Source organism: Prunus avium, chromosome 2 (assembly GCF_965620075.1).
Source record: "Prunus avium chromosome 2, drPruAviu1.hap1.1, whole genome shotgun sequence".
NCBI classification, from domain to species: Eukaryota; Viridiplantae; Streptophyta; class Magnoliopsida; order Rosales; family Rosaceae; genus Prunus; species Prunus avium.
Genome location: NC_142285.1, coordinates 1280692 through 1352780, shown reverse-complemented (window position 1 = coordinate 1352780; position 72089 = coordinate 1280692). Strand labels below are relative to the sequence as shown.

At 39.3% G+C, this 72089-nt stretch overlaps 1 protein-coding gene and 2 pseudogenes across 1 annotated transcript; 2 read left to right on the top strand and 1 right to left on the bottom strand.

Moving 5' to 3' along the window:
• Positions 1–19388: 19388 nt before the first annotated feature.
• Positions 19389–31316, bottom strand: LOC148296219 (uncharacterized; annotated as a pseudogene).
• A 12064-nt stretch (positions 31317–43380) lies between these two features.
• Positions 43381–45148, top strand: LOC148296218 (uncharacterized). The gene is made up of 6 exons (XM_088248037.1): positions 43381–43597; positions 43686–43924; positions 44006–44224; positions 44336–44436; positions 44533–44611; positions 44708–45148. Exons 1-6 carry the CDS (start codon positions 43381–43383, stop codon positions 45146–45148), a joined length of 1296 nt encoding a protein of 431 aa, XP_088104163.1.
• Positions 45149–46413: 1265 nt separating this feature from the next.
• Positions 46414–70397, top strand: LOC110773096 (protein disulfide isomerase pTAC5, chloroplastic-like; annotated as a pseudogene).
• Positions 70398–72089: the final 1692 nt, after the last annotated feature.

Sequence of the window (72089 nt, the reverse complement as noted above, 5' to 3'; positions counted from 1 at the left end):
TTGTGAAAAATGGACAAACACTTTCACTCACTCCCCTAATGATCTCGTTGTTGATGGACTTTGTGACACACACAATGATGGATGAATCACACACACACACACTTGAGACAACAACCAAGCACAAAGTGACACAAGAATTTATAGAGGTTCAGCAATTGCCTACATCCTCTTGGTGATCCCCTTGAGAAATTCACTTCATGAAAGAATAAGTTACAACTTTGGTTTTACACAGAAAAACCCCTTTGGAACTCTATTCTCTCCCCAAGCTCTCTTTTCTCTCACACCCCTTGCTCAACACTTTGATGCACTTGTGAACACTCTTACAACCTTGGTGTTTCCCTCCTTGGTGTCTAGACTCTCAAGACCCCAACTCAGCTCTAAACTTGAACTGATTGCTCTCTCTCACGTTCTCCCTTGGTGAGATAACCTCCATTGGAACACAATAGCTCCCAGCTACTTGACCACCTGAGATTAACCACATCCCTTGAGGAATAAAGAGCACTCCCTTGTGTAGATACAGCTGCACCAAAATGGATTCAGTTGCATCCTCAACTTGTGATACTCGCAAGTGCACGAGCCGTTCGGTAGTACAGCGTATGTAAGTGCGAGGTCGATCCCACGAGGATTGGTGATTGAATGATTCAATTCATTTTCCCTACACAAAACAGAAACAAAAACAAAGAACATGAAAGAAGGAAGAAAATAAGAAAGTAACTCAAGCAAATAAGTTCCCAAGTTCAATTAGATTAATGGATTGATTCTAGCTAAAGTATGATTAAGCCATGGTGTGTGGTCATAACCTTGTGTTCCTAATTCCCTAATTTGATCATTTGTTGTCTAACCTAAAATTAAGCATTAGGAACCCATTAAGCATAGAAGAACAATTTAAACAACCAAGCATGTATCTAATCCCTGTTGTCGAATGTCCATACATACTCTTCCTATTCATAGTTCAATTCGAATTAAAGCATGGTGTATACTCTTAATTCAAACCAAGATAGCTAACATGCAAGCCTAAATGGTGATCAATCATTCAAATTAGCATATTAACTTATAAGCATAATGAATAAGAACAAAAACCATAATTGAAACTTGGAAACTAATTAAACTTGAAAACTTAAGAAAAGAATTTACATGGCGAGCAAACTGAGTTAGAATTTCATTTCGGACTTAACTTCTTCATCTGAGCTTGGATTGGGCCAATACTTGTGTGGTTGGATCAGACACATTCTGAACTTCAATTTGGAGTGCTTAAAGTCGTCATTTGCTTAAGAGAAGCCCAATTTGTAAGCCCTTGAAGTTGCTGGTCATGCTGACATGAGGATGAGCTGGTTGGAAGCTTGGTCATGGTGAGCTAGGCATGAGCTATTGTAGCTGGTTGGAAGCTTGGTCATGGTGACATGAAGATGAGCTAGGGCTGCTGGTGGGATTTATTGGTGGAGTGCATCAACCAATTCAGATTTTCTAATACAAGTGCATCAACCAATTCAGATTTTATAATACAAGTGTTGTATGCATTAGCCATATTGAATTCAGATTTTCACTTCCCCTAGGCCTATAAATAGGGATGTTCTCTAAGCTTGTAAACACACCCCAAGGGGGGGAGCTCTCAAACACTTCTCTAGAGCTCCCTTCCCTTCTCTCCCTCAAATTGTCTTAGTTTCATTTTCTAGTTTTCAATTGTAGTAATGAAATATTTGTGCTGAAATTTTCCTTAAGTTTTTCTTAGTTCCACTTTACTTTTCATTATGTAAATTCTTTTCTTTAGTTTCAAGTTTGATTAGTTTCCAAGTTTCAATTATGGTTTTTGTTCTTATTCATTATGCTTATAAGTTAATATGCTAGTTTGAATGATTGATCACTATTTAGGCTTGCATGTTAGCTATCTTGGTTTGAATTAAGAGTATACACCATGCTTTAATTCGAATTGAACTATGAATAGGAAGAGTATGTATGGACATTCGACAACATGGATTAGATACATGCTTGGTTGTTTAAATTGTTCTTCTATGCTTAATGGGTTCCTAATGCTTAATTTTAGGTTAGACAACAAATGATCAAATTAGGGAATTAGGAACACAAGGTTATGACCACACACCATGGCTTAATCATACTTTAGCTAGAATCAATCCATTAATCTAATTGAACTTGGGAACTTATTTGCTTGAGTTATTTCCTTTTTTCTTGTTGTATTTATTTCCTTTCTTTTTCATTTCTGTGTTGTGTAGATATAGCTGCACCAAAATGGATACAGCTGCACCAAAAAAAAAAAAAAAAAAAAATGGTGCCTTATCTTATGTCCATTGGTCTGTGTAGGTAATGGGGTTTGAAGCAAGATATTATAAGATGAGAAAGCAAGTTGAAGTTAGGTGTGGTTAATCTCAAGGTGGTCAAGTAGCTGGGAGCTATTGTGTTCAAAGGAGGTTAACTCACCAAGGGAGAACGTGAGAGAGAGCAATCAGTTCAAGTTTAGAGCTGAGTTGGGGTCTTGAGAGTCTAGACACCAAGGAGGGAAACACCAAGGTTGTAAGAGTGTTCACAAGTGCATCAAAGTGTTGAGCAAGGGGTGTGAGAGAAAAGAGAGCTTGGGGAGAGAATAGAGTTCCAAAGGGGTTTTTCTGTGTAAAACCAAAGTTGTAACTTATTCTTTCATGAAGTGAATTTCTCCAGGGGATCACCAAGAGGATGTAGGCAATTGCTGAACCTCTATAAATTCTTGTGTCACTTTGTGCTTGGTTGTTGTCTCAAGTGTGTGTGTGTGTGATTCATCATTGTGTGTGTCACAAAGTCCATCAACAACAAGATCATTAGGGGAGTGAGTGAAAGTGTTTATCCATTTTTCACAACAAGTGGTATCAGAGCTGTGTGTTGGAGCAGCAAGTTGCTAGTGTGTTGAAGATGGCAAGTGACAAGGAAGCTGAAGGTGGAAGTAGCTCTATGCATCAGAGGCTACCACAATCTGTCAGCATGAAGGTGGAGTTGAAGCCTTTCACAGGGAAGGAGAACTTCACACTATGGCAAAGGAGGATGATTCTCTGCACCACCCCTTTCTCATACATATACATGCCCAATTTACTTACTTCTTTTGCTTAGTTTCCTATAATTCTAAGTTATTTGACTCCCTTTGTGTGTTTTGTAGGCCAATAGAGCAAGAGAGCATAATTCATGCAATTCAAGCATGTTAAGGCCTGATTTGGATGAAGGGAAGAAGAGCTTAAAGATAAACTCATTTTGGGTACAGCCCTCTGCCAGTCCAGTTCCGTAGGTCATATTGCAAGCTTTGTTTCAGCAACCTACACAGCTCAGATGAGGCAGCATTCTTCATGCAAGTTGTTCCAATGGGTGTATACTATAACATATCCAAAATTCAACCCCATTGGATAACTCTGGAGTCCGTCACCTAGCAAACACAGAACCATGCTCATGATGGATTTTTGTCAGCGAGCAAAACGAGTTAGCATTTTGTTTTGGCCTTAACTTCTTCATCCGAGCTTGGATTGGGCCAATACTTGTGTGGTTGGATCAAAAACATTCTGAACTTCAATTTGGAGTGCTTAAAGTCGTCATTTGCTTAAGAGAAGCCCAATTTGTAAGCCCTTGAAGTTGCTGGTCATGCTGACCTCAGGATGAGCTATTGTTTCTGGTTGGAAGCTTGGTCATGGTGACATGAAGATGAGCTAGGGCTGCTGGTGGGATTTATTGGTGAAGTGCAGCAACCAATTCAGATTTTCTAATACAAGTGCATCAACCAATTCAAGATTTTATAATACAAGTGTTGTATGCATTAGCCATATTGAATTCAGATTTTCACTTCCCCTAGGCCTATAAATAGGGATGTTCTCTAAGCTTGTAGACACACCCCAAGGGGGAGGAGCTCTCAAACACTTCTCTAGAGCTCCCTTCCCTTCGGGTGTGTCTACAAGCTTAGAGAACATCCCTATTTGTAGGCCTAGGGGAAGTGAAAATCTGAATTCAATATGGCTAATGCATACAACACTTGTATTATAAAATCTTGAATTGGTTGATGCACTTGTATTAGAAAATCTGAATTGGTTGATGCACTTGTATTAGAAAATCAGAATTGGTTGTTGCACTTCACCAATAAATCCCACCAGCAGCCCTAGCTCATCTTCATGTCACCATGACCAAGCTTCCAACCAGAAACAATAGCTCATCCTGAGGTCAGCATGACCAGCAACTTCAAGGGCTTACAAATTGGGCTTCTCTTAAGCAAATGACGACTTTAAGCACTCCAAATTGAATTTAAGAATGTTTCTGATCCAACCACACAAGTATTGGCCCAATCCAAGCTCGGATGAAGAAGTTAAGGCCAAAACAAAATGCTAACTCGTTTTGCTTGCTGACAAAAATCCATCCTGAGCATGGTTCTGTGTTTGCTAGGTGACGGACTCCAGATTTATCCAATGGGGCTGAATTTTGGATATGTTATAGTATACACCTGTTGGAACAACTTTCATGAAGAATTCTGCCTCATCAGAGCTGTGTAGGTTGCTGACACAAAGCTTGCAATATGACCTACGGAACTGGACTGGCAGGGGGCTGTAGCCAAAATGAGTTTATCTTTAAGCTCTTCTTCCCTTCATCCAAATCAGGCCTTAACATGCTTGAATTGCATGAATTATGCTCTCTTGCTCTATTGGCCTACAAAACACACAAAGGGTGGCAAATAACTTAGAATTATAGGAAACTAAGCAAAAGGAAAGCTAGAATTGAGAACTAGAAAGCAAAATTAAGAGAATTTGAGGGAGAGAAGGGAAGGGAGCTCTAGAGAAGTGTTTGAGAGCTCCCCCCCTTGGGGTGTGTTTACAAGCTTAGAGAACTTCCCTATTTATAGGCCTAGGGGAAGTGAAAATCTGAATTCAATATGACTAATGCATACAACACTTGTATTATAAAATATGAATTGGTTGATGCACTTGTATTAGAAAATCAGAATTGGTTGATGCACTTCACCAATAAATCCCACCAGTAGCCCTAGCTCATCTTCATGTCACCATGACCAAGCTTCCAACCAGAAACAATAGCTCATGCCTAGCTCACCATGACCAAGCTTCCAACCAGCTCATCCTGAGGTCAGCATGACCAGCAACTTCAAGGGCTTACAAATTGGGCTTCTCTTAAGAAAATGACGACTTTAAGCACTCCAAATTGAATTTCAGAATGTGTCTGATCCAACCACACAAGTATTGGCCCAATCCAAGCTCGGATGAAGAAGTTAAGGCCAAAACAAATTGTTAACTCGTTTTGCTCGCTGACAAAAATCCATCCTGAGCATGGATCTGTGTTTGCTAGGTGACGGACTCCAGATTTATCCAATGGGGCTGCATTTTGGATATGTTATCGTACACACCCATTGGAACAACTTTCATGAAGAATACGGCCTTATCCGGGCTGTGTAGGTTGCTGAAACAAAGCTTGCAATATGACCTACGGAACTGGACTGGCAGGGGGCTGTAGCAAAAATGAGTTTGTCTTTAAGCTCTTCTTCCCTTCATCCAAATTAGGCCTTAACACGCTTGAATTGCATGAATTATGCTCTCTTGCTCTTTTGGCCTACAAAACACACAAAGGGAGGCAAATAACTTAGAAATCTAGGAAACTAAGCAAAACCTTGGGACACATATGACGTTTGTTGTGAAAAATGGACAAACACTTTCACTCACTCCCCTAATGATCTCGTTGTTGATGGACTTTGTGACACACACAATGATGGATGAATCACACACACACACACTTGAGACAACAACCAAGCACAAAGTGACACAAGAATTTATAGAGGTTCAGCAATTGCCTACATCCTCTTGGTGATCCCCTTGAGAAATTCACTTCATGAAAGAATAAGTTACAACTTTGGTTTTACACAGAAAAACCCCTTTAGAACTCTATTCTCTCCCCAAGCTCTCTTTTCTCTCACACCCCTTGCTCAACACTTTGATGCACTTGTGAACACTCTTACAACCTTGGTGTTTCCCTCCTTGGTGTCTAGACTCTCAAGACCCCAACTCAGCTCTAAACTTGAACTGATTGCTCTCTCTCACGTTCTCCCTTGGTGAGTTAACCTCCTTTGAACACAATAGCTCCCAGCTACTTGACCACCTTGAGATTAACCACACCTAACTTCAACTTGCTTTCTCATCTTATAATATCTTGCTTCAAACCCCATTATCTACACAGACCAATGGACATAAGATAAGGCACAATCTTGTCTTCCACGTTCCTTCCTTTAGTCTCCTACTTAGACTAAAGATCAGATCATGTAAGTAATCAAATCCCACTCAGCCACCTCCATTAAACCAGAAAATGGAGAGTGAATCCTTCAAAGCAAGACAACCAATTGGCAATGAGTGCTCTCCCAACTATCCAGCAGGTAGTCCACCTTCTTTTACCTCAGAAGTGACCCACTAAGCCTCTGAAATCTTGTGGAAAGCGATAGCCCTCGAAAACACAGTTGAAAACACGTAAGAAAACGTCACGGCACGATTTGGGCGACCGGTCGCCAGGAACTAGCGACCGGTCGCTTTTGGGCAGAGTCGAAACACTTTGAATCTGTGCTAGGGCGACCGGTCGCAAAGAGCTGGCGACCGGTCGCTCGTCATTTTCGATTCAGACTTTGAATCTGCTTCAAAACGACCGGTCGCTTTTCCCTTGCGACCGGTCGTCACGACCATTTGGATACCTAGCGACCGGTCGCAGATACCTTGCGACCGGTCGCTACCTGTGAATGCTTCAGACTTCGACTCTGTCCAAAAATGACCGGTCGCCCAAACCTTGCGACCGGTCGCTGCCTCCTTCATTTGCATCCTCAATGTGAGCCATTTTACAACAATCCCCACCTTGGCGAACCATTTATTCACCCCGTGAACCATTGTTGACCTCTAGAACCTCTTCAACCTCTTAGAAATCGTTCTAGTAATTTCCAAGAGCTCCACCATGGCAATAAACCTCTTGCCTCAATGCACCTTTGGTGGAAGGTGCTCCACCCAAGCCTAAACTTGAGTAACTTGGACCTCTTGTGCAGAAAAGAGTTCCCCCATGCCAAATTCGTTGCTCCTTGCCTTCTTGGAACCTTGAATCTTGGGCATGCCTTGATATGCAAACCACATACCAAACTTTTGTTCACTAAATCCCCACTTAGCACTCCTTGCTCTTGGACTTAAGAACACATTTCTTTTCATCAATGCACCTCTCCAACTTTCCTGCTTCATGCTCCCTATAGCACTCCGAAACGTGGCTGGAACTTCTTGGTCCATCCATCCAAAACCTAGGGAAGGTTTGATGGATTCCTTGGGCCCGGACCTTGCACTTGATGATGGCTCCACCTCAAGTAGAACCCCTTTGTGAGTTTGTTGTTGTTGCCCTCCTTCTTCAGCCCTTGTGTCAAGCTCCACCTCAAATGGAGACTCCCATGACCACCTTGGCAAGAAGTTCCCCTTCAACAACATCCTCCACATCATCCCTTCTCTTGACTTCACCTTTGTGGATATTCCTCTCCACACTTTCTTCACCTTTGAAATCAAGCACCTTGATGATGAACCGTCAGTCATACAACCTTGACTAGCCTTCCTTGCCCAACTTCTCTTGAGCACACTTGCAGCTGCATTGTGTTGGACCAGCTCCTTGACTTTAAGACTTGTTGCTTGCTCTTCCTTGGTACAGATCTCTGCACCACCCAAGAGCTTGTATGTGTTGTTTGGTTGAATCTCCCCTCTCATAACCACCACAGAACCTTGTGTGACCATGAGCTTTCCTTCTTTGGCCTTGTAAGAGCAACCTTCTCTATCCAAAGAACCAAGAGAGAGTAAATTCATTCTTAGTGCAGGTACAAACCTTACCTCACTAAGACTCCAAACTTCACCACTTTGCAACTTGATCTTCACAGTCCCTATGCCCAAAACTTCACATGTAGTTTTGTCTCCCAACATAATCTTGCATGCATCCTTATCCTCATACGTGTCAAACATCAACTTATTTGCACACATATGATATGAGCACCCGGAATCTAAAATCCAACTTGAAGAAGAATTCTTACACGAAGAACTTGCCATGACTTCCCCGTTACTCTCATCCGTAACCGTCAAGAGTTCATCACATGTGTCCTCATCACACACGTGGGCTGAACTTCCAGCTTTCTTCATCTTGTTCAGCTTCTCCTTCCATACCGGACAATCTCGTCTCCAATGATCCATAGATCCACACTCGAAGCACCCTTCATTGTCCTTGGACTTAGTATTCCTTTTGCTGCCCTTGCCTTCTTGCTTGCTTGAACGACTCCTTGCGAACAAACCAGCATCTTGAGAGTTCTCCTCCGAACGTTGAGACATCCTGTGATGCGTCATCACATCTTGCACCACCTCCTCAATATTCAAGGTACTCTTTCCGAACATAAGCGTTGTTCGGAAATGCTTATAAGACGGAGGCAAGGATGTTAGAAACATGAGTGCCTTATCCTCCGTATTATACAACACATCCATTCTTTGCAAGTCAGCAACACATCTATTGAAGTTAGGTGTGGTTAATCTCAAGGTGGTCAAGTAGCTGGGAGCTATTGTGTTCAAAGGAGGTTAACTCACCAAGGGAGAACGTGAGAGAGAGCAATCAGTTCAAGTTTAGAGCTGAGTTGGGGTCTTGAGAGTCTAGACACCAAGGAGGGAAACACCAAGGTTGTAAGAGTGTTCACAAGTGCATCAAAGTGTTGAGCAAGGGGTGTGAGAGAAAAGAGAGCTTGGGGAGAGAATAGAGTTCCAAAGGGGTTTTTCTATGTAAAACCCAAGTTGTAACTTATTCTTTCATGAAGTGAATTTCTCAAGGGGATCACCAAGAGGATGACCAAGCTTCCAACCAGCTCATCCTGAGGTCAGCATGACCAGCAACTTCAAGGGCTTACAAATTGGGCTTCTCTTAAGCAAATGACGACTTTAAGCACTCCAAATTGAAGTTCAGAATGTGTCTGATCCAACCACACAAGTATTGGCCCAATCCAAGCTCGGATGAAGAAGTTAAGGCCAAAACAAATTGTTAACTCGTTTTGCTCGCTGACAAAAATCCATCCCGAGCATGGATCTGTGTTTGCTAGGTGATGGACTCCAGATTTATCCAATGGGGCTGCATTTTGGATATGTTATAGTACACACCCATTGGAACAACTTTCATGAAGAATGTGACCTCATCCGAGCTGTGTAGGTTGCTGAAACAAAGCTTGCAATATGACCTATGGAACTGGACTGGCAGGGGGTTGTAGCAAAAATGAGTTTGTCTTTAAGCTCTTCTTCCCTTCATCCAAATTAGGCCTTAACATGCTTGATTTGCATGAATTATGCTCTCTTGCTCTTTTGGCCTACAAAACACACAAAGGGAGGCAAATAACTTAGAAATCTAGGAAACTAAGCAAAAGAAGTAAGTAAATAGGGCATGTATATGTATGAAATTATGAGCTTAACACACCCCCAAACTTAGATTTTGCTAGTCCTCGAGCAAAACAAAAGAAAAACAAAGCTAAAAACAAAACAAGAAGTTAACTAGACCACTTTCGTAGGTAACTCGATTGCATTGAGCGTATGCAACAAGCCTTTAAATCTCTAGGCATCCCTAGTAGGAGGAGTTGTGTCTCCTGAGGGTTTAACAGATACTATACCCACAAACGTTTTTCTAACTCTACAAAACAAAGTGGTTAGAAAACTTAATAGATTTGTTAGTCCTTAAGAAAAACAAAAAAAACAAAAAAAACGTTAACCTTCCAACCAGACAGAAATTTTAAACTTCATAGACATGGCTCAACAAGGAACAAAACAAGCACTAAGGAAGTTCTAAACATTATTCAAGTGCTACCACAATCTCACAAAAATCATGCTCAAGGTGTGTGTGTGAAGTAGCCATGAAGATACAACTCATGCTTCTCAAACAACTATATGAATTCCTGCAAGAATGAACACAAGTTTACCAAGCTAAACCAAAATCAATAGGACTTTACTCAAGGATGTAATGTAATGGTTAGAAAAGGAATGGATATTGAAACACAAAGTCTAAGGAACAAAGTAGAGCATGTCATATAAACAAGATCATTGACATTTGTAAGGCACATAAATTGAATAGCTCACAATACCAGATTTTGCAATTGAATCACTTCACAATTTGATTTTGACATTTACACACTTTGTATAATATTTGGCCCAATTTTGCGGCTCTTTACCCTAGATCACCTTTATTTCTCCTTATATCACCCTAGGGTCGTGACTACATTGGCCACACTTCTTGTCTCTTTTTCTTTTGATTTTTTTTTATAGCTCATTTATTGCCTTGAATACAATCTGAAATACAACCATACTCTACATGTTCCCTAGATGGTAGGATGTTTAATGGATGATAAGGTGATAGAAAGAAATGGCTAAGTGTTTGAGCACAAAGGGGTTTACAATGGAATATGTATTGTATGGGTTGATGGAGGAAAAAGAAAGAGGCTTAACAAAGATGGCCTAAATCATATCTTAGTTATAAACTTGACATTCCAGTGAATCACACAAGCAAAAATGCATACAATTGGGTAAGACATGCAAGAGTTGTATAATCATGGCTAACGTGCATAGAAAGCTCAAGCATAATTATGTGAGACTTAGCTAGCAAAAGAATAAGATTCAGACCTAACACAATGCTTATCAAATTCCTAAGAGCCATATTAGAAGTTAGACTCAAGATTTATCATTGTTGTGGGAAGGAAAACTGAAAATGACTCAAAGAAAAGAAACATAAAAGAAAAACGTGAGGTTTCAAATTGCTGTTCTGCTCAATTTCAACATATAATCTGTTTTGACATGTAACTTTCAAACCACTTGGTCAAAATTAACGTTCTTTATGTCGTTGGATTCAGCATGAAAAAATGAAGAATACAGCGTGGACCAAACTTTCAAAACAGTAGCAGAAAAAAAAAATTGTAGCAATGAAGAAGCCTACGTTTTCAAACACAAACACACAAACTAAAAAACTTTCCAGCACCCCCAAACTTAAATGAAGCATTGTCCTCAATGTTTGAATCCATGTAAAGCATACAATGCACATGAAATCCAGGGTAAAGGAATGAAATGAAAAAATAAATAAATAAATAAATAAATAAAAGAAAGAGAGTTTAGAACTTCCCCTTGAAGCGATTAGGTTGAGTGTGATGCACTTGGAGGTCGCGACTTCTCCCATTGCTCCACACTTCCCATTCTTATGATTGAGGTTGCCATCTCTCTCCATTTTTATTAAGCTGTCATAAATTGCTAAAACAAACACACAAACTTGAAATGGAATTAAAAGGATTAGGAAATAAAAACTAAAATGAAAAGGAAAATCAACACACATCCAATTCCATGCTTCAAAGCAACAAGCACCAATGGGTTGTGTAAGCTGGGACTTAAACCCAGTTCTCTTGCTTGTTGGGCAATTGTCCTTTTCTGTTGGACTACAAACACAACTTGTCCATTAACGTCATTAACTTTAAAACAAGAAATTGTTCAGTTAAGAGAAAATAATAATAATAAAGTAGGAAAGCCAAATAGAATCAAACAATGTTACCGATCCCCGGCAACGGCGCCAAAAATGGACAAACACTTGCTCAACACTTTCATAGCAAGTTCTTCTTGCATGCAAGTTCGTCATCAAGGTGCTTGATTTCAAAGGTGCAGAAAGTGTGGAGAGGAATATCCACAAAGGTGAAGTCAAGAGAAGGGATGATGTGGAGGATGTTGTTGAAGGGAAACTTCTTGCCAAGGTGGTCATGGGAGTCTCCATTTGAGGTGGAGCTTGACACAAGGGCTGAAGAAGGAGGGCAACAACAACAAACTCACAAAGGGGTTCTACTTGAGGTGGAGCCATCATCAAGTGCAAGGTCCGGGCCCAAGAAATCCATCGAACCGTCCCTAGGTTTTGGATGGATGGACCAAGAAGTTCCAGCCACGTTTCGGAGTGCGATAGGGAGCATGAAGCGGGAAAGTTGGAGAGGTGCATTGATGAAAAGAAAGGTGTTCTTAAATCCAAGAGCAAGGAGTGCTAAGTGGGGATTTAGTGAACAAAGGTTTGGTATGTGGTTTGCATATCAAGGGAAGTCCAAGATTCAAGGTTCCAAGGAGGCAAGGAGCAACGAATTTGGCAAGGGGGAACTCTTTTCTGCACAAGAGGTCCAGGCTACTCAAGTTTAGGCTTGGGTGGAGCACCTTCCACCAAAGGTGCATTGAGGCAAGAGGTGTATTGCCATGGTGGAGCTCTTGGAAATTACTAGAACGATTTCTAAGAGGATGAAGAGGTTCTAGAGGTCAACAATGGTTCACGGGGTGATAAATGGTTCGCCAAGGTGGAGATTGTTGGAAATTTGGCTCACATTAAGGTTGCAACTGAAGGAGGCAGCGACCGGTCGCAAGGTTTGGGCGACCGGTCGTTTTTGGACAGAGTTGAAGTCTGGAAAATTCGCAGGTAGCGACCGGTCGCAGATACCTGCGACTGGTCACTAGGTATCCAAATGGTCTCCACGACCGGTCGCAAGGTATCCGCGACCGGTCGCTTCTGTGCTGTGCTGATGGTTTCCTACGTGTTTTCAACTGTGTTTTCGGTGGCTATCGGTTTCCACAAGATTTCAGAGGCTTAGTGGGTCACTTCTGAGGTAAAAGAAGGTGGACTACCTGCTGGATAGTTGGGAGAGCACTCATTGCCAATTGGTTGTCTTGCTTTGAAGGATCCATTCTCCATTTTCTGGTTTAGTGGAAGGTGGCTGAAGTGGGATTATATTACTTACTTGTTCTAACCTTCAGTCTAAGTGGGTGACTAAAGGAAGGAACGTGGAGGACAAGCTGATACCTTATCTCTTGTCCATTGGTTTGTGTAGGTAATGGAGATAAAGCAAGACATTATAAGATGAGAAAGCAAGTTGAAGACAAGTTGTGGCTATGGCTGTGGCTTAGTTCACCAAGGGGTGACCTAGTTCACCAAGGGAGTGCTCTTTATTCCTCAAGGGGTGTGGTTAATCTCAGGTGGTCAAGTAGCTGGGAGCTATTGTGTTCCAATGGAGGTTATCTCACCAAGGTGTGGTTAAGTTCATCAAGGGATGGTCTTTATTCTCCAAGGAGTGATTAAGTTCACAAAGGGTGAGGGTAATTGTAATACCATCAAGGGTGTTTTAATCATCAAGGGAGGAAGTGTTGTAGTCATGAGAGTCTAGACACCAAAGGGGGGAAACACCAAGGGTTGTGAGAGTGTTCACAAGTGCATCAAAGTGTTGAGCAAGGGGTGTGAGAGAAAAGAGAGCTTGGGGAGAGAATAGAGTTCTAAGGTGCTTTTCTGTGTAAAACCAAAGTTGTAACTTATTCTTTCATGAAGTGAATTTCTCAAGGGGATCACCAAGAGGATGTAGGCAATTGCTGAACCTCTATAAATTCTTGTGTCACTTTGTGCTTGGTTGTTGTCTCAAGTGTGTGTGTGTGTGGTTCATCCATCATTGTGTGTGTCACAAAGTCCATCAACAACAAGATCATTTGGGGAGTGAGTGAAAGTGTTTGTCCATTTTTCACAACAAGTGGTATCAGAGCACTTGTTGTGAAAAATGGACAAACACTTTCACTCACTCCCCTAATGATCTTGTTGTTGATGGACTTTGTGACACACACAATGATGGATGAACCACACACACACACACACACTTGAGACAACAACCAAGCACAAAGTGACACAAGAATTTATAGACGTTCAGCAATTGCCTACATCCTCTTGGTGATCCCCTTGAGAATGGATGCTTCAAAGCAAGACAACCAATTGGCAATGAGTGCTCTCCCAACTATCCAGCAGGTAGTCCACCTTCTTTTACCTCAGAAGTGACCCACTAAGCCTCTGAAATCTTGTGGAAACCGATAGCCACCGAAAACACAGTTGAAAACACGTAGGAAACCATCAGCACAGCACAAAAGCGACCGGTCGCGGATACCTTGCGATCGGTCGTGGAGACCATTTGGATACCTAGCGAACGGTCGCAGATGCCTTGCGACCGGTCGCTGCCTGCGAATTTTCCAGACTTCAACTCTGTACAAAAACGACCGGTCGCCTAAACCTTGCGACCGGTCGCTGCCTCCTTCACTTGCAACCTTAATGTGAGCCAAATTTCCAACAATCTTCACCTTGGCGAACCATTAATCACCCCGTGAACCATTTTTGACCTCTAGAACCTCTTCATCCTCTTAGAAATCGTTCTAGTAATTTCCAAGAGCTCCACCATGGCAATACACCTCTTGCCTCAATGCACCTTTGGTGGAAGGTGCTCCACCCAAGCCTAAACTTGAGTAACCTGGACCTCTTGTGCAGAAAAGAGTTCCCCCTTGCCAAATTCGTTGCTCCTTGCCTCCTTGGAACCTTGAATCTTGGACTTCCCTTGATATGCAAACCACATACCAAACCTTTGTTCACTAAATCCCCACTTAGCACTCCTTGCTCTTGGATTTAAGAACACCTTTCTTTTCATCAATGCACCTCTCCAACTTTCCAGACTTCAACTCTGTCCAAAAACGACCGGTCGCCCAAACCTTGCGACCGGTCGCTGCCTCCTTCACTTGGAACCTTAATGTGAGCCAAATTTCCAACAATCTCCACCTTGGCGAACCATTAATCACCCCGTGAACCATTGTTGACCTCTAGAACCTCTTCATCTTCTTAGAAATTGTTCTAGTAATTTCCAAGAGCTCCACCATGGCAATACACCTCTTGCCTCAATGCACCTTTGGTGGAAGATGCTCCACCCAAGCCTAAACTTGAGTAACCTGGACCTCTTGTGCAGAAAAGAGTTCCCCCTTGCCAAATTCGTTGCTCCTTGCCTCCTTGGAACCTTGAATCTTGGACTTCCCTTGATATGCAAACCACATACCAAACCTTTGTTCACTAAATCCCCACTTAGCACTCCTTGCTCTTGGATTTAAGAACACCTTTCTTTTCATCAATGCACCTCTCCAACTTTCCCGCTTCATGCTCCCTATAGCACTCCGAAACGTGGCTGGAACTTCTTGGTCCATCCATCCAAAACCTAGGGACGGTTCGATGGATTTCTTGGGCCCGGACCTTGCACTTGAAGATGGCTCCACCTCAAGTAGAACCCCTTTGTGAGTTTGTTGTTGTTGCCCTCCTTCTTCAGCCCTTGTGTCAAGCTCCACCTCAAATGGAGACTCCCATGACCACTTTGGCAAGAAGTTTCCCTTCAACAACATCCTCCACATCATCCCTTCTCTTGATTTCACCTTTATGGATATTCCTCTCCACACTTTTTGCAGCTTTGAAATCAAGCACCTTTGATGATGAACTTGCATGCAAGAAGAACTTGCTATGTCTTCCTTCAGGACTCATCTAGTCAACTTGTCTAGCACACCCCACTCCGCCTCTGTCATGGCTGCTGGCTTCTTCTCCTTGCCTCCCAAAACAATGCAGAGATTTTTCTGTGTAAGGGCTGACTCCATCCTTCATTTGCTGACAGCTTGTGGTTGCCTCTGCTGCAGAGAACAGCTTCCACCTTCAGCTTCCTTCAGCTTCCTTGTCACCTGCCATCTTCAACACACTAGCAACTTGCTGCTCCAACACACAGCTCTGATACCACTTGTTGTGAAAAATGGACAAACACTTTCACTCACTCCCCTAATGATCTTGTTATTGATGGACTTTGTGACACACACAATGATGGATGAACCACACACACACACTTGAGACAACAACCAAGCACAAAGTGACACAAGAATTTATAGAGGTTCAGCAATTGCCTACATCCTCTTGGTGATCCCCTTGAGAAATTCACTTCATGAAAGAATAAGTTACAACTTTGGTTTTACACAGAAAACCCCCTTAGAACTCTATTCTCTCCCCAAGCTCTCTTTTCTCTCACACCCCTTGCTCAACACTTTGATGCACTTGTGAACACTCTCACAACCCTTGATGTTTCCCCCCCTTTGGTGTCTAGACTCTCATGACTACAACACTTCCTCCCTTGATGGTTAAAACACCCTTGATGGTATTACAATTACCCTCACCCTTTGTGAACTTAATCACCCCTTGGAGAATAAAGACCATCCCTTGATGAACTTAACCACACCTTGGTGAGATAACCTCCATTGGAACACAATAGCTCCCAGCTACTTGACCACCTGAGATTAACCACATCCCTTGAGGAATAAAGAGCACTCCCTTGGTGAACTAAGTCACCCCTTGGTGAACTAAGCCACAACCATAGCCACACCTTGTCTTCAACTTGCTTTCTCATCTTATAATGTCTTGCTTTATCTCCATTACCTACACAAACCAATGGACAAGAGATAAGGTATCAGCTTGTCCTCCACGTTCCTTCCTTTAGTCACCCACTTAGACTAGAGGTTAGAACAAGTAAGTAATATAATCCCACTTCAGCCACCTTCCACTAAACCAGAAAATGGAGAATGGATCCTTCAAAGCAAGACAACCAATTGGCAATGAGTGCTCTCCCAACTATCCAGCAGGTAGTCCACCTTCTTTTACCTCAGAAGTGACCCACTAAGCCTCTGAAATCTTGTGGAAAGCGATAGCCACCGAAAACATAGTTGAAAACACGTAGGAAACCATCAGCACAGCACAGAAGCGACTGGTCGCGGATACCTTGGGACCGGTTGTGGAGACCATTTGGATACCTAGCGACCGGTTGCAGATACCTTGTGACCGGTCGCTGCCTGCGAATTTTCCAGACTTCGACTCTGTCCAAAAATGACCGGTCGCCCAAACCTTGCGACCGGTCGCTGCCTCCTTCACTTGCAACCTTAATGTGAGCCAAATTTCCAACAAATGGTTCCCATAAAGTTGTTGTATCCGAAGCTAATCAATTTCAGCCGGTGTAAATAAGACAATTCTTGGGGCAAGGTGCCATGAAAGCTATTGTTTCTCAAGCGCAGCTCAACAAGAAACGAGAGGTTGCTGAGGTGCAGAGGAATGGTGCCGGTGAGTCCCATGTAAGAAAGGTTCAAGACTGCAACTCTAAGAAGTGACGCCAACCCAGTTGCAAACGGAGGTGGTGGTTGACCAGTTGACCAAGATGTTTTGAGGGTCAGTGGTGATATGAGATTTGAGAGCAAGAAGAGCAGACTAGTCTGTGCTGATGTTGGTTTGTGCTTTTGTCATGGTTAAGTTTGCCATATATAAAGAATAAAAGTGTACAAGAGACAACAAGAGGAAACGAGTTCTGTCCATTTTGTGCATGTGGCTGGAGATGTATGCAAATGTGGAATTGTTGACAGTGCTTTCTGGAAAAGCTAGAAGGGGAAAGCGATGAGGTTGATCACAACTTCAACGATTAAGAAAAATGGGGGGAAAAGAAGAGAAGAAAACAATCGATCCTTGCCAATTTTAATTTGGGAGTTTCACTAAAATACCCAAAATGGGGGCTGAAATTATAAAAATACCCAACACCCAAAACACTTTATAAACATACCCAAAACTCATCATTACACACACTCAAAACCCATTTATAAACATATCCAAAACCCATCATTACACACATACCCAAAACCCATTTTGGGTATGTTTCTATGTTTAAATAGTGCTTGGGTATTTTTATAAATACATGTCTAGGATTGGGTATTTTTATAAATATCTATTTTAATTTTAATCTTAATTTTTTGTTGTAGTCAAATAAAGTATGAACATAGTTGATAAAATAAAATTTCATAGTTGTAACATTTGTGTTTGTTTTTTTTTCTTGACGAAGACATTTGTGGAATATTACTAGTTTTTGACGAAGACTATATTTGATGAAACAACCTATTTCTTATCTTTAGAATGATCACTGGTATAAAATAAAATTTAAAAAAAAAAAGAATGATTACTTATCAATATTCTTAATTAAATTAATATGGTGGTAAGCTTCTTAAATATTTTTCTATACATTAATATAAAAAAGACTTAACAAGTAACTAATCATTATATGACTTCTTCCTTGGTTGATTTTGATTTCTATCATTTCAGCATATTATACGCCACAAATCCAAAGAGTTGACTATTTAGACAAAGAAATGTGATCAGAGAGCTCTATAACGGCAAATGACAAATTTCTGGTGGACGAACCAACCTATGAATTTCCTCATTCAGATTTTAGTTGGACATGCAAAATCATAGAAACAGAACTATTTGAGGTAAATGAACTTCCTCATTTTATACATGTAAAAGCATAGGAACAAAACTAACACTAAACAACTCCAGTGTCCTTCAAAAACTTGATCTTGATTTTATTGAGTGTGACCACAACTTCTTGCATACTCATCCTTTCTTCTGGTGATTCTGCTGAACAAGCAAGACCTAATCTCATAATGGACGATAAACAATCCCTCTTGGCTACAAAGTGATCTTCCTCTGCCCCAAGTAAATTTCTGGGAAACTACTGGATGGTGAGCTGATACATTATTATCCTTGTCCTGCATTTCCTGGTTTGTTTGACATAAATTCTCATGGAATGGATATTCTCCAGATTCATTTGCAGGAATTACAGAGGAAGCTTTATTAAAATCTCTTGCACACTCGCATGAACTAAACTCTATAGATCTTGATGACATTCACCTTCCAAACTTGGCAAGACCGCCATGCATATACCCAACTGCGTGAATTATATTCATGTGTATGTTGATTTTTTCAAGTCTTAGATTTTGAGATACTATCATGTGTCCACTTTAAAATAGAAATCAAACTTTTTTTACAGTTGGATTTATTTCTTAATTTTTATCTTATGAAATAATATTAAGAAATATGGAAAACTATCAAACTTCTCTTCACCATTAATTTGAATACTGAACAACTAATGCACGACTAAACCATGACATTCAGCCACTAACCATGACTCCATGACAACTTGGACTCTCCTATTAACTAGCAACTAAACAACCAAGTCCCTAAAGAATAGGACTTCCACAACTTAACAAGATAATCATAAACCTAATAAATAGAATAATAAATATTCTTTACAAAGCAAGCGGCAAAGCACCCAAGAGGCCATAGTTGCAGGCTTGCAGCAACCACACCAAGTAAGAAGCATTGAATTTCCATCTATATATTATTGTCTTTAAAATTTAAATAAAATTATACCAAAACAAAACGGCATGAAATATATGTCATAGGATTGGATCCATTAATTAAAGCGCTGAACAAGAGGGCGGTTTATTTGGGCGGCACTAGGCGGGTCTGTGCGGAGCTAGGCGGGTCTAGGCGGAGCTAGGCGGGTCTAGGCGGCGCTAGGCGGGTCTGGCTGCCAGGTTGGGTCTGGTTCTTTTATTTTGTTCTTATAGCCTACTGCCTAGCGATTTTTCAAACTTATGCACTGCAGGGTTGGTCTAGGCGGCGCTGGGAGGGTTTGGGAGGAGCTAGGCGGGTCTGGGCGGATCTGGGAGGGTCTGGGAGGCTCTAGGCGGAGCTAGGCGGGTCTAGGCGGCGCTAGGCGGGTCTAGGAGGGTCTAGGCGGCCCTGAGCTTATTATCTCCTACAAGAAGTTGTTGCAGGTCTGGAACCCCAGTGCGTATGTCTGCTGGGAGGCGACCTGAGAGCTGATTACTAGATAGAGAAATAAATTTTATCATGGATAAATTAAAGATTCTGGATGGGATGACACCATTGAGATTATTAACATGAAGTGCCAAACCCTGTAAGTTGTGTGGATCGCCAATCTCATCTGGTATTTCACCTGCCACATGCAATAAACCCGAGCACCCAAGTTTAATCTCATCTGGCCGGCGTGTGCATACATAGCATACAAACTTAAAATGGAATATATTTTGTAAGCAAATTGAGGAAGTATTGGGTATGCTTCCAGTCAAATTGTTTTTATTCAACTTTAGTACAAGAAGTTGTCTACATTGCTATAATTTAGATGGAAGTGGACCATCAAGTTGGTTGTTACGCAAACCCAGCCGTTGAATACTAGGAAGATGCTCACATATGTTGTCTGGAAGATTACCAATCAAGTCGTTTTCATATAGGGCCAAAACAATCAAAGAAGACATGTTGAAGAAACCCGCATGAACAATATCACCTTCTAGGGCATTCCACTGCACAAACAACTTCTCTAACTGATCTAAACTGCTGATCTCGTTTGGAATTTCTGAAAAATCTGTTAGTAAAGACAAAGACAAAACATAGACATCCCTAATTGGCTTGTCTACAACCTTGTTACTTTTCCTTGTTTTCTTCTTCCTTGTTTTAGGGATGGAAACTCTCCATGTTTCCCTCCATGTCTTGTGCATTGTTTGTAACTAATAATCACCTTGTATACTTGTATATCTAACCCTTCACCAAGTAAGTAATTCAATTGGCAGATTTGAATTCTCTGCAAAACCTATCTTGTTCTTCTTGTTCTACATTCTCAACTCTCTCAATTACACTATATTTGGCATGGTATCAGAGCAATCGATTTTGGTTGCCTCTGCATAACCTTGTTCTTGCCTAAATCTCTACCTATCCTTTCCCATAATTTGCTGTTATATTATTCCTACCTCATACTTTGCCTTGCCTCAAAATTGGTCTTGAGCTCTTGTTTGCTGAAGTTTTAAGCTATTTCTTCCTCTACATCCTTTTATATATTTACCTCATGGGTGACACCAACGACTCCATCAACGACTCCACGGGCGACTCCTCTAAAATCGACTCCACCAAGATCGACTCCACAACACCACCACCACCCCGGTCCTCTCATGACTACTCTCCAATTACTCCTGATAAGTTGGATGGGTCCAACTATCCTGCATGGTCTCGTAGTGTTCGCTTGGCCATCACTGCTCGTCGTATGGCTAGTTTCATTAATGGTAAAAAGATTGCCCCTGCCATTGATGATCCTAGCTATGAAGCTTGGGATGAAGACAACTGTTTGGTGCAGTCATGGCTCCTCAACTCCATGACCAAAAATGTACGTGCCTTATTTGATCACTGCTCAACGGCTTATGCGGTGTGGGACGCAGCTCGGAAGACATATACTGTCACACAGAATAGCTCCAAGTTGTACCAACTCCGTCGTCAGTCAGTCACCACCTCTCAAAGTGGTGAACCTGTGAATGTATTCTACGAAAAATTACACATAATATGGCAGGAAATTGACAGCCTCCGTCCCTGCAAACATACCAATCCCGATGATGTGGCTCTTCACCAACAAGCACTTGAGGTGGAACGTGTGTACGATTTTTTGGGAGGACTCGATCCCAACTTTGATTCCGTTCGTAGTCGGATTCTTGCCATGAATCCGCTTCCAGCAGTCATTGAAGCTTATGCACTAGTGGTAGAAGAAGATAATCGCCAATCTTCCATGCTTGGCGGTGGGAGTGCAATGGCGGTCAAGCCATATCGGCCACCACACCATACGTCCTCCGGACTTCCCCCCCGGGGTCCCAAAACTGACGATGCAAAGGGAACTCAGAAGTGCACTCATTGTGGTGGTGATCATGTTGTTGAGAAGTGCTTCAAGCTTCATGGTTATCCTGAGTGGTGGGATGCTTTCAAATCCCGCAACAAAACACCCAAGGCAGCATGTGTTATAACTACCGATGCCTCTCCATCTTCCACCCTACTCTCCGACTCCGAATCAGGTACACGACCCACTACATGGATAATTGACACAGGTGCCACTGATCATATGACTTTTGACTCTACTATGTTTTCCACAATATCTTCTAAGTCTCGTCATCCTTACATCACTAGTGCCAATGGAGTCCCCTCTAATGTTGCTCGTGAAGGAACTATATCACTTTCCCCTTCCTTATCTTTATCTCATACACTACTTGTTCCCTCCATCAATTGCAATTTGCTGTCTGTTGGAAAATTACTTGACTCACATAACTGTTATGCCACATTCTATTCTTCCCATTGTCTTTTTCAGGACCTCACGACTCACGCGACGATTGGGCATGGTAAACGAAGAGGGGGGTTGTATTCCTTGACGGTCTCTTCACCACCAAGGGCAGCTCATACTCAAGGTTCCAGCTCACAAGCTCGCAATCAACATCAGATTTGGCTTTGGCATCGTCGTCTAGGACATCCGTCCTTTGGCTATCTTCAATGTTTGTTTCCGTCTTTGTTTCGTGGCCTAGATCATTCTCAGTTTCAGTGTGAAACCTGTGTATTGGCCAAAAGCCATCGAACTGTTTTTCCCTTAAGTGATAATAAAACGGAATTCCCTTTTGATTTGGTTCACTCTGATGTTTGGGGTCCTGCTAAAGTTTCTTCCAATGGCAAAAGATGGTTTATTACATTTATTGATGATTGTACTCGCATGACTTGGGTATATTTACTAGCTCATAAAAGTGACGTTTCCGCTGCAATCCGTGAATTTCATGCTATGATTACCACACAGTTCCAAGCCTCCATCAAAGTATTCCGGTCTGATAATGGTGGGGAATATGTGAACAATGTCTTGGCACATTTCTTTCGAGACCAAGGCATCATTCATCAAACCTCCACATCTTTCACTCCGCAACAAAATGGTGTTGCAGAGCGAAAGAATCGACAATTACTTGAGGTTACTCGTGCTTACATGCTGGATAAATCGGTCCCTCACTACTTATGGGGACATGCCCTTCTTTCTGCAGTATATGTAATTAATCGAGTGCCGAGTAGTGTTTTGAAGTTTGAAACTCCACTGAACACCTTGGCTCGTCATGTCTCTCTTCCTACAGTCCTCAAGCTGCCTCCTCGCATATTTGGTTGTGTTGTATATGCTCATGTTCCATCTCATCAAAGAAGTAAGCTGGACCCTTGTGCCATTCGATGTGTGTTCGTTGGGTATGGATCAACTCAAAAAGGATACAAGTGTTACCATCCTCCTACTCGTAAGCTCTTTGTCACTATGGATGCCACATTTCATGAAGATTTATCCTACTTTGAAGCTGATATGCCCCCTTCTCTTCAGGGGGAGAGAAGGAATGAAGAGAAGGAAGAAAAAATCCAAGTCTGTGCAAATCCGACCGGTCGCAACCCAGAAGCGACCGGTCGCTTTCCTGAAACGACCGGTCGCACTGACCACAGCAACCGGTCGCCTTGCTCCAGCGGTGATGAAAATCGACTCTGTGACAAAACGACCGATCGTAATACAGAAGCGACCGGTCGTCCAGACTCCAGGGAGGAAAATCAAATCTGTGATAAAACGACCGGTTGTTCAGAACCCAGCGACCGGTCGCCAAGCACCAGTGAACTTCAAAATTTGGGCAGCGATGAAGGTATTGGAAAATTGTCGTTCTTATTTGGTGAAGATCCCGGAGGAGACAATTCAAATGGTTGCTGCAATCAACAACAAAATACAACCCCTTCTTCTCAACCATCGGACCAGTCGTCTCGTGATGAGGAAACACTTGAGGTAATTCCCGAAGCACCTAATGCTATACCATACACTCTCCCACCTAGGACCACTAGAGGAAAACCCAAACCTCAATATTGTCCTGACCTTACTGCCAAATCTAAATATCCCATTAATAACCATGTTTCAACTCATAGATTGTCAAAGTCATATGCATCATTTGTCAATCAATTATCTACTGTATGTGTTCCAAATAAGTGGCAGGATGCTATAACAGATTCCAGATGGGCTGAAGCAATGGCAATTGAAATGGAAGCTCTGGAAAAGAATTCTACATGGGAAATGGTCCAGTTGCCACAAGGGAAGAAACCAGTTGGATGTCGGTGGATATACACCATTAAATACAAAGCTGATGGATCCATAGATCGATACAAAGCTCGATTAGTGGCCAAAGGGTATACACAAACATATGGAATTGACTACCAAGAGACATTTGCACCTGTTGCCAAGATCAATACCGTACGTGTTCTCATGTCATTGGCTGCAAACCTTGATTGGCCACTATTGCAGTATGATGTAAAGAATGCATTTCTTCACGGGGAATTGCAAGAAGAAGTGTATATGGAACCACCACCAGGGACCTCCATGGCACTTGGTCCCAACACCGTGTGCAAGCTGAGAAAATCATTATATGGGCTAAAGCAGTCACCACGAGCCTGGTTTGGAAAATTCACAGATTCTATGAAGCGCTTTGGGTACACTCAGAGCCACTCGGATCACACTTTATTCTTAAAGCGTCGTGGTGACAAACTTACGGCCCTTATCATCTATGTTGATGATATGGTGGTTACTGGTAATGACAATGAAGAAATGAAGAATCTGCAGAAGCTCCTTGCTAGTAAATTTGAGATGAAGGAATTAGGTGAGTTACAATATTTTCTTGGCATAGAAGTTGCTAGATCAACACATGGCATATTTCTATCCCAACGTAAATATGTGTTAGACTTGTTAACAGAAACTGGAATGCTTGATTGTAAGCCAGCTGACACACCTATTGAGCAGAACCACAAGTTAGGGATGTATCCAGACCAAGTACCCACTGACAAAGAAAGGTATCAAAGATTGGTTGGGCGACTGATTTATCTATCACACACACGCCCCGACATAGCTTATGCTGTGAGTATGGTGAGTCAGTTTATGCATCAACCAAGTGAGGCACACATGAATGCAGTAACTCGGATCATGAGGTACTTGAAGGCTGCCCCTGCCAAGGGGTTGATATTCTCCAAACATACACATATGAACCCAGAAGGATACACAGATGCGGATTGGGCAGGATCCATCACAGATAGACGTTCTACTTCTGGATACTTTACATTTGTGGGGGGCAACTTAGTCACTTGGAGAAGTAAGAAGCAAAAAGTTGTGGCTAGATCAAGTGCTGAAGCAGAATTTAGGGGAATGGCTCAAGGAGTTTGTGAATTGCTCTGGTTACGGAGATTACTAAAGGATCTGAGAATTAAACCATTGAAAGCTACAAACTTGTACTGCGACAATAAATCAGCTATCGAGATAGCACATAACCCAGTACAACACGACCGTACCAAATATGTGGAAGTCGACCGACACTTCATCAAAGAGAAACTAGAAAGGGGTATAATCAAGTTTCCATTTGTAAACTCGGAAAACCAACTTGCTGACATCCTGACGAAGGCCGTATCAAGTAAAGTTTTCCATGACTCACTGGACAAGTTGGGCATGCATGATATCTTTGCACCAACTTGAGGGGGAGTGTTAGTAAAGACAAAGACAAAACATAGACATCCCTAATTGGCTTGTCTACCACCTTGTTACTTTTCCTTGTTTTCTTCTTCCTTGTTTTAGGGATGGAAACTCTCCATGTTTCCCTCCATGTCTTGTGCATTGTTTGTAACTAATAATCACCTTGTATACGTGTATATCTAACCCTTCACCAAGTAAGTAATTCAATTGGCAGATTTGAATTCTCTGCAAAACCTATCTTGTTCTTCTTGTTCTACATTCTCAACTCTCTCAATTACACTATATTTGGCAAAATCAACATGTATATATTCCCATTATCATCAACCAGCCCCTAAGATTATATGTATAAGCTGTTTATGAATACTATATAATGCTCTGCAACAAAATGCCGAGTCGTATAAGAATAGCATTCCTTCGAAATTGTTGGAGTCAAGGTGTATCTCCTTGAGCATTGTTAAGTTCCCTATTTCTCTTGGTATGATGCCTGTTAAACATGTGCACATGCCACAGAAAAAGAAGAGAAAAGAATTAACTAATTGTTTACCCCGAAAAGGACCCGCCGGCCATTCGCGTGGGGTTTGGCCTTGGAGTTTGCTTGTTGCGATTGCGAAGGCGTGCCATTGTTGGCAGTGAAAAACTCCAACATACTGAAAATGGTAAGACTGGAAAATATGCGCACCGATATTGACTTTAATCAATCAATTGTGGGTTGGGCTGGGAACTAACCCAATACAAGGTTCTTTTCTATGCCTCAATTAAGAGGACTTCAATATTTATCTAGTGCGAAAATGGTAAGTTACAGAAGCTGAAATTGAACGGTAATGGAAATGACAGAAGTTTATTGGAATATTTCTCTATTCAGACAACTTGAAAGAAAAAGGAAATACATAAACAACACAGCCTGAAGATTTCTCTATTCAAACCTGGTACATAAAATTAAAATGGAGATTGAAGATTTCTCTATTCAATCTTGTAGAAGAATAAATCATACCAAGAGTTGGCAGAGCAAGATAAAGAAAATTCCTCAGGAGTTGTCAACTGGGAAATTCAGAGAATGAAAAGGAAAGGTTGTTTCAAGCTTTTGAGCTGGGTTTATAGACGTTGAGTCTAGTAATATCAAGATGTTAAAAGGTAATAATCAATCAACAGTATAGTGTAGATAACTTGTTGATACATACGTACCTGACAGCTGATTGTTGCTTAGATCAATTTCTTGCAGTGTATATAAGTTGAAGATAGTCGAAGGTATGGAACCTGAATTTAGAACGGACAAATGCCATGTAGAATTAATTATTCCTCATATATTATTCATTATTTACTATCTATGTCATTATCCCCCAATACCCAACAAGTTTTTATCATATATAGCCTACTAGTAAAAAAAACCCCTTGCGCGACCAAACACAATTCGTCGCACAAAGTGACTTTGCGCGACGAAAATTAAACTTTGTCACGCAAAGTCTTACGCGACTAAATTTTGCGCAACGAAATACAAATCGTCGCACAAAGTCACTTTGCGCGACAAAACTTTGCGTGACGACAAAGCATCGTCGCGAAAAGTAACTTTGCACGACGAAACACTTAAATTCATCGCGCAAAATCTTGCGCGACGAAGTGTGGTTCGTCTCGTAAAGTCTTTTCAAAAATAAATAACATAAAAAATTATTTTTAAAAATCTATGCATGACTTTGCGCGACGAAAGACAATAATTCGGTGCACAAAGTCTTGCGCGACGAAGTGTCATTCGTCTCGCAAAGTCTTTACAAAAATAAATAAAATAAAAAATTATTTTTAAAAATTTTTGGATGACTTTGCGCGACGAAATAATAATCTTCGTCTCGCAAAGTGTTTACAAAAATAAATAAAACAAAAAATTATTTTTAAAATATTTTGGATGACTTTGCGCGACAAATAATAATCTTCGTCTCGCAAAGTCTGTACAAAAATAAATAAAATAAAAAAATTATTTTGTTAGAAACATATATTATTGTAGTTCGGATTGGGTTTTTGTTAGAAAATATATATTTTAAATTGAAGATCGAATTGGTTCATTGTATTCATATAGGGTCAAGGAGTGTAGCTGTAAAAAATCATCAAAATCGAAATTGAAATAACCGTTAAATCGTGAATTTTCGTCGAAAAATTTTGTCCTATTACTTGATCTCTGAATGTTGATTTTTTCCGATTTTTGGCGTATATGATCTCGAAGTATAAACAAACAAGTTTGATGGTTGGATCGTTGAAAATAGTTTCATAGAATACATATGCCATCAAAACAATATATTCACTAACAATTAAGAGTTTATTTATACTTTGGTTAAATGTAACATAATATTTTGTGGTATCCACTAGTGTAAATATTTTAAATTGATAATCGAATTGATTCATTGTATTCATATAGGGTCAAGGAGTGTAGCTATAAAAAATCATCAAAATCAGAGTTGAAATAACCGTTAAATCATGATTTTTCGTTTATAACCATCGAAAAGTTTTGTCCTATTACTTGATCTTTGAATGTTTATTTTTTCTGATTTTTGGCGTATATGATCTCGAAGTGTAAACAAACAAGTTTGACGGTTGGATCGTTGAAACTAGTTTCGTAGAATGCGTATGCCATCAAAACAATATATTCACTAACAATTAAGAGTTTATTTATACTTTCATTAAATACAACATAAGATTTTGTGGTATCCACTAGTGTAAATATTTTAAATTGAAGATCAAATTAAGTCATTGTATTCATATAGGGTCAAGGAGTGTAGTTGTAAAAAATCACCAAAATCGGAGTTAAAATAACCGTTAAATCGTGATTTTTGTTGATAACCATCGAAAAGTTTTGTCCCATTACGTGATCTCTGAATATTTATTTTTTCTGATTTTTGGGATATACGACCTCGAAGTATAAACAAACAAATTTGACGGTTGGATCGTTGAAACTAGTTTCATAGAATACATATCCCATCAAAACAATATATTCACTAACAATTAAGAGTTTATTTATACTTTTATTAAATATAACATAAGATTTTGTGGTATCTACTAGTGTAAATACTTTAAATTGACAATCGAATGCAGTCATTGTATTCATATAGGGTCAAGAAGTGTAGCTGTAAAAAATCATCAAAATCAGAGTTGAAATAACCGTTAAATCTTGATTTTTCTTTTATAACCGTCGAAATGTTTTGTCCCATTAATTGATCTCTTAATGTTTATTTTTTCTGAATTTTGGCGTATATGATCTCGAAGTATAAACAAACAAGTTTGATGGTTGGATCGTTGAGTAGCTTTAAATTTGTTTATTTTGAACGTATAACACTTAAGAAATTGAATAGTATATATATTTATTAGTAGCTTTAAATTTTTAAAAAAAATTTGGGAGGGCAAAAAATTGGGAATTTTTTTAAAAAAATTTACAACTTTGCGCGACCAATATATAATATTTCGTCGCGCAAAGTATACTCTAAAAATTTGGGCGGGTACCAAAAATGGGAAATTTAAAAAAAAAAAAATTACGACTTTGCGCGACCAATATATAGTGTTTCGTCGCGCAAAGTATACTTTAAAAATTTGGGCGGGTAACAAAAATGGGAATTTAAAAAAAAAAATTCGACTTTGCGCGACCAATATATAATTATTCGTTGCGCAAAGTATTCTCTAAAAATTTGGCGGGTACCAAAAATGGGAAATTTTAAAAAAAAAAAATTACGACTTTGCGCGACCAATATATGTTTTTCGTCGCGCAAAGTATACTCTAAAAATTTGGGCGGGTACCAAAAATGGGAAATTTTAAAAAAAAAAAATTTACGACTTTGCGCGACCAATATATGTTTTTCGTCGCGCAAAGTTTTCTCTAAAAATTTGGGCGGGTACCAAAAATGGGAATTAAAAAAAAAAAAATTTCGACTTTGCGCGACCAATATATAATTATTCGTCGCGCAAAGTATATATTCTAAAAATTTGGCGGGCACAAAAAATAGGAATTTTAAAAAAAAATTCGACTTTGCGCGACCAATATATAAGTATTCGTCTCGCAAAGTATTCTCTAAAAAATTGGCGGGCACCAAAAATGGGATGCGGGAATATTTTGGTCGCGCAAAAGTTTGGGCGACCAGAAATTCGTCGCCCAAAACTGAAAAAATTTGGCGGGCACCGAAAATGGGAATTTTTTTTTAAAATTTTTTTTAAACACTTTGCGCGACGAATATATTATTTCGTCGCGCAAAGTGATACGTTCTTTAAAAGCAAAATAACTCCTCCACCATTTTCTCAATGTCTTCTAAATCCTACCATTTCTCTCTCTTTCCCACTCCCCAAATCCTACCATTTCTCTCACACTCACTCCTCTCACTTAATCTCTCATCTCTCTCTTCACTATCTCTCTCTCTCTCTCTCACTCACTCTCTCACTCTCACTCACTCTCTCTCACTATCTTCTCTAATTCTCTCACACTCACTTCTCTGTAAATTTTAATTTTTTTTCATTAATATGTGTTTTTGGAGTTAGTTTTGAGTTTATGCCAATTATTTGTCATTATTTTATGTTATTGTTTTGTTATTTGACAATATTTGTTTTTTTTTTTTGGTAGGGAATTGTTGAGGCTAAAGTTGAGGATTTGATATAAGATGCTTGTAGATTTTATTATTGTACTTTGTTAATTTAAGTGTACATTTTGAATATTATGTATATTGGATAATTTGACCACTATTTTTCTTATGTAATTTTATTTTGAATATGTCAATTTAAATTAAAGTAATTAAGAAAAATAAAATCATACAATTAAATTAAATTTAAAAAATTAATATAATGAAATTGATATAAGAGAAATAATAATAAAAAAATGTCAAAAACCTTGCGTGACAAAATATTTCGTCGTGCAAACTATTGAATTAGTTTATTTTAGTTTAAAATTTTCAAAAAATGAAAAAATTAAAAAATTAAAAAAATGAATAATTCGTCGCGCAAACCTTTGCGCGACGTTAACATTCGTCGCGCAAAGTACATTTGCGCGACATTAACTTTCGTCGCTCAAAGTTGATAATATTCGTCGCGCAAAGTTGTTATTTTCGTCCCGCAAAGTCGGCATGATTCGTCGCGCAAGTTGTTATCCTTTGTCGCGCAAAGTGGCTTTGTGCGACGAAGAATTTTCGTCGTCGCGCAAACCCTTTCTTTACGAGTTTTGCGCGACAGAACTTGCGCGACCAAAATTTCGTCGTGCAAACTTTGCGCGACGAAATTTTCCTTTGCGCGACCAAAAATCATTCGTCGCGCAAAGTGTTTTTTGTAGTAGTACTATATGTAGTCCCTATAGTTTCATTAATGTAAATTTTGTACAAACTTTCAAATATAGTATAAAAAAAAAATTCCAACATGAATAGACCCAACTACCCTCGCAATTAAAAACCAAATACATAATCTCTTCAAAGTGAGAGTTCTTTAGTATTGCATGTGCAAGTAATAAAAACGGAGTCTAATTTTCTAAAGAAAAAAGAACAAACTGGACTTACAGATTAATATCAAAATGTTTAAAACGTAATGATAGACCAACAGTAGGGACTACATATAGGCTATATATGATAGTTGGTTAATGCTGTTGACACATACGTACCTGATAGTAGGTTAATGCTTAGATCAATTACTTGTAGTGTAGATAAGTTGAAGATAGTCGCGGGTATGGAACCTGAAAAATTATTACCATACAAATAGAAGCTTTGAAGTTTGGGGAAGGACCCAAACCACGATGGAATGTATCCCATAAAATTGTTGTATCTGAAGCTAATAAACCTCAAGCGACGCAAATAAGACAATTCATGGGGCAAAGTACTATGGAAGCTGTTATTGTTGAAGCTTAGTGCAACAAGGAATGAGAGGTTGCCTAAGTGTGGTGGAATGGTGCCAATAAAACCCCTGTGAGAGAGATTCAATGATGCTACTCTGAGATGGCGAGCACCACAAGTAACGCCAACCCAGTTGCAGATGGAGGTGGTGGTCGACCAGTTGACCAAGATGTTGTGAAGGTCACCGGTGATATGGGATCTCAGAGCAAGAAGAGCAGCCTGGTCCGTGGTGATGTTGGTTTGTGTTGCATCTGTGCCGATAGTTAATTCAGCCATATATAGAGAACTGTGCTGCAGCACCAGCAAGAACGTGATTGACAAGAGGAAATGACTTCTCTCCTCCATGAGCACCGAAAACAGAGAAGTTTTCCTTCCAACTGCCAAGTGTGTTTCCTTTTCTTTTTTCTTTTTTCCCATTTGAAAATTGAAATCATTGAATAATTGTAGTTGCAAACAGAGACAAGTTGGCAATGAGTGGGGCACATGATTGCACTGTGAGGGATGGAATCCTTGCCCTAAAGGCATCTGTTTCCGAGACACCACGGCGTTTCCCCTATGCAACGACGCAGACTTGTAATTAAGGAAGAATTGACAATGGGCATCTCTTCTTCACAAATGTACGAGAACTTTACAACCTCATAAAACGCCCAGGTGGCCCAACCAATGCTTTACGCTCTTAGGCCACCCACCAGCTTCCAAAACTCAATTATTTTACACACACAAACACATGATCTTTCATTCCCAAAACTACTAATCGTATGTCTGTGATTCCAAAGCCCATTTCTAAGTTGAATCCATTTTTGGACAAAATGATTATTTGAAAAATTGGTGAAAATCTGAATGCGAACAGACATGTATATTGTAAAAAGAAAATAAGCATACGGCGCTGGTCCATAAGACAATTGGAGTGAACAGAAAGGTTGAAGCTTCAGATCCAAAATCCAGTCTTTCCGTCCCCTCCCTATGCACCAAACTCTCCATACTACTACATTTTTCACTTTGCGCGACAAATGTTTGCGTGACGAACATATTTCCGTCGCACAATGACCTTTTGCGCGACGGCAAAAACCAAACGTCGCACAAACTTCCATGGATAATAATTTTATAATGTTCAACTGTCGCGACTAAAATATTTGTCGCGCAAAGTATACTTTGCGCGACAAATCATTTTATGGTAGCGCAAAGATGGGGGAAAAAACCGGGAAAGTTGCATTTTGGAGGCAAAACTTGCGCGACAAAATATTCGACGCCCTAAATGAGTTTGTGCGACAAAGAATTTTTCTCGTCGCGCAAAAAAATCGTGGGAAAAGAAACAGTGATCTGCTATTTGGCGCCACAATTTTGCGAGACGAAACAGTGTATTAGTCGCGTAAGGTGAATATCGGCGCTCTACCAAGGGATTTGCGCGACGATTTAGGACGTTTGCGCGACGAATTTTGCGGCACAAACATCTAATATTCGTCGCGCAAAGAAGTGCTGACATCACACCTTTGCGCGTCGCTCAATTGGATTTTGCGCGACGGAATATTTCTTCGGGCGACGAAATGATATATTCGTCGCGCAAAGATGTGATGTCGGCATGCCTTTGCGCGTCCCTCAATTTTTTTGCGCGACGGAATTTGTCTGTTGCGCGACAATTTATTTGTGCGACGAAGAGACATGTTCGTCGCGCAAAGTCATCGTCTTTAACAGATTCATTTCAGCCATTGCAGAGGCAAACTAAAACAACAGTTTTGCCTCTGCTGCTTCTGACCCTCTCTCTCTCTCTCTCTCCGTCTTCTCAGCCTCCAAATTACATCGAAAGATATTGGATTTCATTTCCCGCCTCTGCTACGTGTTTTGATTAAGTTTTTTTTGTCGTTAGTGTAAAAATATTATTGTAAATTCGTATTAACATTGTTAATTTCGTTGTGTATAGGATATTATATGTGAATAACGCTTGGAACTGGACATATTGAAGAAGGTATTTTATTTGTTTTATATTTATTTAATTTAATTCTTTATATATTGTTTTTGTAAAATTATATTTTTATTCTGTTGTTAAATTATGCACGGTGATGTACGAAGTTAATTGAAATTAACTAAGTACATTTTTTTTTGTAAAGCTTAGTTCCCGTTCGAGGTTAGTTGGACCGCGCATAGGTGGGTAAACCACGATTACGGTCCAATTAATTCTTGAATTGTCCCATATTTTGGACAGTTTGGAAATGCATAGTCGTGTCACGTAGTTTACAGCTACAGGATTAGGTTTCGATTGTGGAGATTTCGGTGTCATCTCGGTACATTCTTCGGGTGGTACGTAGGTATTTTATATCTACGGTATACCTCAAGAACTGTACCGAGATGCTGCTGAAATTCATCCACGTCGAAATCTAATCTCATGTAGCTGTAAATTACTTGACATGAATATGCATTTCCGAATGGGATAGGGCCCTTACCAGAGGCATAAGGTGATGTTATGATTTTGTAAGAATACAACATGATTGTTGTATTGTGATTGTGGTTCCAGGAATTATGAGCAGAAGGTGGATACAGAACCCTAACAGGTGCGCAGACGAATACTTGGATGGAATCGAGGACTTTATTCACTTTGCACAGTCACACAACCCGGGTGCAACTAGAATCCGGTGTCCTTGTAGGAGGTGTAACAATATGTTGTGGGAGACAATTGAAACTGTTCAATTTCATTTAGTAATGAATGGAATGATTGAGACATACAGCACTTGGAACCATCACGGGGAACAATTAGACATTGGTTCGTCTTCAAGGGCCACAAGAGTGGACAATGTTGAACCTATTGTGGATCCAAATGAACAAGTCATGGATATTATACATGATACTTTTCCATTTGCATCGACCAGTAGCAATCAGGAAAGGGAAGATGACGTGCCCACACCAATGGATAGTGCAGAGTTTGAACAGTATGAAGAACTGTTAAGAAATGCCAACCAAGAGTTATATTCGGGGTGCGAGAGCTTTTCCGTTCTGACGGTGATTGTGGAGCTAATGCACGGAAAAATAAAGTATCGTATGTCGAACCTGTGTTTCGATTACTTTTTGGGAGTTTTCAAGAGAGTGCTTCCAACGGACAATTGTTTGCCGAAAGACCCCAGACAGGCGCAGAAGATGTTGAGTGGTCTTGGATTGGGTTATGAAAAAATCCACGCTTGCAAAAAAAATTGCATTTTATTCTACAAAGAGTATGAAACATTGGATACATGCCCTATATGCAATGAGTCGAGGTTCAAACAGACGTCTCAGAATAAAATGACTAAGGTTCCACAAAAAGTCATGCGTTATCTGCCCCTGAAACCAAGATTGCAGCGATTGTTTATGTCGACGCATACTGCCACAGACATGAGATGGCATAAGGAGAAACGGGTAGACGACGATGTGATGCGGCATCCTGCAGATGGGAAGGCATGGAAAGAGTTCGATCGAACGTTCCCCGAGTTTGCTGCTGATCCCCGAAATGTTAGGTTGGGACTTGCCACTGATGGATTCAATCCGTACAGGATTCTAAACCAACATCACAGCACTTGGCTGATTTTCGTATTCCCATATAATTTGCCGCCTTGGAAATGCATGAAAAAAGAGTACATGATGATGATTGTATTGATAAATGAGGATCCTGGCAGGTCAATTGATGTGTACTTAAGGCCGTTGGTTGATGAGCTCAAGGATTTATGGACAAACGGTGTGCGCACGTACGATAAATTCACTGGGAAGATGTTCACTTTGCGGGCGGCAGTTATGTGGACTGTGAATGATTTTCCCGCATATGCAATGGTGTCGGGGTGGAGCACAAAGGGTTATATGGCATGCCCTGTATGCAAGGAAGATGTAACTTCTGGTTGGCACGCTGGAAAAGTATGTTACCTTGGGCATCGAAGATAGTTGCCATGGGACCACGAGTGGCGGGAAAAGGATAAAGAGTTCGACGGGAACAAAGAGCGTCGCGCAAGACCTAGAGAATCGTCCGGTGATCAGATCTTGGAACAGCTTAACCGTTTGGATTTTGCTCCGTTCGGGAAAACAGTTAGTCGGACCAGACCTGCTACACATATGAACTGGACGCACAAGTCTATGTTTTTTGAGCTCCCTTATTGGTCGAAATTAAAATTGAGGCACAATCTCGACGTTATGCATGTTGAGAAAAAAGTGTTTGACACATTGATGGGAACAATTCTAGATATCAAGGAGAAGACAAAGGACACGATAAAAGCTCGTCCTGATTTGGAAAGAATGGGCATACGAAGTGGTTTATGGCTTAAAAGGGGCAGTGATAAAGCTATAAGAGATCTTGCATTTTTTTCCATGAAACCGATTGACAGAAAAGAATTTCTACAGTTTGTATCGTCTATAAAGTTTCCTGACGGATATGCTTCTAATATCGCACGTTGCGTGAATGTTGACGGGGGTAAATTTACTGGACTCAAGAGCCATGACTGTCATGTGTTTATGCAACGCCTATTTCCTGTGGGGATTCGACACCTATTGCCGGAAGATGTAGTGAAGCCAATCATATTGTTGTCCAGATTTTTTTCCCAACTGACGGCAAAAAGGTTGCCAAAGACAGATATTGTTCAAGTCTTATGCAAGTTTGAGATGATATTCCCTCCGGCTTTCTTCACGAGTATGATTCATGTGATGGTTCACTTACCAGCAGAGGCCTTGCTTGCTGGTCCAGTCAACTATCGCTGGATGTATCCAATAGAAAGGTATATAATCATCATCATTTGTGTAAGCATCATTATCTCATGCTTCCTACTTGCTAATTTGTATCTTTTCGTTTTATTTTGGCAAGCTACTCGGAGAGCTGAAAAAAAGCGTACGCAACAGAGCGAAGCCCGAAGGATCAATTGTAGAGGCTTGGGTTCAATATGAGGCGCTTACTTTCTGTGGCATGTATTTAAAGGATGTGGACACAGCTTTCAATCGACCTCAGCGCAATAATGACGGTGGTGTGAAAAATGAGCAACTTTTTGTTTTTGCCCAAAGCGCACGACCTTTTGGAGATCCTGTACGAGGAGAGTCGTTTTCCAGAAATGACATGGAGGTAGCTCATTGGTTCTTATTGAACAATTGTGATGAGATAATGACATACTTAGATGAGCATGAAGAGATGATGAAGCGAGAATATCCATCGCATTTGTATTCCAAGAAGCACCGTGAATTGTTTCCAAAATGGTTTTTGGAATATGTAAGTTATAAGTGTTTTGTAATTCACATATATATTGTAGTATTTAATTTTTATAACCTAACATGTGAATATTTTTGTATAATATTAGGTGAATAAGTTGAAATCAGAGAATTCCCCCACGTATAGTGAAGAGTTATATAACTTGGCATTCGCCCCACTTCAGGCTGAATTGTTCTCGGGTTGCCTTGTGAACGGCGTCAAGTTTTTGGGGACTGCACGAGATGACAAGTTGTGTACGCAAAACAGCAGTGTCCATGTTCCAGGTGGAGGCGAAAGTACGGACATTGATTTCTATGGCAAACTCACAACTGTCGTGCAATTGTTATACAAAGACCGATACCAAGTGATCATGTTTAAGTGTCGATGGTTTGATACGAACCCGAATAGGCAGGGAAGTGTTAAAATCGATCAAGGGTTACTATCTGTGAACATGAACAGAACATGGTATGATGACGACCCATACATTTTGGCAAACATGGCAAAACAAATTGTCTATCTAGATGACCCTAAAGCAGGGAGTGGGTGGAAAGTTGTTCAGCAGATGGATCACAGGAACGTATATGCTATACCAGAACTAGACCCATCTGACGTCCACGTCGCTGACCAACGGTCAGAATCTTGCATGGAAAATGTTGCAGAAACGCTTCGCGACACAAATCTTGTTCAGGAACCGTTTCAGCTTGAAGGAGTGTCTTCAAGAGAAATACCGATTCAGTCAATTACAATTGACCTCGGTGAGCTTCCTAGATACGATGCTGCAGTGGGCCCGAACAACGACGATGATGTAGTTATGGAGGAGGAGGAGGAGGAGGATTGGGAGATTGAAAGTGATGATAGCGATAATAACGAAGGTTATTATAGTTCAGATGATGCATAATGCCATTTATTTGTGACTTACTATGTTTTAGTAAATGTAATTTTTTGTAATGTAATTATGTTATTGTAAATATATTGGCAACTCTGCTTTTTAGCCAATCATATGTACTTGTTATATCTAATTTCCATTTATATATGTACGTGGAGAAATGCAATGAAATCAAGTCATTCATACTTTTTAAATTAAATTCTTTTACATTTAATTATGGCGTAAATGCAAATTTTTTAAAAAGTACAAATGAATCTCGTGTCTGAAAAGTTGCAATCCAAATGAAAAAAGAATTTAAACATCCTTGCATACGTACAATCTGTCAACTAAGTTGATTTGTCCATTCATTTTTGCACATCTTCCCAATTTCATCATATACATCTCAAATAGAGAAAGAATCTCAATGCTCTTGCCAATGGTTTACTTCAAAAGGCCTCTCAATGCTCATGTACTTGAGAATATAACCAAATTTGTCTCCTTCCTATTGCAATTGCTTTGTACATTTGAGCTTCCATTTATTTAATTTTAGTTATTTATCCTAAAAACATGATAAGCTTCCTTAAATCCCCATTCACAAAAAAAATGTTGAAATAATAGAAAATCACTTTTGCGCGACGAATAAAGTCATGGTGTCGCAAGATGAATATTTGCGGGACGGAGATATTTGTCGCGCAAGTTAACAAATATGTTAAAAAATGAAGTCACAGAAATGACCCTTGCGCGACGAATAATGTCATGGCGTCACAAGAGGAAGTTAACAAATATGTTAAAAAATGAAGTCACATAAATGACCCTTGCGCGACGAATATAATATTCGTCTCGCAAGACACTTTCGATAAATTTGGAAATGCTCACCAGAAGCTCCATTTATTCCCATGCCTTAATTTGAATTTTGCCATGTAAATCATAAGCTTTTCAATTTCATTTACATAAGCGCATCATTCATACCTTAATGTAGGGTTATCAACTTCCCTACGAAGAGAAGTAATGGTTCAAGACGCGGTAATCTTAAAAAACTTAAACATGTAGTTTACTTCATTTGCAACTTTAAAACACAGCTTCAACCTGTGAAAACGTCACGTCGCTTGCTAGAATGTAGATTTTAGTCAATTACATTTGAAAATGCATTGTTTTACATTTATTTTAATTATTTTACAAAATTAGGAGATTATTTGGGAAAAATTAATCTTGCGCGACGAATTCAATACCCTGGTCGCCCAAAAATCTCCCCTCTCTTACGCGACGAATAAGTTAGCCTCGCCGCGCAAGGATTTGTCCCCAAAAAATTGCAACTTTTTGCGAAATCATATAAACCCTCTATACGCGACGAAGACACATTATGTCGTCGCGCTAATAGTATTTGCGCGACGTATCAGATGGCCTCGTCGCATATCCTCGTTTAAAATTTAATAAATATAAATTCTTTATTATTTTCTGTTTCACTTTGCGCGACGTATCAGATGACCTCGTCGCATATCCTCGTTTCAAATTTAATAAATATAAATTCTTTATTATTTTCTGTTTCACTTTTCGCGACGTATCTTTCATCGTCGCTCAAAGCCTCCAATAAAAAAAATTGACGAAATTGCATGATAAATATTTTTAAATGAACATCAAATTCTGTTATTGTATTCATATGGGGTCAAGGTGTGCAGAGCTCAAAGAATCATCAAATTTGAAGTTAAATTAACCGTTAAATTGTGATTTTTCGTTTATAACCGTCGAAAATTTTGGTCCCGTTACAGCATGTATGATTGTATATTTTTTCCAATTTTTGGCGTGTACGATCTCTAAGTATAAAAGAACAAGTCTGCCGGTTGGATCGTTGACACTACTTTTGTAGAATGCAACACCACATCAAAACAATATATTCAAAAAAATGAAAAGTTTTTGTATATGTTTCTTAAATAGAACATACGAGTTTGCTGTATGCACTAGTGTAAATATTTTTAAATGACGATCCAATTCAATCATTATATTCATATACAGTAAAGGAGTGCACCCGTAAAAAATTATCAAAATCGGAGTTAAAAAAACCGTTAAATCGTGAATTTTAGTTTATAACCGTCGAAAATTTTGGTCCTCTAACATCATCTATGAATGTATATTTTCTTCAATTTTTGGCGTGTACGATCTCTAAGTATAAACAAAGAAGTTTGACAGTTGGATCGGTGAAACTAGTATCGTACAATACGTAGCCCCATTAAAACATTATATTCAAAAATTTCCTTAAACACGACTTGCGCAACGAAAATATGTCTGGTTCGTCGCGCATTCAACTATAGCGCGACGAAAATATATTTTCGTCGCGCAATGAAAGTCTCAGGATTTAGGGTTTGGGTTTAGGGTCACTACTACAAAAAGTGAAAAAGACAACCAGAAAAAGACGACGGCAGAAGAAAAAACCGTCGTTGTGTTTAAAAAGACGACGGTAACAAAAAAACCGTCGTGGATAAGTGACTTAAACAACTAAAAATTGGAGGTACTATTGAATATTTTTTTATAACGACGCACACAAATAAAAAAGCGTCGTCTTATTAAAAAGGTTTTCTTCAGAGTTAAAATCTGACCAAAAAACGACGACAGCAGATATGACAAGCGTCGTCTTTTAAAAATCAAGTGTCCTTTTTTTGGTAAAGACATGGTTGTTTTGAAAAAACTGTCGTCTATTATATGTAAAGATGACGATTTTTTTATAAAAAGGGTCGTCTATTATGAAGTAAAGATGACGGTTTTTTAAAAAAAGGGGTCGTCTATTATATGTAAAGATGACGCTTTTTTGTAAAAAAGGGTCGTCTATTGTGAAGTAAAGATGACGGTTTTTTTTTAAAAAGGGTCGTCTATTATATGTAAAGATGACGCTTTTTTGTAAAAAAGGGTCGTCTATTGTGAAGTAAAGATGACGGTTTTTTTTTTAAAAGGGTCGTCTATTATATGTAAAGATGACGCTTTTTTGTAAAAAAATGTCGTCTATTGTGAAGTAAAGATGACGGTTTTTTTTAAAAAAGATCGTCTATTATATGTAAAGATGACGCTTTTTTGTAAAAAAAGGTCGTCTATTGTGAAGTAAAGATGACGCTTTTTATAAAAAAAACCGTCGTCTATTATAAGTAAAGACGACGGTTTTTTTTTTTAAAGGGTCATCTATTATATGTAAAGATGACGCTTTTTAGAAAAAAAACTGTCGTCTATTATATGTAAAGACGACGGTTTTTTTTGGGTAATGATTTCCCCACTCCCTTTTTATCCACTTACACTCCTTTTTTAGTTATAAAATGGAGTGTAAGTGGATAAAAATGGAGTGGGGAAATCACCACTCTTTTTTTTTTAAAAAGGGTCGTCTATTATATGTAAAGATGACGGTTTTTTTTTTAAAGCGTCGTCTTTTAAAACACGCTAAAAAATGGCCGCTTAAGTGAATTCGCGCTCAACAAATTTTCAAATTTTCACCTGTCTTTGAAAACCTTATCTCTCATTAACAAGCGTCGTCTTTTAAAACACGCTAAAAAAAGGCTACTTAAGTGAATTCGTGCTCGACAAATTTTCAGATTTTCCCCCGTCTCTGAAAACCTTATCTCTCCCTCCTTGAAACCCTCCTGCACTCTCTAAAACACCCTCATGAAACTCTCTACAAAATCATCAGAAAATCGATATCAATGAAAGAGTTGAGAGATTTTCGCAGATCCATAAGATGTAGAGGGAGGTTCTGTATTTGAGAATCAAAGCTGGTTGAAAGGTTTGATTTGAAAGTCACCTAATCTCTCAATACCCTTCTATATCTTGCTAGTGAATTCTGGATTAGTCTCTTTGCGTTTCTAGTATGTTCTTTGTCTCCCTGATTTCAAATTTTATGTCTCTCTTGATTTGTCTGGTTTGTTTACATATTTTTTTTTATATTTCTGGTTTCTTTTTAGATTTTCTAATTTTATTATCAGGAGATGAGGAGGAAGCTTGCAGATTTATAACTTTTTCTTTTGCAGGTTTTCTATGTGAGTCGTATGTTTTTTTGTTGTTGAAAATTTGTTACCTTCTCGTTTCACTATCATTTTATTTATATATTTTTTCTTTTGCAGGTTCTTGATGGTCTTTTTTATGCTCATTTTACAAGTTTTCTATGGAAATATGGTCCAATGGTAAAATTTCTCTTCCACCTAATTTTTTATGTTTATAATCTTAGCCTTTTTTTTTTTCTCTCTTTGTCATTTTGATTTATTTACAGGGATGATGGAGGAGACTTCAATTGTGCATCATTCGTATGTTTGGATGAGGAAGGCTTGGATTAGGAGTACGTAGGTCTTGTTAGGAATTATGTTTGTTGTAAAATAAAGATTGGTTAACTATGTAATAACTATTGAATCTTCAAGTTTTGTGAAAGAAACTATTTTTGAGTGTATATATTCATTAATAAAGCATTATGGTTGGTTTTCTAGTTAAAATCGTTGTATAGCATCATAGGAAATCAAAAAGAACTAAAATGTAGCAATTTGGGAACTTATTAGACGACGGTTTTTATAATAAATCATGATCTTTACAGATAATTAACGACGGTTTTTATAAAAAAGGTCGTCTATTACAGGTAAAGATGACGTTTTTTTTTAAAAAAAGAGTCGTCTATTATATGTAAAGATGACGGTTTTTTTTAAAAAGGGTCATCTATTATATGTAAAGATGACGGTTTTTTTTAAAAAGGGTCGTCTATTGTGAAGTAAAGATGACTGTTTTTTTTTAAAAATGGTCGTCTATTGTATGTAAAGATGACAATTTTCATAAAAAACTGTCATCTTTACATACAATACACGACGGTTTTAAAAACCGTCGTCTTTCATCCTATAATTAACGATCTTTACCTTTAAACAACGACGATTTTCTTTAAAAACCATTGTCTTTACAGATAAACAACGACGGTGAAAGGCCATCGTAGTTTGACACCCAAATAGACGGCGGTCGATTTAACGACGGATTTCAAAGCATTACAAAGACGGTGGATCCCCGTCGTCTATTTCGTTTTTTGTAGTAGTGGGTTTAGGGTTCAGGGTTTAGGGTTTAGGGTTCACGGTTTATTTTGCGCGGCGATTAATTTTTTTCGTCGCGCAAGTCCTCAAATTTTTGGAGGTCCACATCCCGCGAAACTAAAATTCCTTGCGCGACGCCGTTTATTTTCTTCGTCGCGCAAAGTTAAAATATTGTACTTTGCGCGACTAATTTTTATTCGTCGCGCAAGATCACGAACATTTTGGGCAAAAAACGCGCAGTTTTGTTCTGTCTTCAACCTCTCTCTGTCTCCAACCCTCATACGCAGCCCCTTCTCTCTCCGATTCGAACCCTAACTCGCAGCCCCTTCTCTCACCGATTCCAACCCTAACTCGCAGCCGCTCTCTCTCCTTCATCCCCTCTATCTCATCCCTCTCTCCTCCGTCCCCACTCATCCCTCTCAGTCCCTCTCTCGTCGGACCCCTCTCATCCCTCGCAGTCCCTGGCTCCTCCATGCCGCTGTCTCTCCTCCGTCCCGACTCATCCTCTCAGTCCCTCTCGGTCCCTCTCAACAAAACTCGCCTCGCATTCCTCTCAGTCTCTCTCTCCTCCGTCCCCTCTCAGTCTGTCGCCTCCTCCGTCTCCGCTCATCCCTGTCAGACGACGGCCCCCCACTCTCTCTCTCGCTCGCCACCGCCGGACAGCGTGCTCTCCGGTCTCCCTCGAAACCCACTCGGTAAAATTCTCAACTCTATCCCGTGCAAATTTTTCAATTCTGAATTGTTGTTTCTGAAATTTGTGGATTAAGTTTGGAATTGTATATTTGTTTTGCTGTTTCAATTTCTATATTTATTTTGTAAGTGTTTAAATTGCTGCTTAGTCTAATGGTTGGTTAGGAATCCTGTGTTTCAAATTTGTTTTTGTATTGGATTTGTATTTTAGATTTCAGATTTTATTAGAGGTGTTGAAATTGCATTGTGGTGTTGGATTTGTGAATTTGTAGGTGTATTGCTGTTAGATTTCAGATTTGATTGGAGCATCTGCTGCTGTTTTTTGTATTTTGATTACTTTTCGGGGGATTTAAACTATGTGCTACTAACCAAATTTTGTATTTTGCTTTGTATTTTGATCACATACCGACTATTTCAAAATTGGGCAGCAATTTGATTTTTCTTTATTATGTGCTTCTGTTTTTTGTAATATCATACATGTTTCTGTTTTGTTTGCTTTCAAAAATGTGCTTCTGTTTTTTTGCCATATAAAGAATACATGTTTCTGTTTGTTTTTTAAATATTGAATTTGTTGTTGATTAGGCTTTGAGGTTTTTTTTTTTTTTTTTTTTTAAATAATAATTTTAGCCAAGGATGTTTTTAATTGTAAGACCTTATCAGTTGTGCATATGTCAGACCTTATCAGACGTCGTAAGACGGTGATGACGACACCTAGTTCAGCTCCCCCGACTATGGTGTCAGCTCCCACTGCTCCAGCACAATCGCACGACATGCCAGTTTCTCTCCACGTCTCTCGTGCGCCGGTGTCATCAGAGTCATCAGCGGCGCAACCAGTTAGTGCCAGGCGGCGTCACCGCCCTCCCAGCACGACCGACACTACGTCGCCATCTGCTGCTAGTGTGTCGGGGTCACAACCAGGTAAAGATTTTCCTTCAACTCCAATTGTTTCAGACCAAGAATTTTAGTAGGATTTGTTATTTAACGTTAATTTTATATTTCTTTGCAACCAAGAAGAACACCCGAGGACCCTGTCGCCAGTTGAGGACGGCCAAAGTCACCCGGGTGACCAACAGTCGTATAAACATCGCATACGATGCGCGGCATCGTGCTGCACCCACAGCTGACCAGCACAGCTCGTTGGCCCATGACATTGGATCCGTCGTTCGGACTTATTGCCTGATCAAATGGAAGTCCTGGAAGGTCATGCCTGATCAGGTGCGGATGGAGGTGTTCGGACAGCTGTCGGTATGTATTCTATACCTTTTAATTGTTTTTCCCTTGAAATTTTATTTCTAATACTTAATGTATGTAATGAATTTATTTTAGACAAACTACAATTTAGAGAACGTCGGCGAAGAGTTGTTTGCGTACATCAACAGACTATTTGCTGACAGGTACAAGCAGTGGAAGAGCGACCTGCATCACCATTTTCAGGCATATGATGATCCGCAGGTTGCTCTTCAAGAGGGTTGCCCGAAGGAGCTTGAGGGCCGTGAGGACAGTTGGCAGTGGCTATGCGGTCATTTTCAAGAGGCCGATTATGTGGTATTTTTTTATATTAAATTGAAACTTATTACATGTTTCTTACTCATGTGTATTTAATTTGGAATATTTCATTTTACTTTCAACTAATACGTTTTAATTTTTGTATAACAGAAGAAGGCCAAAGCAAATAAGGGCAATAGGCAGAGGAAGACTCTTCTCCACCATTCAGGTTCCAAGCCCTTCTCTTATAGGATGGAGGCGCGGCGCCAGGAAATAATAAAGTCGTTTTTATTTATTTTTTAATATGTCATTAATATTAATTTGTTTTTTTCGTACTAACATTTTTCTTCTCTTGCTCAATTTAAGGGGGGGTCCAAATTCCCAGAGATTGACGTCTTTGGCGACGTTTATGTTCGACCTGGGAATGAGTTGGCGGAGTCCCTTCATGTAAGTAGCCTTTAATTTAAATTATTATGTAAGAGTTCAAGTTTTTATGGTTATTATATGAATGTTTTAATTCATATTTTATGTTATGTTCAACAGACGACGATGATTGAGAGGAGCCAGTTGGTTCTTCAGGAGTCCGCCTCCCAGCTTCCTCCTGATACGCCGCTCGAGTCCGTGGTTCCTCCATCAGATGCAAGGTTTCAAATCCTGATTGAAACCTTGGATCAGACTCTCGGGAGGCGCCCAGGGACATATTTTCGAGGGATGGGGAATGCCAGGCAGCGGCCACCTAGATCCCGTGAATCATCGGAGTCAAACGAAGAGGTGACTGCTTTGAAGACAGAGGTGGCTGAGCTCAAGGGTCATTTGTCTCATATTCTACAGTCCCTCGCTCACTCCGGCATTTCAATCCCGCCTTTTCCTCCCCCGTCGACCTCCGAGCATGGCCACCACACCTCTCCCCCTGTCAACAATGTCCAGACCTCCGAGCTGCATTTGCCACACGACAATGTAGATCTTGGAGGGTTGTTTGATTAAATTTTAACATTCTTAATTACATTTTAAATATTTCTATTGTACTAAATACATTCTGTTATAACATTTTACATATTTCTCTTCATTACCTTTTTTAATTGCAATTTCATTTTATTATTATTAAAAAAAATTAAAAAAAAAACCAAATTTATTTTTGTTACCAAAATAATTAAATTAAATTTTAAATTAATAATAATATATTTATTTTTGCGCGACGATATTTTCCGTCGCGCAAATTTCCTTTTTTGAAAATACAAAACCGTAAAAATAAATTTTAAAGAATTTATTCGATTTTGCGCGACGAAAATTTTTCTCTCGCAAAGTAACTGTGACAAATATACGTCGTCGTGCAAATATTTGAGTCACGAATTGGCTGGTCCCGCCATACCTGAGCGACGAACATAAGTCCTCGCGCCGTGTTCCTACAACGACTGTATTTCGTCGCGCAAATATTTTAGACATGAAGATTCTCTCGTCCCGCTAGGTTTGCGCGACGATAATAATTCCTCGCGCTGTGTTAGTGCAACGAACCTATTTTCGTCACACAAAACTTTGACCGACGAAAAATCTCATCGTCCCGCGACTTCTGGTGCAACGTAGGTTTACCGACTCTCCATTTGCGCGACGATTTGAATATTTTCGTCGCGCAAAGTCATTCGTGACGATCTTTGCGCGACAAATTTTGCGCGACGAATCTGCTGTCGCATTACTATTTGTGCTACAAAAATGTACTTTGCGCGACCAAAATGTATTCGTCGCGCAAATACTAAAATCTAGTAGTGATCTCTATCACATGATTGCACCGTGAGGGATGGAATCCATGTAACCCTACCTCATTTCTTTCATTATAGTCATGTGGAATAGTTTGAGTGAAACTATACTTGTAGGATTGCAATGCAAGTAATATAACAAGTCTTTGAGGGTTGTTGTAGGTCAATTTCCATAAGAGTAGTGCTATTTGTATTACATTTACGGACCAAATTGTTGATCACCTCTATATGGGTCCCATATACATTAGATGGTCAATAAATATGGTACAAATAGTATTATTATTTCTATAAAGACATTAATCATAGAAAGTAGTAAGGTATATTGCAATCACGGCTAATACTCATCGAGCAAGTATCCCAACATTAAATTTAAGTTTAATAAATATATGGGTTTCAGAGAGATTGGCGAAGAATTTAATTATCAAGTGGCTCCTTTGGTGATTTGGAAACCACAAGTGGAGATGGAATCAAATTAATTAATTGACATTTGAACATGACATGAAAGGAATTGAAACTGACCTTAGAAAAGCCAACGGCCCTGTGAGAATTTGGCGTGGTTCACTCCAATTAATATTGTAGGACTTTGTCAGAATTCGGTTTCTAAACTCCAAACTTTGCCTTTCCTTGCCTTGCCTTTGCCTTGCTTTGCTTTGATGTGTCTTGCCTTTGCCTCACCTTTCCTTTCTTTGCCTTACCTTACCTTGACTTGCCTTTCCTTGCCTTGCCTAACTATGCCTTGACTTACCTTTGCCTTGCCTTCCCATACCTTGCTTTGTCTTTTCCTTGTGTTACCTTGTCTTTCCTTCATGTGCCTCCCCTTGCCTTTGCCTTTCCTTGCTTTTCCTTAGCTTGCCTTCCCTTGCATTTCCTTTCCTTGCCTAGCTTTGCCTTTCCTTGCCTTGCCTTCCCCTCCCTTTGCCTTCCCTTGCCTTGTCTAGCCTTGCCTTTCCTAGCCTTCCCGATCCTTGTCTTTGCCTTGCCTTGCCTTTTATTTGCATTGGCTTTCCCTTGCCTTGTCTTGCCTTTGCTTTTCTTTGACATGTCTTGCCTTGCCTTACCCTTCCCTTGCCTTGCCCTTGCCTTGCCTTCCCTTTGCCTTTCTTTCTCATGCCTTCTCATGCCTTGCCTTTGCCTTTTCTTGCCTTTGTCTAGCCTTCCCTTTGCCTTGCCTTGCCTCTCACTCCCTTGCTTGCCTTTCCTTGTTGCCTTTCTCTGTTTTTCACAAAAGCTAAATCCTACTCGTAGAGTTGTTGAGGATATATATGAAATAATAATTTCATTTCAACAATGCAGGTGTAATTTATGTGGAAACCTGCCCCAACAACTGCAAGAGGAATTAAAGAACATGATCACAAAATGGGCTTCCAGACCTCCTCGCTCGCATGAGTCTCTATATGGTTCAGATTTCTAGTATGATCTGGATGCATGTATTGGAAATCATGAGTTTGCTTGTACTAAATAATTCTGGATATTTCGTATTCGTAATATGTGTTCGGAACAAACAAAGAAAAAAAAAAGTCATGTGAAATTAGATATTATGTTTAAGTCCTTGAAAAAAGAGATTAAAAAAAAATGAACCACTGAATTCTTTTGAGAACTATAAAAGGTCATCCACAATTGCTAGCATTAATCATGCAACAGAACTGATGACTTGCCAGCTGATAATGGAAAGTCGCAAGAATAAACCTTTTATTGGTGTTTGATTTAGGGCTTGTTTGGAATTGTTTTTAGAAGAGCGAAAAGCACTTATGAAAACGTTTGACAGAAAAAGTGTTTATTGGTCAGAAAAGCGCATGTTGTTTGAATTCTCATTTATAATAGTTTGTATATCAATGTCATATGATTTATGTTACCTTCAATTTATTTCAAAACAGAGCTGCAAACTTCTCTTCATTGTCTCGTTAGACTGTTTTGTATCCAATTTTTCATCTGCATAGAATACATCGCGGACTGATATATCTCATAGCAGAAGAGAAGGGTTGTCAAGTGCAATGAGAAAAAAGACTGTAATTGGGTTTAGTTCATAATTACGATGGATACATTTTAAAAAGTAAATTTCTATACAAGCAATTTTATACTATGAAATTCAACATTCTTTGATCCTCAAAGTGTTGGCGGATCCCTATTTTTTGCTGTTGTATTTATGGGTTTAACTTTAACCCGTATTATTTGTTATAAATGAAATCCATTTTTTTTATTCTTGCCCAATGGGCTAATAACTAGAAATCATTAGAAATGGGAGGTATCGGAAAGAATTTAAATTTTCATTCCCCAATATCGCTTGTATAAATAAAATAATTGAACAAATAACTCTAGCCCAATGGGCTAAAGTGGTATTTTAGCCCTAAACCCTAAAATGATATGACAAAAATGTATATTTAAAGGGTATCGCCGAACGGCTATACTCTCTAAATACATTCGGATATTTTAAGCGTATAGCCGAACGGCTAGACTCTTTAAATATTAATATATTCGAATATTTTAAGCGTATAGCCGCTCGGCTATACTCTTCAAATATTAGCTCGAAGCTTGCACTCGCAGTCACAGCCATTTCGCTTCTCTATCAAACTCAAGCTTCGATTGGTTTTCTTCGGTTTGGGCTGCTTTGTCCTCCGAGTTCGGCACCGAAAAAAGACCCAACCCGCCTAGGAGGCCCGCCCAGCCGCCTAGCCCCCGCCTTGCCGCCTAGCGCCCGCCTAGCCCAACATCGTCGGCTTGTTGCAAATTTTGACGGAGAAAAATCTGATAGCGGAGACAGGGTCGAGTTCCAGAGCCATAGAATTGGACCATATTCAGGAGGAGATTGAGGAGGTGTCTGCCGTTCCGAAAGTGAAGGAGAAGAAGAAGAACAGAAATGCTTTGAGAAAGGGGTCGGAAGGTGAAGAGGTCCGAGCTATGCAGGTCTGCTTGCTTTTGAAAGGCGAGTTTTGATTTTTCGGAGTCTATCATTCATTTCTTGTGTTTTGTTTGATGGTGTATATCATGCTCATCTACCAGTTCTTTTATCTATCATTCATTTCGTAGAGAATTGCATGCTGGGTTGGAGTGGTCTTGGTAATTGCTTCACTTTTCAAACAACACTTTACATGAAGAAAACTACCACCTCTCTTACTACTATACCCATAAAACAGTCAAACAATATGGTAGAATATTTTCAGATATATTTCATTCTCCGAAAGGAGGTATTTATAATAAGGTTACAAACCCTAGTAGGGTTAGACTAGGAAAATAAGTGGTATCCTAATTACATAATATCTATACAAAAGGAAATAAATAAAATAATATCCTAATAGAATAGGGATATCTCGCTAACACTCCCCCTCAAGTTGGAGCAAAGACGTCACGCATGCCCAACTTGTCAAGCGAGTTGAGAAAGATACTTGTAGAAACAGATTTCGTAAGAACATCAGCTAACTGATACTCAGAACGAATGAAGGGGAAGGACACAATCTCCGCATCCAACTTTTCTTTAATGAAATTTCGATCAACTTCCACATGCTTTGTACGGTCATGTTGTACAGGGTTATGAGCAATTGCAATCGCAGCCGTATTGTCACAATATAAATCAATGGGTTTCTTAGGCCCAAAACCAAGGTCTCTCAACAATCTCCTTAACCATAGTAACTCAGATACACCATGGGCCATTCCCTGATACTCGGCCTCGGCACTAGATCGAGACACCACTTTTTGTTTCTTGCTCCTCCACGTAACAAGATTGCCACCAACAAACATAAAATACCCAGATGTCGAACGCCTATCTGTAGCTAAACCTGCCCAATCAGCATCTGTGTACCCTTCCACATCTGTATGACCATACTTGGAAAAAATTAACCCCTTGCCAGGAGTTACTTTCAGATACCTTAAAATACGAGTCACAGCCCCCATATGATCTACACTAGGAGAGTGCATAAACTGACTCACCATACTTACAACATATGCAATGTCCGGACGGGTATGGGCTAAATAAATCAACTTCCCCACAAGTCGTTGATAACGTTCCTTATCAGTCGGAACTTGATCGGGATATAACCCCAACTTATGATTCTGCTCACTAGGGGTATCAATCGGTTTACAATCCAACATTCCAGTTTCTGCAAGTAAGTCCAAAACATATTTCCTTTGGGACAAAAAAAATACCATGCTTAGATCTAGCAACTTCAATTCCAAGAAAGTATTTCAAGTCACCTAATGATTTCATCTCAAACTCAGACGCAAGATATTTCTGAAGACTCGGTATTTCTACCTGATCATCTCCAGTTACAATCATATCATCAACATAAATTATTAAAGCTGTCAATTTACCTCTGCGACGTTTCAGAAACAAAGTATGATCCGAGTTACTTTGTACATACCCAGACTTCCTCATAGATGCAGCAAACCTCCCGAACCAAGCTCTTGGAGACTGTTTTAATCCATACAAGGATTTCCGTAGCTTGCACACCATACCCTCCTTAGAGGTCACAAGGATACTCGGCGGAGGATCCATGTATATTTCTTCCTTGAGGTCACCATGGAGGAATGCATTTTTGACATCAAATTGTAACAGCGGCCAATCATGGTTAGCGGCTAAGGACAAGAGTACGCGCACCGTATTGAGCTTTGCTACTGGAGCAAAAGTCTCTGTGTAATCCACTCCATAGGTCTGAGTATACCCTTTTGCTATCAATCTTGCCTTGTAACGGTCAATAGAACCATCAGCCTTGTGCTTCAAAGTAAACACCCATCTGCATCCAACTGCTTTCTTCCCTTTTGGTAAAGGAACTAACTCCCAAGTGGCATTCTTGTTCAAGGCTTCCATTTCAATATGCATTGCATCTACCCAATTTTGATCAGATAGAGCATCCTGCAACTTAGTTGGCACACATACACTAGATAATTGACACAAATATGATGCATATGACTTAGATAAACGATGAGTTGACATATAATGGTTAATGGGATATTTGGACTTGGCATGTATATCAGGAGAATATTGTACTTTAGGTTTTCCACGGGTAGTGCGTGGAGGCAAAGAATAAGTAGACACATCACTAGAACATACCTCAGTATTACGAGTTGATTGGGGCAATGGCAGGGCAGAGGGGGGGTCTTGTATCAATTTCATCTATACGAGAGTCGCTAATATCACTGTCATGTCCTTCTGAGGAAGAGCCGAAAAATTCCAAAACATGGTCTGGCGACCGGTCGTGACATTCCAAGCGACCGGTCGCTGGACTCGAATCATCGTCGTCGTCGCGTATCGTTGCATTGCGACCGGTCGCTTCCTCTATGCGATCGGTCGTTTCCGGGCAGATTGAATCGCGACCGGTCGCTTCCTCTATGCGACCGGTCGTTTCCAGGCAGATTGTATCACGACCGGTCGCGTCTTCCATGCGACCGGTCGCTTCCTGTTCCTCCGAAATTCCTTCTTCCTTTTCAAGATTTTCCACATTTTTCACTCCGAAACTCTTCAATTCACTCCCCCTCTCCCCCTAAATTGAAGAGGAGGGGGAAACATAATAGGGTACTTCTTCATGAAATGTGACATCCAAAGTAACATGTACCTTCTGAGTAGGCGGGTGATAGCACTTATAACCCTTTTGAGTAGTAGAATAGCCAATAAAGACGCATCGGAGAGCACAAGGATCAAGTTTACTTCGTTGATGAGAGTAGACATGAACATACGCAACACACCCAAACACCTTCGGAGGTAACTTAGAGACCGAAACCGGAGGAGTATGAGCACACAACACATCAAGTGGAGTCTTGAAATCAAGAACCCGACTAGGAGTACGGTTAATCAAGTAGGCTGCGGCCAAGACACCATGTCCCCAAAGATGATGGGGAACAGACATATCCAACATCAGAGAGCGAGCAACTTCAAGTAATTGACGATTCTTCCTTTCAGACACGCCATTCTGTTGAGGTGTGAATGGAGTGGTAGTTTGGTGAATGATACCTTGATCACGAAAGAACTGGGTCAAGGTACGATTCACATATTCACCGCCATTATCAGTCCGAAATACTTTCACATGAGCATGAAACTGAGTAGAGACCATGGCACAGAAGTCAGGGAGAATAGAGGCAACATCTTGTTTATTCTTCATCAAATACACCCATGTTAAGCGAGTGCAATCATCAATAAACGTAACAAACCAACGGAAACCATTAGAAGTCACACGAGCAGGACCCTAAACATCAGAATGTACTAACTCAAAAGGCAAAGCAGCTTTATTATTACTTAAGGGAAAAACAGTACGGTGGCTCTTGGCCAGTACACAAGTCTCACATTTGAAGCTAGACTCATCACAGGAGCGAAATAAAGATGGAAACAGACGCTTAAGGTAGCCAAATGACGGGTGTCCCAAGCGACGATGCCATAACCAAATTTGCTGTTTGTCTTTGACACTGCAACGTTGAACAGTATTAACGACATGATCACGAACTGGTGTAGAAGGTAATGTCAAATAATACAACCCCCCTATCCGTTTACCATGCCCAATCACCTCGTGAGTCTTGAGATCCTGAAAAGAGCAATGGGTAGGATAGAAAATAGCAGAAGCATTAAGTGTATCAAGTAAGCGACCAACAGATAACAAGTTACAATGGATATTGGGAACTAATAACGCACGAGACAAGGATAGAGTTGGGGTGAGAGAAATGGTGCCCTCGCCAGTAATTGGAGAGGGTAAACCATTAGCACTAGTTATGTATGGGTCACGGGTGTTACTAGACAACTCATCAAAAAATTTAGCATCATAAGTCATATGATCAGAAGCACCAGTGTCAATTATCCAAGTATTGGAGCCAGTACCTGGAATTGAGTCAGAAACACGCAATTTTGCAGAAGCAGCAGCAGCACCAACAATGGAATTATCACCCATGATTGTAGCAGAAACTCAACAAATCACGCAGAGTATACAACAGAACACAGCACAGACACAAATATGGCAGATGTACGAAGACAACAGAGGCACAAACACAGTAGAAGCAGATGCACGAACACAGTAGAGGCACGAACACGACAGAGCACACAGCGGAACACGGCAAAGGCACAAACACAAGAACCCTAAAAGAAATTAGGGCACACAGTAGAACATGGGTGGGCACAACACACACAGGTCACCAGAAAGTCGGCTCTGATGCCAAGTCAAACAATATGGTAGAATATTTTCAGATATATTTCATTCTCCGAAAGGAAGTATTTATAATAAGGTTACAAACCCTAGTAGGGTTAGACTAGGAAAATAAGTGGTATCCTAATTACATAATATTTATACAAAATGAAATAAATAAAATAATATCCTAATAGAATAGGGATATCTCGCTAACAAAAACTTTGTTTGAAATTGTTGTTCTTGTTGGCAAAGGGATTGCAAAATCACCATCTTGCATTTTTCTCACAACTAGTAAGAAAAAATATCAGCCTCTCAATTTCTTTCATAGTTAGTAAAATACGGAACGGGAAAAATAAGAATAAAATATGTACGTGTTTTATTCGGCAAAATTTTGGCAAGTTACATCTGAAAAGTTCGGCCATTATATAATATTTTAATATATATTATTTTGATTCAATAATACGTGAAAATTATGTGTATAATATGTGTATATGAAGAATTTATACGTGTATGTGAATTTTGTGTGTATTATTGAAAATTTTGTATAAAAAAAACGTGTATATGAAAAATATATATGTATGTGTACAATATGTGTATTGTATGTTTGTTTTTTCACAAAACGTGTATTTTGCCCAGTCTTTAAGACGTGTATGGAAAATAGAGACTCGAGTAATGTACTAATAATAATGGATAATCCTATAAACTACTCTTATCGATAAAAGAAAATTAGGGAAACTTTTTTTTTAAAAAGGACCTACTTTAGCCGCACGGCTGTACTATTCATTAAAAAACTTTTAAATAAAAGTCCCGTGTAGCCGTGTGGCGGAACTATTTAAAGAGTATCGCCGCGCGGCTATACTCTTTAAATATATTTTATTTAAACGCACAGCCCCACGGCTATACTATTTATTAAAAAAAATTTTAAAAATCCCGAGTCAAGCCGGATGGCTATACTCTTTAATACTTACAACGTATAGCCGACCGTCTATACTAATTTTTTTTTTATATAATTTTTTTAAAAAAAAACCCTCTAAGCGCCTAGGCTAGGCGGCCCATTTTTTATTTTTTACTCGTATAGCCGTGCGGCAATACTATTCATTTTTAACGGAACACCACAGTATAGCCGCGCGGCTATGCTCTTTAAATACAATATATTTAAACCGTATAGCCGTGCGGCCAGACTATTTATTATAAAAATAAGAAAAATAGACCCTAGTATGACCGCGTGGCTGTACTATTTATTAAAAATAATTAAATAGAAAAATGGACCCTCCTAATAGCGCCTAGGAGGCAGATTTTTTATTTTTAAAATTTTTTTAAAGAGTATAGCCGCCCGGTTATACGCCACGCGGCTATACTATTTATTTAAAAACATAAAAAATATTCCACGGTAAGAACTAAGAGCACGAGAAGCACCATTGCTCAACCTGATCAACTCTTGACAATTCCTCTTGCAATAACACTGGCTGTTGGAGTTTTAGGAGTCATTCTGTATACAAGGGTATCTTTACTTGAAATTGATGTGATTTCAAAAATCATTGGACTGATAAACCTTAACTTTACCCCTCTTTGGTCCCACTATAAGTGTATTGCAAGTACCCTTCTGCTCAGGAAAGAGAGTTAACAGAGAGAGGTTACGCATGAAGCAAAACAAAAGCTTTCTAGTTTGAGAGTTTGCAAAGAAGTTTTCCCTAGAAATTTTGAAATTTTGTGGCCTACTTCCATTAGTTTATACTTTATAGTTATTAATTTGCTAGATTCAACATATCCAAAGTAGATATTGAAAAGAGAGAATTTTCACAATAAATCAATCTGAGAGTTTAATTTTTTCTTCTTTTTTTTGTGGGAATATTTGCCTTTGATCTACCTCATTCTCTTGAGTGATACTAAATTATGTTACTGCACTAATTATTTGTCGTAGAGAATTGCACGCTGAGTTGGAGTGGTCTTGGTAATTGCTTCACTTTTCAAACAACACTTTACATGAAGAATACTACCACTTCTCTTACTACTATACCCATAACACTTTGTTTGACATTGTTGTTCTCGTTGGCAAAGAGATTGCAAAATCACCATGTTGCATTTTTCTTACAACAAGTAAGAGATAATCTCAGCCTCTCAATTTCTTTCACAGTTAGTAAAATATAGAATTGGAAATTATGAACAAAATACATACGTGTTTTATTCAGCAAAACTTTGGCAAGTTACAACTGAAAAGTTCAGCCACTATATAATATTTTAATATATATTATTTTTATTCAATAATTTGTGAACATTATGTGTATAATACATGAATTTTGTGTGTATTATTGAAAATTTTGTAAAAACCACGTGTACTAAAAATGAAAAATACGTACGTATGTGTACAATAAGTGTATTGTATGTTTGCTTTTTACAAAACGTGTATTGTACCGAGTCTTTAAAACGTGTATGGAAAATGGAAGTATTATTGAAAATACATATGTACGTGTATAATACAAGTATTAAATGGGAAAATGCTAAATTCTTTATATGGGTAAAACTGTAGAAAAGTAAAAAATCAAAAAGGGACAATGGAGACTCGGGTAATGAAGTAATAGTAATGGATAATGCTCTAAACTACTCTTATTGATAAAAGAAAATCAGAGAATTTTTTTTTTTTTAAAAGGACCCAGTATAGGTTTAATAAAAAAATTAAAAATAAAAAAAGTCCCGAATATAGCCGCCCGGCTATACTATTTATTGAAAAAATTAAAAAAATTACCCTGGTATAGCAGTCTATACTCTTTGAATATTATTTTATAAAAGTGTGTTGGCTATGGATATGAATTGCTGAATTAAGTTACATAGTGTTGGCTAAGGTTGTCATCAGATCTTTGGGAAAGGGGCCTATCACTTTACTATCTTGATAGGTACTAGTTCTTTGAGCAAGCATAACCAAGTATACTTATGAGTGAATGTATAATTCTAGTTGACACTTTTTTAAGTGCTTCTTACTCCCATGTATTGAGTGAAAAGTTGAATAAAATTCTTCTAACCACATACTCGATGAATGCAGATTGGCCAAGATCCGAAACCTGTCATGCGAGACACCTATAACATGTTTAAAGGTGGGGGTGATCCAGAAAAGGTGTTGACTAAGAAATTTTTTATTTGACCAAAACCATTTCTTAGTTCAGCTAGCTAGTTGTGTAGTTCATAAGGTTAGAATTTAGAAAGGCATCTCATGTATGTGCGTCTCCCAATATATTCTCATGTGGTGGTGTTGATTGTGGAGATGGTGGTGGATGTTGAGGTTTTGGAGGTGGTGGTGGAGGTGGTGGAGGACGAGGTGGTGGTGGTGGTGATGGTGGTGGCGGTGGCGGTGGCGGTGGTTGTGGAGGTAGTGAATGTGGTGGCGCAAGTGGTGGAGTTAGATGTGGAAGTAGAGGTGGTGTCATTTTTTTAAAATGAATATTAGTTGAAATGGTCCCTCAACTATACTCGAAGTTACATTTTGGTCACTCAACTCAAATATTAGTTGCAGAGGTCACTCAAGTGGTGGAGTTGGATGTGGAAGTGGAGGTGGTGTCATTTTTACAAATGAATAATTGGGAATTTAAAAAATTCATTAAAGGTTCATCTCTGCTTCTTTTGAAAGCAGCCTTGGAAAGCAACCGAGAGTCTGCTTTTAAAAGCTGTTGTCAAAAGGCCACTTCTTTTAAAATAATTGGGATATTTTATTTTTACCAAACACCTTAAACTGCTTAACTTTAAAGTGAGGCAGGTTTCTGGCAAAAAAAAAAAGCAATCCCAAGCAATTTTATACTATGAAATTCAACCTTCTTTGATCCACAAAATGTTGGCGGATCCCTATTTGTTGTTGTTGTATTTATGGGTTTAACCCGTATTATTTGTTATAAATAAAATTCATTTTTTTATTCTTGCCTAGTGGGCTAATAGCTTTTTTTTTTTTTTTTTTTTTTTTGATCAAGTAAAGATAACTTTATTGAAACAACAATGTCAGGGTATAAAAAGTAAAAACTGGACTTTAGTGATGCAACAATGATCGGTTCATAATTGTATATCATTTTGTACCCTTCTAGCTTATGATTTGGTTATGTTTTTGAGTTAAACTTGTGTTTTTAATCATTTTTGTGTTTATCTTTCAGTTCATTGAGCTTTAAGTAACAATGATGGCATTGGATAGGAAATGATGCAATCCATGCATGTTAAGGCCTGATTTGGGTGAATGGAAGAAGAGCTTAAATACAAACTAATTTTGGCTACAGCCCCTTCCCAGCCCAGTTTCGTAGGTCAACTTCTTGGCCTTGGATCACCATGCTCTGGGGCTCGGATGAGGTGATGATCTTCATGAAAGTTGTTCCAATGGGTGTGTACTATAACATATCCAAATTTCAGCCCAATTGAACATATCTGGAGTCCTTAGCCCGTCCAACACGGAACCCTGCTTAGGAGGATTTGTAGCTTCCAGCTTTTAGCCATGTGCCTCCTTTTAGCCATGTGCCTCACCTCAGCTATAACTGACTTTGTACCCAACATAATGAGTGAAGTAGGGAGGCATTCCAGCTATGAAAGTCTAAAGGAGCTAGTTGGTACATGCTGGAGCTATTATAGAGAAAGCATGTGCATGCATGTGAAGCAAAGAGAAAGGAGACAGAGAAGAATGAGGAATGATGAGAGGCATTTTGCTTCAGCCTTTGAACGTGGGAATTGAATTGGCAGATCACTTTGGAGCTAGAGATCAGGTTTTGAGCTATTAAAGAGAAGCATGTGCATGCATGCAGTGGCGGAGCCAGGATTTTATGTGTGGAGGGGCCAATATATTAGGGTTTAAGGTTGATTTCTTTCCCAGTGTTAAGCTTGTAAATAAATAAATAACCGATTATCTTTAATTTCCTATTTTCTTAAATATACTTGTGAAAGAAAGATTTGATTGGGTGTTTCTTTTAATTTTTATTAATTATGTTGGTAGGATCTAGGACTAACTTTGCCATATTGCTAAGGAAAGAGTCTTTTAGTTAGAGGGGGAAATGTAAATCCCTCCTTCTCTTTATTGTGGGGGGCCACAAGCATTAATTTTATATATATATATATATATATTGTCCTAAGTTGTACAATGCAAAGGCAATATATATAGTACTTCAGAATTTTGGGAGGGCCAAGGCCTTTGCAGGCCTAAGCACACCTCCGCCCCTGCATGCATGTGAAGCAAAAAGAAAGAAAAGAAATGAAATGAAGTCAATTCCAGTCTCTGTTCGGCAGCCAACTTGCAAGGCCCAAAACGCACACTTCTACTGCTCCGATGGGAATACTTTCTTCATAGCAGTTGTTCCAATGGGTGTCTAGTATAACATATCCAAATTTGAGCCCCATTGGATACGTTTTGAAACCTCTGGCCTTCCTAAACCAAGTCTGGTTCAGAAAACTCGTTTTTGTTCAGCACCCAAAAGAAAACCACATGGGTTGGCAGCAAAAGGCAGCCACAACTGATCACCTTTGAACCCATGTGAAGAAAGCTTGAGGTGCAGCAGCAAAAGATGAAGGATGGTGTGGGAATTAATCATGATGTTCCTCCCTCTTAGCCCTATAAATAGAGAAGCCTTCAAGCTTCAAAACACACCCCAAGGGTGGGAGCTCTCAAACACTTCTCTAGAGCTCCCTTCCCTTCTCTCCCTCAAATTCTCTTAGTTTCATTTCAAGTTGTCAATTGTTGTAACAAAATGATTTTACTAAATTTTCCTTCAAGTTTTCAAGTTCTACTTTAATTTTATTTGTAATGTACATTCTTTCTTAAGTATTCAAGTTTAATTAGTTTCCAAGTTTCAATTATGGTTTTTGTTCTTATTTATTATGCTTATAAGTTAATATGCTAGTTTGAATGATTGATCACCATTTAGGATTGCATGCTAGCTACCTTGGTTTGAATTAAGAGTAGACACCATGCTTTAATTCGAACCAATAATTATTGTGTTTATAATTGATTATCATTTGATCGGTTCATAATTAATTAAGAGTAGACACCTAATGCTAAAAAATAATAATAATTAATTATTTGATCGGTTCATAATTGTATATCATTTTGTACCCTTCTAGCTTATGATTTGGTTATGCTTTTGAGTTAAACTTGTGCTTTTAATCATTTTTGTGTTTATCTTTCAGTTCATTGAGCTTTAGGTAACAATGATGGCTTTGGATAGGAAATGATGCAATCCATGCATGTTAAGGCCTGATTTGGGTGAATGGAAGAAGAGCTTAAAGACAAACTAATTTTGGCTACAACCCCTTGCCAGCCCAGTTTCGTAGGTCAACTTCTTGGCCTTGGATCACCATGCTCTGGGGCTCGGATGAGGTGATGATCTTCATGAACATTGTTCCAATGGATGTGTACTATAACATATCCAAAGTTCAGCCCAATTGAACATATCTGGAGTCCTTAGCCCGTCCAACACTGAACCCTGCTCAGGAGGATTTGTAGCTGCCAGCTTTTAGTCATGTGCCTCCTTTTAGCCATGTGCCTCACCCCAGCTATAACTGACTTTGTACCCAACATAATGAGTGAAGTAGGGAGGCATTCCAGCTATGAAAGTCTAAAGGAGCAAGTTGACACATGCTGGAGCTATTATAGAGAAAGCATGTGCATGCATGTGAAGCAAAGAGAAAGGAGAGAGAGAAGAATGAGGAATGATGAGAGGCATTTTGCTTCAGCCTTTGAATGTGGGAATTGAATTGGCAGATCACTTTGGAGCTAGAGATCAGGTTTTGAGCTATTAAAGAGAAGCATGTGCATGCATGTGAAGCAAAAAGAAAGAAATGAAATGAAATGAAGTCAATTCCAGTCTCTGTTCGGCAGCCAACTTGCAAGGCCCAAAACGCACACTTCTACGGCTCCGATGGGAATACTTTCTTCATAGAGGTTGTTCCAATGGGTGTCTAGTATAACATATCCAAATGTGAGCCCCATTGGATACGTTTTGAAACCTCTGGCCTTCCTACACCAAGCCTAGTTCAGAAAACTCGTTTTTGTTCAACACCCAAAAAAAAACCACATGGGTTGGCAGCAAAAGGCAGCCACAACTGATCACCTTTGAACCCATGTGAAGAAAGCTTGAGGTGCAGCAGCAAAAGATAAAGGAGCTTTCTTCACATGGGTTCAAAGGTGATCAGTTGTGGCTGCCTTTTGCTGCCAACCCATGTGGTTTTCTTTTGGGTGCTGAACAAAAACGAGGTTTCTGAACCAGGCTTGGTGTAGGAAGGCCAGAGGTTTCAAAACGTTCCCAATGGGGGTCAAATTTGGATATGTTATACTAGACACCCATTGGAACAACGTCTATGAAGAAAGTATTCCCATCAGAGTAGTAGAAGTGTGCGTTTTGGGCCTTGCAAGTTGGCTGCCGAACAGAGACTGGAATTGACTTCATTTCATTTCTTTTCTTTCTTTTTGCTTCACATGCATGCACATGCTTCTCTTTAATAGCTCAAAACCTGATCTCTAGCTCCAAAGTGATCTGCCAATTCAATTCCCATGTTCAAAGGCTGAAGCAAAATGCCTCTCATCATTCCTCATTCTTCTCTCTCTCCTTTCTCTTTGCTTCACATGCATGCACATGCTTTCTCTATAATAGCTCCAGCATGTACCAACTTGCTCCTTTAGACTTTCATAGCTGGAATGCCTCCCTACTTCACTCATTATGTTGGGTACAAAGTCAGTTATAGCTGGGGTGAGGCACATGGCTAAAAGGAGGCACATGACTAAAAGCTGGCAGCTACAAATCCTCCTGAGCAGGGTTCAGTGTTGGACGAGCTAAGGACTCCAGATATGTTCAATTGGGCTGAAATTTAGATATGTTATAGTACACACCCATTGGAACAACTTTCATGAAGATCATCACCTCATTCGAGCCCCAGAGCATGGTGAACCAAGGCCAAGAAGTTGACCTACGAAACTAGGCTGGCAAGGGGCTGTAGCCAAAATTAGTTTGTCTTTAAGCTCTTCTTCCATTCACCCAAATCAGGCCTTAACATGCATGGATTGCATCATTTCCTATCCAAAGCCATCATTGTTACCTAAAGCTCAATGAACTGAAAGATAAACACAAAAATGATTAAAAGCACAAGTTTAACTCAAAAACATAACCAAATCATAAGCTAGAAGGGTACAAAATGATATACAATTATGAACCGATCAAATAATTAATTATTATTATTTTTTAGCATTAGGTGTCTACTCTTAATTAATTATGAACCGATGAAATGATAATCAATTATAAACACAATAATTATTGGTTCGAATTAAAGCATGGTGTCTACTCTTAATTCAAACCAAGATAGCTACCATGCAACCCTAAATGGTGATCAATCATTCAAACTAGCATATTAACTTATAAGCATAATAAATAAGAACAAAAACCATAATTGAAACTTGGAAACTAATTAAACTTGAATACTTAAGAAAGAATGTACATTACAAATAAAATTAAAGTAGAACTTGAAAACTTGAAGGAAAATTTAGTAAAATCATTTTGTTACAACAATTGACAACTTGAAATGAAACTAAGAGAATTTGAGGGAGAGAAGGGAAGGGAGCTCTAGAGAAGTGTTTGAGAGCTCCCCCCCTTGGGGTGTGTTTTGAAGCTTGAAGGCTTCTTTATTTATAGGGCTAAGAGGGAGGAACATCATGATGAATTCCCACACCATCCTTCATCTTTTGCTGCTGCACCTCAAGCTTTCTTCACATGGGTCAGTTGTGGCTGCCTTTTGCTGCCAACCCATGTGGTTTTCTTTTGGGTGCTGAACAAAAATGAGTTTTCTGAACTAGGCTTGGTGTTGGAAGGCCAGAGGTTTCAAAACGTATCCAATGGGGCTCAAATTTAGATATGTTATATTAGACACCCATTGGAACAACCTCTATGAAGAAAGTATTCCCATCGGAGCAGGATAAGTGTGCATTTTGGGCCTTGCAAGTTGGCTGCCGAACAGAGACTGGAATTGACTTCATTTCATTTCTTTTCTTTCTTTTTGCTTCACATGCATGCACATGCATGCACATGCTTCTCTTTAATAGCTCAAAACCTGATCTCCAGCTCCAAAGTGATCTGCCAATTAAATTCCCACGTTCAAAGGCTGAAGCAAAATCCCTCTCATCATTCCTCATTCTTCTCTCTCTCCTTTCTCTTTGCTTCACATGCATGCACATGCTTTCTCTATAATAGCTCCAACATGTACCAACTTGCTCCTTTATACTTTCATAGCTGGAATGCCTCCCTACTTCACTCATTATGTTGGGTACAAAGTCAGTTATAGCTGGGGTGAGGCACATGGCTAAAAGGAGGCACATGGCTAAAAGCTGGCAGCTGCAAAACTTCCTGAGCAGGGTTCAGTGTTGGACGGGCTAAGGACTCCAGATATGTTCAATTGGGCTGAAATTTGGATATGTTATAGTGCACACCCATTGGAACAACTTTCATGAAGATCATCACCTCATCCGAGCCCCAGAGCATGGTGATCCAAGGCCAAGAAGTTGACCTAAGAAACTGGGCTGGCAAGGGGCTGTAGCCAAAATTAGTTTGTCTTTAAGCTCTTCTTCCATTCACCCAAATCAGGCCTTAACATGCATGGATTGCATCATTTCCTATCCAAAGCCATCATTGTTACCTAAAGCTCAATGAACTGAAAGATAAACACAAAAATGATTAAAAGCACTAGTTTAACTAAAAAACATAACCAAATCATAAGCTAGAAGGGTACAAAATGATATACAATTATGAACCGATCAAACAAGAGTGGCCTCGTTAAAACCTTGCCTTTAAAAACCCCCATATGGAGGAAAATCCGGTCAAGGAAAAAGAGTACCACAACATCACATCCAGTATAAAATTAAAAATAAGAGAATAACTTGTCATTGGCCAAAACATCAAAAAACCATAAATGACCATCCTCTAGCCAAACTTGAACTTCTTGAGACAGAAGCACCTTAACTCTCTTAGGACCCGTAATCTCCGCACCCCATACCGGACTTAGTAGGATGAGCCCCCAAGGGAACAACAGTATTGGTAACATCCGACAAGGGAAGATAAGATTCAACCCCACTATTCAGTCACGGAAATCGCTTCCAATAGCCTCGACCAGCAGGAAGATATTGTACTTGGCTAATCACCACCGAATTGGAAGGCACACCACCAAAGGAATAGACTTGGAAAACCTGGATAAGGAATAGACGAAGGACAAATTTGACTTGGGGAAATCAGCACGAACAAAAGAAACTGAAATCCCAGAGGTACCCAACCACAGTTTTGAAAACACCATTAGACCTGGCAATATTGCACACGACCCGTTAACACGACACGAATTCGCACGAAATTATCAGTATTTGGGTTGAGCTTAATGGGTCGGGTTGACAACGGGTGAACCCGTTAGCCACCCGTTAAGCTAACGGGTTGGGTCGGGTCAATTCGCGAATATTCGCATCCACCCGTTAAGGAGGGTAATTTGGTAGTTTTGCTAAATGTGTTTTTAAAAAAATATCCGTCTCCAACTCCAACACCATTCCTCTTTTTTTTATATTCCTTTTCCATCTTTCCTCTTTCTCTCTCCGTTTACTGTCTCTCACCTCCCACTCTCTCTTTTCTTCTTCTTCTTCTCTCCATCTCTTTTTTATTTTTCCTTTTCTTCTTCCTCATTCCGTCATTCTCCATCTCTCTTTTGTTTTCTTCTCTTCTTATTCGTCTTTTCCTCTCTATCTTTTTTTTTGGATAAATAATCTAATCTAATCTAATCAACCTTTTTTTTTTCTCTTCTTGTGACCTCCCACTCTCTTCTTCTTCTTCTTCTTCTTCTTCTTCTTCTTCTTTCCATCTCTTTTTTCTCCTTTCCTTCTTCCTCTTTCCGTCATTCTCCATCTCTTTTTTTTTTCTTCTTCACTTTTTATCTGCATCTCTCGTCTCTTCCTCTCTGTCTTCTTTTATATATAAATAATCTAATCTAATCAGCCATTTTTTTCTCTTCTTGTTTTTCTTTATGTAAGTTTTCTGGATGGTCATGAAAGTTTTATTGATGGTGTTTATGAGATGGAAATTGAGAGAAAAACGAGAGAGACAATGGTTGCTGGCTATGTGTTTTTTTTCCTTTTTTTTTTTTTGGGTTTATTCTTAATGGGTTAACGGGTCGTGTCGGATATTCGCGAATAGTAACGGGTCGTGTTTGGGTCTAGTATTTGTCACCCGTTAACTTAACGGGTCGTGTTCGTGTTAACTCGTTAAGAAAACGGGTTAACCCGTTAACGACCCGAAACCCGCTAAAACGACCCGTTTGCCAACTCTAAACACCATGATGATAACAACGAATAGAGAACACTTTGCTAACCAAACAAAAACGAAAGTCCGAACGCAAGTCCACCAGCACTAACAGAAGAAATCGAGGAAAAAGGATAAAAGCCCCGAAGACTAAAATCCATGGGTTGGACAAAAAGTAAACTTGGCAGAAAAGCTCCAATCCAACAGGCTCAGAAAACTGGGCCTCTAAAAATAGAATAAGGCAAAAGAAAACCACGTGACTGATAACTGTTTGATGTTATTAGGAAGAACGCTACAACCACTAGTAACTGACTTAATACCAACCGTCTCAACCGATGGCACATCCACGCCAGAGAAACGAACAGGAAGGCGATGATCACCAACATCCATCGTGTCCTCCATGACCGCAAACAAGATCAGACCGATCCCGAGTTTGTCTTTTAGGAAATCTTGGACCACCAAAAGGCTCCAAAGTAGCGTGCCAAATGCTAGTTTAAGGTTTCACTCCACCCACACGAAGATCTAGAGAAGGCCGGGAGTAGTCCAGCGTCCGATGTTCCAAACACCCACAATCATGACAGAGTTCAGGCAGACGCTCATAAGTGAAATCAACCCATTTGACACCAATATCGGAAAAGGAAATATTTATACCCCTCCAAAGAGATTGGGTAAAATTAACTCTCACTCTGACCCGCAAGCATCGACCCACACAATCTCCATCATCTCTCAGAGCCACCTCAACAAACAAAAATGAAAGTCCGAACGCAAGTCCGCCAGCACATCAATATCATCACTAAAGCCCTCATGGTCCTGCCTAGTAGTCACTAGAGATTGCGAAAGAGCATACTCAATAGACAGCAATCTACAAAACTTAAAAAGGATATAAGTAATAAAAAACAAAATCAACTCCCAAAAGAAACAAACCTACCAGAGCTCGGCTGTGAAACAAAGACATAGAACAATAACAAACCAGAACAACAAACAAAGTAATCAACAAAGTAAGCAACAAAGTCACTCTGCCCCAGAAGAGAGAGACAGAAATTGATTCTTCACAAAGTAATCAACAAAATCACTCTGCCCCAGAAGGGAGAGACAGCAATCAGGTACTGCCTTTAAACCTGAACCAAGAGCGGCCATCTGGCGGGGAAGGAGCGGATGAGACATCAGAGGGGAAGAAGAACTGGGTTTTAATGTACTTTAGCCCTAAACCCTAAAACGATATGACAAAAATGTATATTTAAAGGGTATAGCCGCACGGCTATACTTTCTAAATACATTCGAATATTTTAAACGTATAGCCGGACGGCTAGACTCTTTAAATATTAATATATTCGAATATTTAGAGTATAGCCGGGCGGCTATACTCTTTAAATATTAACACGAAGCTTGCACTCGCAGTCACAGCCATTTCGCTTCTCCATCAAACTCAAGTTTCAATTGGTTTTCTTCGGTTTGGGCTGCTTCGTCCTCCGGGTTCGGCATCGAAAAAAGACCCAACCCGCCTAGGAGGCCCGCCCAGCCGCCTAGCCCCCGCCTAACCGCCTAGCCGCCTAGCGCCCTCCTAGCCCCCGCCTAGCCCCACATCGCCGACTTGTTGCAGATTTTGACGAAGAAAATTCTGATTGTTAGAATTATTGGGTCTTAGTCAGTGAGTTGGTGTGTGGAGTCGGTGGTTTGGTTTCCCAATTACTGTGGCTGTTTATTTTCCAATGTCTCTAAGTGTAATAGTCTATATTTAGTGTGGCTCTATTCCTATATACTGTAGATGTCGTATGGTGCTCTTTAAGCAGTCATAAAGAATATTAGCTAAATACTTGGAGGTCAGAATATTAGCTAAATATTAGCTAGTTCCAGAGCCATAGAATTGGACCATATTCAGGAGGAGATTGAGGAGGTGTCTGCCATTCCGGAAGTGAAGGAGAAGAAGAAGAGAAGAAATGCTTTGAGGAAGGGGTCGGAAGGTGAAGAGGTCCGAGCTATGCAGGTCTGCTTGCTTTTGAAAGGCGAGTTTTGATTTTTCAGAGTCTATCATTCATTTCTTGTGTTTTGTTTATGATTTAGTGTTGTCTTTGAATAATAAGATGGTACTTTTAAATTTGGTAAATTGAAAACTGAGCAGCATACAGTTTATTACAACTTACAAGGGGGGTATTAAGTTTCTCTTTAGTATAGAAAGTAGTTAACTTTTGTTTCTTTTCTTTTTCTGTAACTGGGTTTGTGTGGTTATTTCCTTTTCTATAGTATTCGCTTCGTTTTTGGATGTAATATTTGTGATTTCGACTTGTTCTAATATAATGTTCCTGTTATTTGACAGGAAGCATTGCAAAAACTAGGATTTTACTTGGGTGAGGAAGACATGGAGTTTTCCAGCTTCTCAAGCGGGACCGAACGTGCTGTCAAGACTTGGCAAGTAAGTTTCAATTATCATTAGATGTTACTGTGTATAATGCATGAAGAGTAAAATTTCAGAATCACCAAGTTGAACAAAAATTTCACAACGCAAAATATATATGTTAGTCAACTTGTAATCTCTTGTTTGACAGGCCTTCTTAGATGCCCCTCAAGATGCCATAGTGACTGCAGAACTTCTTGAACAATTATATATGGTGGCACAAATTGAGGGTCTGGATAACAAAGGGAGTACTCTGACTGCTACACAAAAGGTATAGGTATAGCCTTTTGACGACATACCATTAGCCTTTATTAAGTGGAAGCCATTGATGTTTTAAGTTTCAGTACCAATATATCGTTCCTCACTTGGAACTGAACATAATGGTTTGGTAAGTCATTACTTGCATTCCGCAAGAGGAGCCAAAAACTCATTTGATGGTTCAATTTGAAGTGAACTAAGCCTTCATTTTCTTCAACCAGATTGTAAAGAATTGTAGCAAACAGTACTAAGTACCAACCAAGAAGCTCTGTTACTTAATTGAGAAACGGACCTGAAGCTCCGACTCTATTTTCAGTAACTCAGACATGAGGTTTCTTGGTTCCAGTTCATGAGACAATCACTTAACATGCAAATAAATACGATATGACAATGACGTAATGTGCTGTGGTAACTGGTAACACACCGTAACTTATTTTGGATACTAATAAATGAAGCTGATTATATTGGTAAACTGATTTTCTTCTCCTGGTTAGCCTTGAGCTAGCAACATGATCATGTTTCTATAAGCTATAGCGAACCACTACATAGGCTGAAACATCGTAATTCTTCTAATGGTTGCGTGGGTTCTGTTGTTTAGGAAGATACAAATGGAGCTGCAGTTACTTCTGCAACAGAAATTTCAGAGGTCCAGAAAACACTTGTGAAAGAAGGTGTTACAGAAGTAGAGGTGCTAGTCCTCGAGCAAAATTAGAAACAAACACAAAAAAACAAAACGAAAAACTAACTAAACCACTTTCGCAGGTAAACTCGATGGCACTTAGCATGTGCCACAAGCCGTTAAACCTCTAGGTGTCCCTAGTAGGAGGAGTTGTGTCTCCTGAGGGTTTACCAGTTACGATACCCACAAACGTTTAACTGCAAAACAAAGTCGTTAAAGGCACCACTTTAAACAAGCTAATAAAAACCAATGCATGCCAATCACATTTGCATCACTAAAGCTATGCCACTTTGAGTATAATTGCATCATGGTGTAACGTGTAATACCAAAAGTCATAACTTCCAAGCTTAAAGATAACCACACTCGAATGCCATGGAATTATTTCGCCTTGACTCTATCCCTCACCGGATATCACTCTATTTTTTCTCTCGGAATCCTAGGCTTACACTCAAATGTCACATATGTGTATGAAGTTATGTAATGGAAATCAAATATTAACACATATGCTTAGCTTGAAGAATGGAAATTTCTGAAAATAATGTCTCATGAAAAGAATCAAATACTAAGAACTAGAGTACATACCTCACCTCCAAGCAAGATTTCCCAAAAGATCAGTTAGGTCTTCTACTCAGGTTGTAATGAAAGGCTAGGCTTGGGGTATGAAAGAAAGGAAAGGAATAACAAAAACTTAGGACATACCAAAGCATTATTCATGATCACATACACGGCCAGCTCCTTTTGACATTTTGTAGTATTCAGCGTCCAGGAATTGTGCATATTTCCTACTCCATTTGGAGTGATTTTGAACTTTTACTCTTTTGAATTGCAAAATACTTTTTTTTTTTTCTTTCATCTTTTCTTATATTTTTTTTTTCTTCTTCTTGCAATTTTGCACAAACACCTCGGTACACGCCAATTCTTTGGTGTAGAGCTCAACCTTCTTATTTTCATCACTTTGGCACATCCTAAGCTATAAGGTATGGCTTAGAAACGGGTTGTATAGGTCATAGATAATAAGGGTGGTGAAAGAAAGGCTAAGTGTTTGGTTACAAAGGGGCTAATGACGCACACAAAAGGGTAGGATGAAAGGTCTTTTAGAGGGTGAAAACATGCATAGCCTAACATCATCTCTCATGGTCCATCCAACTTGGAAGCGACGCACCTACAAAAATAAGAGAATTCTTTAGTATCCAATACAAACCTAATGAGAGCAAACTAATTAAGAACAAAATCGAAGAGTGTTTAAGAAATTAATATAACTATAAATTAGAAATTAATAATCAGAAATTAATATAACTATAAAAATTAAGTATTCATGGTTAGGCTACATCGTAGCCCTAGCAAGGATAATTAGTTCATGACAAAAGAAAAGATAAACAAGAGAATTGTTGTCATAAAACCAATTTGGCAGATGGACTTGATCTTCCGAGTCTCCACAGGAACACCTTCGAAAGCTCCTCAAGTAGTGCAGCAGCAAATCCTTGGCTCTCTCTGATGTTTCTCTGGGTGTATGAATGTTGGTGGAAAAATATGGTATATGGGAGGATGATCTGAAGAGATCCTTAGGGTGATCTTATATAGTGTAAAACAACTAAACCCTACTCTTAAAAGGTCTGGAAAAACTCTCCTAAAGCAAAACAAAATCCCAAACAATTAAGGAAACAAATTAGGAAAGAATCCTTCTTTGACTTGGAAACACGTCAGCCAACTTGCACGTACACTTTGGGGTCATTCCACTTCCTAGAAAATTCTGGAAAAATATGAGAAACGTAGCTTTATGTCTAAGCTTTCCAGGCATATATTACACGCCACTAGGAAAAATCGGAAAGGTGTTCAAATCTTCAATCTTCCACAGCAGTGCAGTTTTGACGGAATTTCAACTTAGGCTGTCTTGACTTGCAAGTCTGGAGCATTTGGCTTGGTAGAAAATTATGAAACTTTGATACAATGATCTTCAATGTCTTAGCTTTCTTCTCCAATTGGCCTTGCGCTAAAATTCATTTGAAAAGTCGATTTTCAGTCGAAATCCTTCCAAGAGTGCAGAATAGCTGAAAATAAGGAAAGTAAGGTAATAATGCTATTTTAAATTAACTTTCCCTACAAAAACCAAATAAAAGAGATATAAAAATATAGTAAATAATGCACTTATCAAGAGGTATCTGAGCATCGTGTTTTTCTCCTTGGAGAGAACCGCTGGGAAGATTCTTCTAGACTTAGCAGGAACCAAAAAAATAGGAGGTGAAAGCAAGACAATGAATACCACAAGAAGGTGTCTTACTTGTCGAGGGGAGGGTCGCTTATTGTGCACAGGTACCTCCTGTCTGTCTCCCGTCTTAGTCACTGTATTCAAGTTTATAAACCATTGCCTTGCTACGCTAAAGTACTCTAAATCCACTCATACTATGTATTTGTATATTTATTTTGTTTGATCTGATTTTTAAATATAATGTTGAACACCAATGGCTTTGATGATGATATGCATTAGTTTTATTTTTGTACTTTTGCATATTTTGTTTCAACTATCCTCAGTCCCCTTGGTAGCTTATTTGTATTTCTTTGTTGCAGAATGTGATGGAACAGGTTAGAGGTTTCAAACAGAGATTAGTATTCTCATTTTCGAGCATTATCCATCCAGGATGAAGTTTTAATTATTTTGTTAAATGACAGCAGTTCTTGGATTGGGTGGAAGAGGGAGCAAAATGTCCATATTGTGAAGGTCATGGGTTTACAATTTGCGACGTATGTGAAGGGGCAACAGTAGCTTAGGTATGAAAATATCTTCCCATAAAGACGTGCAGTTTTATGCTTTAGTAGTACATGTGTTTAATGGTAGTTTGCATTTATAAACAAATGCAGAAAATCATATTTATATCTACTGTTTATTATACAAGTAAACGGGGTCTAGCTCAGTGGAAAAGGCCAATGACTTGCAAACCAGAGATCTCATGTTCGAACCACGACATCATAGTTGTGTGTGTGTGTGAGAGAAATCTCCCTCCCCTTTAGACTATTGCTTGTACTATAAAAAATTTATAAAAAATTTATAAATAAAAACAAGTTGACGTTGTACTTGGAAATTAAAGAGAAAATAAAAAGGGGAGTTGCCAATCGGCAAATTTAATACTTGATCAATAATTCAACAGACCAATTGTTATGAATACACACTATCTCCTCGTGTAATGGAAGGCAAAGCAAGGCCAAGGGTTAACAATTTTTGGCATGGAGTTACTGTGCTCTTTTCCCATCTCTCTGTGATTGTTGGCTGGGGTAACAATTTTTACCTTAATAAGATGAAAACCAAATCCAGCATGAAGTAAGTTAAGTTAACCATTACTCGATAGGATGTGCTAATGCAAATAATAAACCCAGAGATTTGACATTTAACTATTATATATATATTCTCATTTCTTTATATGGTATTCTAGGAATTCTTTAAAAATTATATAAAAAAAAAATTAATCTATTCGAGCATTTTGAGCACTAATATCGCTTGTATAAATAAAATAATTGAAGAAATAACTCTAGCCCAGTGAGCTAAAATGGTATTTTAGCCCTAAACCCTAAAATAATATGACAAAATTGTTTATTTAAAGAGTATAGCCGTTCAAATATATTCACATATTTTAAAAGTATAGCCGCGCGGCTATACGCCCTTTCAAACTATAGTACATCCGAATATTTTAAAAGTATAGCCGCACGGCTATACTCTTTAAATATATTCCTCACAAACACGAAGCTTGCACTCTCCGAGGAATGTGATGCGTGAGTGAAATGAAGGGACAGATAATAGAACACAAAGCTTGCACTCGCAGTCACAACCATTTCGCTTCTTTATAAGTGCTTCCAAGCTTCAAAGACTCGGTCTTTAGCCTTTCTCTCAACTCAAGCTTCGATTTTTTTTTTTTTGGGGTTTCGGCTGCTGCGCTGATTCCATTGGATTGGGCTTTCTTAATGTCTACCGAGGCAGAGCCTTCTCTCCTCCGAGTCCTAGCGCCCGCCTAGTGACTGCCTAGCCGCCTAGCCGCCCACCTAGGCCAATTTTTCGAACTCTACGATTGACTGAAAGTCTAAAACCCGAAATTGAACAAATTTAGCTGCAAATTTGAGCTTGAGTTTGGGAAGCCGAAGCAGTGAAGCACAAGTCAGGTCCATAGAAGAAGAGATCATGAGACTCTTAATTCATCTAATTCCATTCCTCTCCCTGTTTCCCACCTTATTCTCTTCTCTCTTGGCTCTCTCCCAAACGACATGTTCACCTCACCACACCAACGACAACGACGACAATTCCTCCCTCTGCCAACTCCGCCTTATTCTCTTCTCTCTTCGCATTGACAACATGGTGCAGAAGAAAAAAATACAAAATTTGCTGACTTGGTGTCTGTCTTCAGTGGAAGGAAAATGCTGAAGCTATCCTATCATGGAGTTTCTATGGTCTTGCCAATAACAAGGTTCGATTTTTAGGCCCCAATCTCAAATTC

What these genes read in the sequence shown, in the direction of transcription:
- LOC148296218 (XM_088248037.1), top strand. Translation starts at nt 43,381, where the DNA reads ATGACGACACCTAGTTCAGCTCCCCCGACTATGGTGTCAGCTCCCACT. An exon ending in TGTGTCGGGGTCACAACCAG is followed by an intron (nt 43,598 to 43,685) that starts GTAAAGATTTTC and finishes ATTTCTTTGCAA; the next exon opens with CCAAGAAGAACACCCGAGGA. An exon ending in ATGGAGGCGCGGCGCCAGGA is followed by an intron (nt 44,437 to 44,532) that starts AATAATAAAGTC and finishes TCAATTTAAGGG; the next exon opens with GGGGTCCAAATTCCCAGAGA.